Source organism: Amblyomma americanum, chromosome 2 (genome assembly GCF_052857255.1).
Source record: "Amblyomma americanum isolate KBUSLIRL-KWMA chromosome 2, ASM5285725v1, whole genome shotgun sequence".
NCBI classification, from domain to species: Eukaryota; Metazoa; Arthropoda; class Arachnida; order Ixodida; family Ixodidae; genus Amblyomma; species Amblyomma americanum.
Genome location: NC_135498.1, coordinates 186812659 through 186884747, shown reverse-complemented (window position 1 = coordinate 186884747; position 72089 = coordinate 186812659). Strand labels below are relative to the sequence as shown.

At 47.5% G+C, this 72089-nt stretch overlaps 2 protein-coding genes and 1 pseudogene across 2 annotated transcripts in view; 2 read left to right on the top strand and 1 right to left on the bottom strand.

Annotated features, from left to right (window-relative positions):
* The first annotated feature begins 26590 nt into the window (after positions 1–26590).
* LOC144119375 (uncharacterized) lies at positions 26591–30289 on the top strand (annotated as a pseudogene).
* Positions 30290–30907: 618 nt separating this feature from the next.
* LOC144120300 (uncharacterized) lies at positions 30908–62090 on the bottom strand. Its single transcript, XM_077652690.1, has 2 exons — positions 61689–62090; positions 30908–31432 (listed from the first exon to the last, which is right to left on the bottom strand). The coding sequence occupies exons 1-2, from the start codon at positions 62088–62090 to the stop codon at positions 30908–30910; spliced, it is 927 nt and encodes a 308-aa protein (XP_077508816.1).
* Positions 62091–70456: 8366 nt separating this feature from the next.
* Positions 70457–72089, top strand: part of LOC144119374 (uncharacterized) — a 15188-nt gene continuing 13555 nt past the window's right edge. The window contains exon 1 of the mRNA XM_077652010.1: positions 70457–70752. Coding sequence (XP_077508136.1) covers positions 70494–70752 — 259 coding nt within the window. The 5' untranslated portion in view covers positions 70457–70493. The remainder of the gene's footprint in view (positions 70753–72089) is intronic.

Genomic DNA, 72089 nt, shown 5'->3' with positions numbered 1-72089 from the left:
AGGAGGCCTCCCGCTTTTGCGCCGTTCGCCCATAACTTGACATGCCTCACACCTGCGCGGGAAGACATTATAAAAACGTATAGTCGCTCTGCTCCCTCTCTCTCTCCTTGACTTCGCGCTCTTCATTCGAATTCGTGGTTGTTTTGTGAAGAATAAAGTAACTCTGTTCGCAATCTCCACGCTGTCAGCGCGACTCTTCTTATCCTGCAGCGAGGACGAAGCCCGTGCTACAAAGCTGTTGAGCGCCATCGTGGGTCGGACATAGGAGGCCTCCCGCATTCGCGCCGTTCGCCCATAACTTAACATGCCTCACACCTGCGCTGGAAGGCATTATCAAAACGTCTAGTCGCTCTGCTCCCTCTTTCTCTCCTTGCCTTAGCGCTCTGCATTCGAATTCGTGGTTGTTTGTGAAGAATAAAGAAAGTCTGTTCGGAATCTCCACGCTGTCAGCACGACTCTTTTTATCCTGCAGCGAGGACGAAGCCCCTGCTACAAAGCTGTTGAGCGCCATCGTGGGTCGGACATAGGAGGCCTCCCGCTTTTGCGCCGTTCGCCCATAACTTGACATGCCTCACACCTGCGCTGGAAGGCATTTTCAAAACGTCTAGTCGCTCTGCTCCCTCTCTCTCTCTCCTTGCCTTCGCGCTCTGCATTCGAATTCGTGGTTGTTTGTGAAGAATAAAGAAAGTCTGTTCGGAATCTCCACGCTGTCAGCACGTCTCTTTTTATCCTGCAACGAGGACGAAGCCCATGCTACAAAATTTTAGAGCGCCACGGTGGGTCGGACATAAGAAGCCTCCCGCATTTGCGCCGCTCGCCCATAACTTGACATGCCTCACACCTGCGCGGGAATGCATTATAAAAACGCCTAGTGCCTCTCCTCCCTCTCTCTCTCCTTGCGTTCGCGCTCATTCGAATTCGTGGTTGTTTGTGAAGAATAAAGTAACTCTGTTCGTAATCTCCACGCTGTCAGCACGACTCTTTATCCTGCAGCGAGGACGAAGCCCGTGCTACAAAGCTGTTGAGCGCAATCGTGGGTCGGACATAGGAGGCCTCCCGCATTCGCGCCGTTCGCCCATAACTTGACATGCCTCACACCTGCGCTGGAAGGCATTATCAAAACGTCTAGTCGCTCTGCTCCCTCTCTCTCTCCTTGCCTTCGCGCTCTGCATTCGAATTCGTGGTTGTTTGTGAAGAATAATGTAACTCTATTCGGAATCTCCACGCTGTCAGCACGTCTCTTTTTATCCTGCAGCGAGGACGAAGCCCGTGCTACAAAGCTGTTGAGCGCCATCGTGGGTCGGACATAGGAGGCCTCCCGCATTCGCGCCGTTCGCCCATAACTTGACATGCCTCACACCTGCGCTGGAAGGCATTATCAAAACGTCTAGTCGCTCTGCCACCCCTCTCTCTCCTTGCCTTCGCGCTCTTCATTCGAATTCGTGGTTGTTTGTGAAGAATAATGTAACTCTATTCGGAATCTCCACGCTGTCAGCACGTCTCTTTTTATCCTGCAGCGAGGACGAAGCCCGTGCTACAAAGCTGTTGAGCGCCATCGTTGGTCGGACATAGGAGGCCTTCCGCTTTTGCGCCGTTCGGCCATTACGTGACATGCCTCACACCTGCGCGGGAAGGCATTATAAAAACATCTAGTGCCTCTCCTCCCTCTCTCTCTCCTTGACTTCGTGTTCTTCATTCGAATTCGTGGTTGTTTGTGAAGAATAAAGTAAATCTGTTCGCAATCTCTACGCGGTCAGCACGACTCTTTATCCTGCAGCGAGGACGAAGCCCGTGCTACAAAGCTGTTGAGCGCCATCGTGGGTCGGACATAGGAGGCCTCCCGCATTCGCGCCGTTCGCCCATAACTTGACATGCCTCACACCTGCGCGGGAAGACATTATAAAAACGTATAGTCGCTCTGCTCCCTCTCTCTCTGCTTGACTTCGCGCTCTTCATTCGAATTCGTGGTTGTTTTGTGAAGAATAAAGTAACTCTGTTCGCAATCTCCACGCTGTCAGCGCGACTCTTCTTATCCTGCAGCGAGGACGAAGCCCGTGCTACAAAGCTGTTGAGCGCCATCGTGGGTCGGACATAGGAGGCCTCCCGCTTTTGCGCCGTTCGCCCATAACTTGACATGCCTCACACCTGCGCGGGAAGACATTATAAAAACGTATAGTCGCTCTGCTCCCTCTCTCTCTGCTTGACTTCGCGCTCTTCATTCGAATTCGTGGTTGTTTTGTGAAGAATAAAGTAACTCTGTTCGCAATCTCCACGCTGTCAGCGCGACTCTTCTTATCCTGCAGCGAGGACGAAGCCCGTGCTACAAAGCTGTTGAGCGCCATCGTGGGTCGGACATAGGAGGCCTCCCGCTTTTGCGCCGTTCGCCCATAAGTTGACATGCCTCACACCTGCGCTGGAAGGCATTATCAAAACGTCTAGTCGCTCTGCTCCCTCTCTCTCTCCTTGCCTTCGCGCTCTGCATTCTAATTCGTGGTTGTTTGTGAAGAATAAAGAAACTCTGTTCGGAATCTGCACGCTGTCAGCACGACTCTTTTTATCCTGCAGCGAGGACGAAGCCCCTGCTACAAAGCTGTTGAGCGCCATCGTGGGTCGGACATAGGAGGCCTCCCGCTTTTGCGCCGTTCGCCCATAACTTAACATGCCTCACACCTGCGCTGGAAGGCATTATCAAAACGTCTAGTCGCTCTGCTCCCTCTTTCTCTCCTTGCCTTAGCGCTCTGCATTCTAATTCGTGGTTGTTTGTGAAGAATAAAGAAACTCTGTTCGGAATCTGCACGCTGTCAGCACGACTCTTTTTATCCTGCAGCGAGGACGAAGCCCCTGCTACAAAGCTGTTGAGCGCCATCGTGGGTCGGACATAGGAGGCCTCCCGCTTTTGCGCCGTTCGCCCATAACTTGACATGCCTCACACCTGCGCTGGAAGGCATTTTCAAAACGTCTAGTGCCTCTCCTCCCTCTCTCTCTCCTTGCCTTCGCGCTCGGCATTCGAATTCGTGGTTGCTTGTGAAGAATAAAGAAAGTCTTTTCGGAATCTCCACGCTATCGGCACGACTCTTTTTATCCTGCAGCGAGGACGAAACCCGTTCTACAAAGCTGTTGAGCGCCACCGTGGGTCGGACATAGGAGGCCTCCCGCATTCGCGCCGTTCGCCCATAACTTGACATGCCTCACACCTGCGCGGGAATGCATTATAAAAACGCCTAGTGCCTCTCCTCCCTCTCTCTCTCCTTGCGTTCGCGCTCATTCGAATTCGTGGTTGTTTGTGAAGAATAAAGTAACTCTGTTCGCAATCTCCACGCTGTCAGCACGACTCTTTATCCTGCAGCGAGGACGAAGCCCGTGCTACAAAGCTGTTGAGCGCCATCGTGGGTCGGACATAGGAGGCCTCCCGCATTCGCGCCGTTCGCCCATAACTTGACATGCCTCACACCTGCGCGGGAATGCATTATAAAAACGCCTAGTGCCTCTCCTCCCTCTCTCTCTCCTTGCGTTGGCGCTGATTTGAATTCGTGGTTGTTTGTGAAGAATAAAGTAACTCTGTTCGCAATCTCCACGCTATCGGCACGACTCTTTTTATCCTGCAGCGAGGACGAAACCCGTTCTACAAAGCTGTTGAGCGCCACCGTGGGTCGGACATAGGAGGCCTCCCGCATTCGCGCCGTTCGCCCATAACTTGACATGCCTCACACCTGCGCGGGAATGCATTATAAAAACGCCTAGTGCCTCTCCTCCCTCTCTCTCTCCTTGCGTTCGCGCTCATTCGAATTCGTGGTTGTTTGTGAAGAATAAAGTAACTCTGTTCGCAATCTCCACGCTGTCAGCACGACTCTTTATCCTGCAGCGAGGACGAAGCCCGTGCTACAAAGCTGTTGAGCGCCATCGTGGGTCGGACATAGGAGGCCTCCCGCATTCGCGCCGTTCGCCGATAACTTGACATGCCTCAAACCTGCGCTGGAAGGCATTATAAAAACGTGTAGTCGCTCCGGTCCCTCTCTCTCTCCTTGACTTCGCGCTCTCCATTCGAATTCGTGGTTGTTAGTGAAGAATAAAGTAAGTCTGTTCGGAATCTCCACGCTGTCAGCACGCCTCTTTTTATCCTGTAGCGAGGACGAAGCTCATGCTACAAAACTGTTGAGCGCCGGCGTACGTCGGACATAGGAAGCCTCCTGCATTTGCGCCGCTCGCCGATAACTTGACATGCCTCAAACCTGCGCTGGAAGGCATTATAAAAACGTGTAGTCGCTCTGCTCCCTCTCTCTCTCCTTGCCTTCGCGCTCTGCATTCGAATTCGTGGTTGTTTGTGAAGAATAATGTAACTCTATTCGGAATCTCCACGCTGTCAGCACGTCTCTTTTTATCCTGCAGCGAGGACGAAGCCCGTGCTACAAAGCTGTTGAGCGCCATCGTTGGTCGGACATAGGAGGCCTTCCGTTTTTGCGCCGTTCGGCCATTACGTGACATGCCTCACACCTGCGCGGGAAGGCATTATAAAAACGTCTAGTCGCTCTGCTCCCTCTCTCTCTGCTTGACTTCGCGCTCTGCATTCGAATTCGTGGTTGTTTGTGAAGAATAAAGTAAGTCTGCTCGGAATCTCCACCCTGTCAGCACGCCTCTTTTTATCCTGTAGCGAGGACGAAGCTCATGCTACAAAACTGTTGAGCGCCGGCGTACGTCGGACATAGGAAGCCTCCTGCATTTGCGCCGCTCGCCGATAACTTGACATGCCTCAAACCTGCGCTGGAAGGCATTATAAAAACGTGTAGTCGCTCCGGTCCCTCTCTCGCTCCTTGACTTCGCGCTCTCCATTCGAATTCGTGGTTGTTAGTGAAGAATAAAGTAAGTCTGTTCGGAATCTCCACGCTGTCAGCACGCCTCTTTTTATCCTGTAGCGAGGACGAAGCTCATGCTACAAAACTGTTGAGCGCCGGCGTGGGTCGGACATAGGAAGCCTCCTGCATTTGCGCCGCTCGCCGATAACTTGACATGTCTCCAACCTGCGCTGGAAGGCATTATCAAAACGTTTAGTTGCTCCGCTCCCTCTCTCTCTCCTTGCCTTAGCGTTCTCCATTCGAATTCGTGGTTGTTAGTGAAGAATAAAGTAAGTCTGTTCGGAATCTCCACGCTGTCAGCACGCCTCTTTTTATCCTGTAGCGAGGACGAAGCTCATGCTACAAAACTGTTGAGCGCCGGTGTGGGTCGGACATAGGAAGCCTCCTGCATTTGCGCCGCTCGCCGATAACTTGACATGCCTCAAACCTGCGCTGTAAGGCATCATAAAAACGTGTAGTCGCTCTGCTCCCTCTCTCTCTCGTTGACTTCGCGCTCTGCATTCGAATTCGTGGTTGTTTGTGAAGAATAAAGTAAGTCTGCTCGGAATCTCCACGCTGTCAGCACGCCTCTTTTTATCCTGTAGCGAGGACGAAGCTCATGCTACAAAACTGTTGAGCGCCGGCGTGGGTCGGACATAAGAAGCCTCCTGCATTTGCGCCGCTCGCCGATAACTTGACATGCCTCAAACCTGCGCTGTAAGGCATTATAAAAACGTGTAGTCGCTCTGCTCCCTCTCTCTCTCCTTGACTTCGCGCTCTCCATTCGAATTCGTGGTTGTTAGTGAAGAATAAAGTAAGTCTGTTCGGAATCTCCACGCTGTCAGCACGCCTCTTTTTATCCTGTAGCGAGGACGAAGCTCATGCTACAAAACTGTTGAGCGCCGGCGTGGGTCGGACATAGGAAGCCTCCTGCATTTGCGCCGCTCGCCGATAACTTGACATGCCTCAAACCTGCGCTGTAAGGCATTATAAAAACGTGTAGTCGCTCTGCTCCCTCTCTCTCTCGTTGACTTCGCGCTCTGCATTCGAATTCGTGGTTGTTTGTGAAGAATAAAGTAAGCCTGCTCGGAATCTCCACGCTGTCAGCACGCCTCTTTTTATCCTGTAGCGAGGACGAAGCTCATGCTACAAAACTGTTGAGCGCCGGCGTGGGTCGGACATAAGAAGCCTCCTGCATTTGCGCCGCTCGCCGATAACTTGACATGCCTCAAACCTGCGCTGGAAGGCATTATAAAAACGTGTAGTCGCTCTGCTCCCTCTCTCTCTCCTTGACTTCGCGCTCTCCATTCGAATTCGTGGTTGTTAGTGAAGAATAAAGTAAGTCTGTTCGGAATCTCCACGCTGTCAGCACGCCTCTTTTTATCCTGTAGCGAGGACGAAGCTCATGCTACAAAACTGTTGAGCGCCGGCGTGGGTCGGACATAGGAAGCCTCCTGCATTTGCGCCGCTCGCCGATAACTTGACATGCCTCAAACCTGCGCTGGAAGGCATTATAAAAACGTGTAGTCGCTCTGCTCCCTCTCTCTCTCCTTGACTTCGCGCTCTCCATTCGAATTCGTGGTTGTTAGTGAATAATAAAGTAAGTCTGCTCGGAATCTCCACGCTGTCAGCACGCCCCTTTTTATCCTGTAGCGAGGACGAAGCTCATGCTACGAAACTGTTGAGCGCCGGCGTGGGTCGGACATAGGAAGCCTCCTGCATTTGCGCCGCTCGCCGATAACTTGACATGCCTAAAACCAGTGCAGGAAGGCATTATCAAAACGTCTGGTCGCTCTGCTCCCTCTCTCTCTCCTTGACTTCGCGCTCTCCATTCGAATTCGTGGTTGTTAGTGAAGAATAAAGTAAGTCTGTTCGGAATCTCCACGCTGTCAGCACGCCTCTTTTTATCCCGCAGCGAGGACGAAGCTCATGCAACAAAACTGTTGAGCGCCGGCGTGGGTCGGACATAGGAAGCCTCCTGCATTTGCGGCGCTCGCCGATAACTTGACATGCCTCAAACCTGCGCTGGAAGGCATTATAAAAACGTCTAGTCGCTCTGCTCCCTCTCTCTCTGCTTGACTTCGCGCTCTGCATTCGAATTCGTGGTTGTTTGTGAAGAATAAAGTAAGTCTGCTCGGAATCTCCACCCTGTCAGCACGCCTTTTTTTATCCTGTAGCGAGGACGAAGCTCATGCTACAAAACTGTTGAGCGCCGGCGTACGTCGGACATACGAAGCCTCCTGCATTTGCGCCGCTCGCCGATAACTTGACATGCCTCAAACCTGCGCTGGAAGGCATTATAAAAACGTGTAGTCGCTCCGGTCCCTCTCTCTCTCCTTGACTTCGCGCTCTCCATTCGAATTCGTGGTTGTTAGTGAAGAATAAAGTAAGTCTGCTCGGAATCTCCACGCTGTCAGCACGACTCTTTTTATCCTGTAGCGAGGACGAAGCTCATGCTACGAAACTGTTGAGCGCCGGCGTGGGTCGGACATAGGAAGCCTCCTGCATTTGCTCCGCTCGCCGATAACTTGACATGCCTCAAACCTGCGCTGGAATGCATTATAAAAACGTCTAGTCGCTTTGCTCCCTCTCTCTCTCCTTGCCTTCGCGCTCTGCATTCGAATTCGTTGTTTTGCTCGAGGGGATGCTTGTAGCGCGACAAAAAACACAAGGGACAGAGACGAACGGGACAAGCGCCTACAAACATTGATCCTACAAACATTGGTAAAATTCTGGTCTTTGAATCCTTCCAGTAGTTCAGTCTCGGTTAGGTATTTCAGGTCACCATCGGAAATTACTCCACGAACAGTGTTGCGTGATCTGTGTGGGCTGATTGTTAGAGGAAGTTCTTCCGTAACATCTGAGAGTTTCTCGTATTGATGCTTGTACAGAATTTCCAGAAGCAGGTCTCCACAAGCTAACTTTTTGATTTTGTAACCTTGCCCAATGGCGTCAATTAGGGTCCTTGAAACAAGGAAGGGTGACACAAGTAGAGCGGTTTTTTCAGGCTCTTCGCTATGTACTACATGGTAGCGCAGGAAATTCGTCTTGCTGCCAAAGAATTCCGCAGTCACTTCGGTGCGCCCTCTTTTTGGAGGACGATCAGAGGAAAGTAAGGAATGAGCCATCAAATATCTTTGTAGTTCGGTCGCAGTGCTAGCCACCCACCACGCAGCCCAACTAGGGGGCAGGACCAGAGCTTGCAAGCAAGTCCTGTCCACGCCAGCTATACGCCTCAACTATAACCCGATCTGCCAAAAGCCAGGGTAGTTCGCCACACAAGGTTAACCCTAGCCGCATATGAAATATGTAAGAAAAAACGAGAAGAGAGGAGGAAACAGGAGAGTTATGAGAAAGAAGATAGGAAAGTAAAAGATGGAGAGGAGGACAGGAGAGGGCGAGTGCCGATTTCCCCCGGTCGGGTCAGGCCGGAGGTGCCGTCTACAAAAAGCTGGGGCCAAAGTGGTGTGTTGCATCCTCCGAGGGGCTTTAAAGGTCCAAACGGTCGGCATCAGCTCAACCACCAGGATCCCCTTCTCCCCGGATACGGCGATGCCATGCACGGCTAGGCGCGGGTGCTCGGGTCCGTGGTGATGCACCGTTCACCATCATCCCCCTGCGCGGATGTCCCTGCGGATGCTAGGGAATTAGTGGTGTCGCCACTCACCAACGCCTGCAAGCTACAGACGCCCCCTTTCGGGGAGAAATAGAACAGTAGTTAAAGGACGAAAAATTAGGTGTACACACTATATGCGAGACACATCTCAGGGATCTAGAAGACCCACCGTTTATTTATAGTTACGCCTGGGAAGGGAGCAACAGAGCAACAACGGAGAGGAAGGGAGGAGGAGTAGGTATGCTCATACATCAAGGAACAAATTGGCAAAGAATAAAGTCAACTTGTAAAGAACATGTCTGGGTATCGGGTACAATTGGCGGTAAAAGGACATGGCTGGGAGTAGTTTATTTATGGACAGGGGACAAATGCAGGCAGAAGAACAAGGATGTAGTTAAGTGTCTCAATGACGATATAAAGCAGTTTAAATAAGGCGCCGATATTATTTTGCTGCTTGACATGAATGGCCACATCGAGGTTCTGGATGGGTACACAGATTGTAATGAGAAGTTGATACTAGACTTCTGTCAGCGACACAACCTAGTTATTGTAAATAGAGAAACTTATTTAATGACAATTTTTCCTATACTAGTGTCACAGCTCTAAAATCTAATGTAAATCTTCGCAATCCAGAAACTCGACGTAAAATTGCCAGGCTCGTTCTCTACCATAAGGTCTATTATTTTTAAATTAATAACAGCGTTATATCCCGCTCACCACCATTCATCCCGGACCAGTCATTCCAAGTCTGTATACCCGCCGCACGCGCCCACATCATCGCACCTTCACTCGTTTTTTCCACAAGCAGCGAAAGACTGAAATGATCTGCCTGAAGAAGCGGTTCACCACTCCAGTGCGACAAATTTCAGGACAGCCATTGCAAATTTTCTTTTGTGAAGCCACCCACCCTTGAAATCGTCTGTGAAGCTGCCCACCCCTAATGTAAATCCCCTGTCCAAGGGGAATTTGAGGACTAAATGAATAAATAAATAAATAAGTGTGAGGGACAAATCACGTGGAAATCCCGTAACAGGCAAATGACCATTGGCTACTACTTAATGTCGCAGGGGATGTATAGCAAGCTTGCAATAATAAAAATAGACGAAGAGGGGAAGTACAACCTCGGAAGTGACCATAAGCGCATTAGTCTACAGTTGAGAGCCCTGCTCAAACGAGAAATGCAGGGAAGTCAATAAGAGTACGCAAAATTAAATGACGAACAAATAGCGCAAATAGTGGCCGGCATAGAGGAAGCAATAGAGAAACATCCCATGGAAAAGTGGGATTATAATCAGTTAGAACTACTCATTAGAACAAAAATAAAATAAGTAAAAGGAGTACACCGCTGGAGAGGAAAGAGGAAGCCACGAAGCTGGTGGAATAAGGAAATTACGGAGGCCATCGCACGACGGTTGGCATCACGGGAACACTTAGAAGCAAAGAGGGCGCATTTATCTGAAGAGGAAATAGGCCAAAAATGGGAATCTTAGCGACAAAAGGAACAGCAAGTGCAGGTCCTCGTCCAGGCTAAAACAAAGCACTCCTCTTACCGCTCGCTGGCTGAAGCTTGCGATGCAACTAAAGGGGGGCCAAGAAAATTCGGGAACCATATAAGCTGGCTGGGTAAAGTAAATCACCGAAAGCAGGAACAGATTCACGATGCCGAGGGAAAATGTTAACTTGGAGATGGCGCTGTGAACTACACTGCGGTAATGCGGTCCTGTGCGTGAGACCACATGTTCAAGCAAGGTTAGAAATTAAACAACGTGGCGTAGGGAGGCTAGCTTTGGGAGCCCATGGCAATACACCAAATCAGGAGGTGCAGGGTGACATGGGATGGGCGTCGTTCGAGAGCAGAGAAGCTAGAAGCTAGCAGTAAGATAGCATTTGAGGAGCGGTTGAGAAAAATGTGGGAAAAGCAGCGGGCTAGGAAAGTTTTCAGATACCTGTATATAAGGAATGTTGACACGAAATGGAGAAAGCGAACTAGAAAATTTACAAGCAAATATCTGGACAGCAGTAGGGGGGCAAATCAGTAATTATCGGTTAAGAAAACGGTTAAAGAAACAGAGAGAGCTCCGTGGAAAACAGGGATGCTGACGAAATCAGCACTGGGAACATACAGAATTTTTAAGCAGGTAGTTGCCAAAGAAAATATCTATGATAATTGTAGGTGAAGCTCTCAGTTGTTTGAGGCCAGGATGGGAGTTTTGCGGACTAAGACATTTAGAGTCAGGTACCACGAGGTAGACACGTTGTGCGTTGTGTGCGGAGAGGAGGAGGAAACGGCTGAACACTTGATACTTTTCTGTAAAGGGCTTCACCCTGCAGTGTAAAGCAGCGGGGCTGATTTATCCAAGGCACTGGGGTTTAAGGACAGTGAAGGGAAAGTAGATTTTTAGCGGGTAGATGTAACCAAGCGAAGGGTATCTGATTGGTGGCTAAAATCAAGACAAGAGTAAAATTTTATAAGTCATGGCTAGTCAATGGTTCGACGAAAGTTCGTCTGGTCAGGCATTGTATTAAAGAAAAAGGAATGCGGTCACAGACCATGTCGTGAAATTCAAAGACGTTTCGGAACCTCTTAGGGGTTCCTTGATCAAGGAACCTGTACGAGGTTCCGAAACGTCTTTGAATTTCATGACATGGTCAGTGACCGCATTCCTTTTTCTTTAAGTCATGGCTAGGTGGCTTCAGCCACTGCCCGATTTAAAGGGTTCAGCCGTATCCATCCATCAATCCATCCATCCATCCATCCATCCATCCATCCATCCATCCATCCATCCATCCATCCATCCATCCATCCATCCATCCAACCATCCATCCATCCATCCATCCGTCCGTCCGTCCGTCCGTCCGTCCGTCCGTCCGTCCGTCCGTCCGTCCGTCCGTCCGTCCATCCATCCATCCATCCATCCATCCATCCATCCATCAGTTATAGCTGAGTCATTTAGGAAAGACTATAGGGTAATCGCTCCAAATGAGAGAACACAGGACAGCACAATAGAAAACAGCTTAGAACTGACCAATCTTACCTGGAAAAAGGCGGAAGCAAATATTCCAAAATGCATGTCCGCAGAGAGAGACGAAATTACAATCAAGTTAATTATTAAACTTGGCCCAAGAGGAAAGGAAACGCTGATAAAAGCATTGCAGGCAGTCATAACAAATAAGCAAATTCCGCACAGCTGAAAACAGAGTAAAATGAATTTGATTTATAAAGGGAAAGGCGATAAGACGAACATAAAATCCTTCCGACCGCTTACGACAACATACGTTATATACAGGCTGGCGATGCGGGCGGTGAAATTAAAAATGCAGTCATGGGTAGAAAGTAATAAAATACTCGAAGAACTTCAGAACGGGTTCAGAAGTGGTAGGCACTTATATGATAGCCTGTTCGTGCTTACCCAGTGCATAGAAATAGCTAAAGTGGAAAACAAACCTTGTATTTAGCCTTCCTGAACATAAGCGGTGCATACGACAACGTGAACAGAGAACTCCTGTTTTTGTGGAACATACTAAAAGATGAATGTATCGGTCATAAGGTAATTGATTTTCTACATAAAATATATCGAGAAAATAAAGTTGAAATAACATGGGAAGAAAGTAGGAGTACGACAACTGTCGAGGTACACAAAGGATTAAGGCATGAATGTCGTCTATCACCACTGCTGTTTATGCTTTATATGATAAGTATGGAAAGAAGGCTACAAGGAAGCAATCTAGGTTATAATCTATCATACAGATTAGGCAGAAAGGTTGTTGAGCAAACCACTACCGGTTTAATGTATACGGACGATATTGTTACGATTAGGACGATTAGGAGATAGCCAGGAACATTTGCAAACTGGTTAATTGCTGCGGAGACGAAGGAGACAGTCTAGGTTTCAGTTTTAGCACAAATAAGTCAGATGTGATAATTTTCAACAATACAACTGATCAGGAGCTTACAATATAAGGCCATGAAATACCCCGAGTGGACGAATACAAATATCTTGGGGTATGAGTAAACGAAGGGCAGATGTACACGGAAAAGCATGAGCAGTCTCTCATAGCAAAAGGGCGAAGAGATGCCGGGATAATGAAACATGGGGCATTGTGGGGGTACAACAGGTATGAAGTAGTGAGTGGTATTTGGAAAGGAATAATGGTGCCGGGTCTTACTTTTGGGAATGCGGTTCTGCGTTTAAGGGCAGAACTTCAGTCGAGATTAGAAGTAAATCAGAGAGCTGTTGGAAGATTAGCACTAGGTGCCCAATGGAAATCCACAAACAAGTCAGTACAGGGGGATATGGGCTGGGCATCGTTCGAAGCATGGGAAGCTCGGAGTAAAATCCTACACAAAGAACGCCTGAGGAAATTGGACTATAACAGGTGGGCAGCTAAGGTATTTAAATACCTATACAGAAAGAGCGTTGACTCACAATGGCGGAACAGAACTAGGAGGCTAACAGTATATGCCAGACATGAGGCTGAGAAAGATAGAGTATTAAACGACAGGTTAAAACCACGGAAGGTAAAAATTGGATAAATTCAATAGAAACGAAGCATAGTTAGAACTATATCGATACTGGAAACAGCAGATCAGGAAGGAAGCGGTTTGTGATAACTCAAGAGGCAGTGCCCTACTCTTTGAAGCTAGGTCAGGATGTCTTAGAACACGCAGCTATAAAAAGAAATTTAACGAAGATGACACATGTGCTGTGTAGTAAATCCGTATAAACAATACACCTCATACTAAAATGTGATGGTATCCATCCTGATGTCGATGCAGGCATAGTCACTCTTCCAAAGGCCCTAGGGTTTAGAGAACAATAGTCATGTAAATAAATCTGCGGTGGAAATTATTAAAAAGCGATTGGAAGATTGGTGGCTTGAAAGCAGAGAGGTGAAATAAGCTTAAAAGTGTAGGAAGACGTATTTAAAGAAAATTCCGTAGTGCACATAGCATTACTCTTTTGTAATTGCCCTTGCATCCCATCGTCCACCCACTGCCCTGGAAAACACTCCAGTCACTGTTAGAGGACGCTAGTTTATGTCAGCTCTGTGCCCCTTTCCCTTGTAGAGTGGTGAGCAGCCTTGTCTAGAGCGCGCCGACGGTGCTCTGCGGAGCAAGTCAGCTCTATCTAACATTATGCTCTGGGTTTGAGTTATGCGTCCTGTGCGCATGCGCGGCAAAAACAGAGTGATGCCTGCTCGTTTACTTGTCCAACCCATGCCTTGTGAGTTCGTTTCGGGGCCGCCAGGGCCGCGCTGCCTGCATTTGTGACGCTTGCCAGGGCGTCACCATGCCGCCGTGTCTCATGAGTGTAACGAGACTGCCAGGCAAGTAAGTGCGAGTGATAGCGGATGATCGTGCGTTTCTGCAAACAAGTTCCTAGATCTGTATGGATGCAAATGCGATGTCCCTTGTAGCTAATAGCACAGCGCAAAGACACGCCATCAAAGAATACGCCTGAAACGCATGGTGGTAAAGCGCTAACCTGATACGGGAAAGATGAAAACAGACACCAAGCAGCCAACTAGGCCCAATTCTCGCACCCTTAGCCTGGTGCGTGTTTGAAACGCGCGATCACCCGATATCACTTGCACTTGCTTTTGAAAGCGCAGTCACCCGCTATCACTTGCACTTGCATGCACAGCCGCCTCATGATTCACGCGAAATGCTTTGGTTTTCCGGCCGCTGTTACACATCATAAAGTGCGGCCCTGACGGCGTGAAGTGCAAGCAATGAGCGGAAATAAGGCCGAGAGCCCACTAGGAGGCACCTCTTTATTTTGGCCGCGCATGCACACGGGACGTACAATTCAAACCCAGAGCGCAAAGGGCGCTGTACGATCGTTTTTTTTCGCATGCGCACGCGTCCTTGCGACCATGCGCACGGGCGCGAGGGCGCATTGCGGATGAGATGCTGTACGATCAAGTTTGCAGCATGCGACCGAGTGGACGGCTCCGGCGTTCTAATTGGCACGCTCGTCAGTGCTGCCAGTGCGGCAGCACAGGCATCTACCGTAGCAAAACACAGACATCTTGCCGTACGAATATACACACATTGATATTGTGGCTCACCCGAGACATGTTTAGCTGAGATTTTTCGTGGCAGGTAAAACCCCGATCGCCAGTGATAGCAGTGGATCTCGGCACGGCCAATTCTGACGTCCGTGAACGAAGTCGCAACAAACTTTGCAACACCGCCGCTAAGGTTCTAAAACAGCATCGCGGGAAACGATTAACGTTTGAGCTATTTCCACCGATCGTGACACAACTCGTTCGACCGCTAGTTGGCTATACTCCGCTGAAGACCACCCATACATGCACCGTTCTAACTACGATCTAAGATTTTTGCCTCCTAATATTTGGAGTACCCCTATTGAAAGTTACGATATAGATTAACATGCAATAACGATTTCTGAATGACGAAGCGATTGGTATCGCGAATTCTCGGAGCCAAGAATACGGGACTAAAACAAGCTATAGGTTAGCAGCACAGTCATATTCGATCGTTTGTAATTATAGCAGGGAAATTCACATAGCTGAGGTCAGGCACAGGTTAAATCATCAAGTATTCAAACTAGTGCACTACAGTCTTTTTACATATATTTTAATAGCCTTCATTTTGTAGCTTTTTCATTAATCCATGCACACTTTAGTTATCTATAAACATTGGTGTTACTGTCAAGTAAACAGGCCTCCTTGCTCTCTCCCCACTTAACTGTTATTGCAAAAGACATCGATATCAGAAGTGTGTGTCTGAATTGTACATGTATTAAAAATTCCATATTTTAGCACACTGCTGTCGAATACGAACCTAAGTTCACGACAAAATTATGGCATTCCCAGTAATTTCGAATATGTAACATCAGTTGTAACTGCAGCAGTTTTGCATTTCACACAAGAGTGCAACAGTACTGCTTTCTTTCTGTAATGTTATTCAATCTGTTAGAAAAGCCAAAATTGAAATAGCACAGCGTGGTGACAATTAAAGGGGTCAAGCCATCTATCATAGCGCTGAAATGCATGGCTTTGTTTTTTGCACAGTGACAGCGGGCATCCAATTTTATTTTAGCAGTCATCCTTAGCTCATAACTGATGAGAATTGCACAAGCTAGAATGCAGCAGTGCAAACAAGCCTGGAAAGTTGTGCTCAGAGCCAGTCAATGGTGGCACATGCAGAAACAAGGTGGCATGCTGTCTGCACAACTCCGAAAAATTCTAAAAGTGCCCATGTTAATGAGAACAAAGTGGTTGCTTCGTACTTAGTAAAAGGCCATACATGCCTTTTACCTTCAGTGTAAACATAACATGATGTGGGAGTTGGTAAACTGGCTTACATATAGACGGCTCCTAGTTGATGCTGGGAAAGAATACTTCAAATATTTAGGGAAACAGGATGCACTGACCATGTATAGTGGTTATCTCAAACATAATTTGTAGAAATAATATTTACAAGGTGAAAGCTGTGTTGTTGCAAAATACAATGAAATAAAAAATAGCCATATAAGTGTGTGTAGGGCATACATGCATATATCCTCTCATAAAGCTTCACAGTAATGTTTTAAGACTTTTCTGAGGAGAAAAAATAAGGGATCATAACAGTAATTCTGGTTCCCAAAACAGAAGATAAAAGTGAGCACTGTCTGCACCACTTGTCATGTATAAAATTTTGGAACATGCGTGCTGTTGTTATTACAACATCTTCTGCAAAGTAAAACTTATTTCATTGCCAGTTTCGTTTTCAAACTGCCAAAGTTCCCTTTAGGCATACCGTATGTTAAAATGATTTAGTTGTTAACCTAACAGCTTGAAGATCTTTGCCTAGGATATGCCTACTTCTCGGCTTCATACAGGGAGTGTATCAGAATTTAAACAGTCCTAGAAGGGCTGCATGTATTAGGCAAACAAATTTCTTGTTTTGTGGCCTCCTTTTTCAAAATAATGCACCAAAATGATAATCCTCCTCAGGGCCTTATATGAAAATTCGTGTTACTAATGTAAGGAAAGCAGCAACTCTATAAATAAATTAATACTGAGTACAGGTTTGTGCCTTTTCTATGTGTTTCACTGCTGTCAGTGTAAGAAAATCACATTCACACACAAAATTCACAGCAGCTGCAATCTGACTACATTCATGACAACAGAACTGTATGTGAAATTTAGCTTTATTATAGAGAAGAAGGAGGCACCCTTTTATAAACACTGTAAATGCTTGCCCCACAACATACCTGGCTGGCCATTTCAGATGAGGATAAGGATAAAATGACACACGCGCATAATAGTCGCATGCGTAAACACACGCACCTAGCATTTTAACCACATCGCACAATGGAAGCCTTTGTGTTGCTTCGCTAGAAACAGGGTAGGATAAAAGCACAAAGGAAATACTAACTAATATCAGCTCGTAATGGAGACGGGTATGGCCGACAGTAAAAACTATTAATGCAGTCCTATTAACACTGCCAAATAGGCCATTCCCGAGCACAGAGACGGTTGTTCTGGAGTGTTGGTATGTTGATATTGATAGTGGGATGGCAGACCATGTAGCAATCAATGAAGACTAGTTAAATGAAACAGTGAAAGGAAGCAAGGCAGCAATGTGGGCTAGTTGGTTGTACATTTGATGGGAATAACGCGCTACACACGGACAAGAGCTGACACCTGAAACTAAAATTTATTCTGGTACGAGGGCACATAAATACATTTCATGCACATGCTCCAAACAATCAATTCATTGCCACCGGCTGTGTCGCACGCTCCTTCATTTCTTGATTAGTTCTAACTCTTCATTTCAATACAACACCGAGGGTGTGCTTGCGCACTCCTCTTCACCGGCTTCCCATATCTCAAAGGCTTCTTTTATTTTCTTTCTTGTCCCTTGCATAAGCTAAAATTGTAGTCCGTTCAAAGTAAGGTGAACATTTGTGATTTGCACAATCGGGTGCATGTCCTGTGTCCGTCGTTTCAGTTGCTAGTTTTTGTCCGTGTGTAGCGCGTTATTCCCATCAAGTAAAAGGAAAGTCATTAATGAATGTAAGAAAAAGGGAAGCGCCAAGTACAATACCTTACGAGTTACCCGAAATTCAAAAAAAAGAAAGGCAGGATGAGCAAGAGTTAGCATGAGCCAACTGCTGTTAACTGGCTAGGATCACTTAAATCCTACTCAGAACAGTACGATGCAAGCCATTATTTTATAAAGGATTTTATCGCATTCTTTCTCAAAGAGACTAAGGTGCAAGTGTATGTCACGAAGAATGAAAAGTTGGCTATCACAGGTATGCTTTTCAAAAAGCGTCCCGATTTGGAAGGAACAATTTAATGGGCCAAGACAATTTAGCAGTGTGAGAGTACTTAGTGTTGTTCACAATTAGGAACCCATGCTAGTCATAGAAATGGTGCAATGATTTGGTGCTTGTGACATTATCAGAACTAAAACATTTACCACATTCTGCTTTATGCAGCCACCCCTCGTTAATATCCACCCTGTAATATGATGGCTTGAATTATGGACAGTATTTATGGGGATGAAACTTTATCAAAGCATACATGCCTTAACATGGAAAATTGCTGTTTGCACAAATGACACAGTTCAAATAAATGCACAAAGCCAATTGGGACCCGCATATTTTTGTCATGTAATATGGACTGCAATGCGGGACGGTAACCAGCTACTATAAAATAGCGGAAGGCATGTTAGAAGTGTTTGGCGACAAATGCAGACTGAATCATATGGCTGTAACACCGTGGAATTGCCCTTATACCTCTTGCAGCATAGCGTGCAGTTTTCGCTAAACATTGAACTGCCAGGCACGGCAACTCTCCCCGCTGGCACTTTCTGACTGACAAAGCACCTCTCTTTCTGGTGTCAAAATCATTGACACAGAAAAGCTTGGTGACTAATTTTTCAGCGCACTTTGTTCACTGCGCAGATTAATTAGGTTGCTCGCTGCCTGTATAACCTTTTTTGTTATAATCTTACAGATGTTTACTTGCGACACTAATTTAATGTTTTTTTTTAAAACAGAGCGCACAGCAACAAGAAAAAACCACTCGAGTTAAAGCATGTCGAGCACGAGGAGAACTTGGCACAGGTGCAAAGCAGGGAATCTGCAAATACAATCCAAGCAGTAAGGAAATCGGTTGAAATTAAATGTTATCTCAACCTCAACAGGTCGATGGCTGCACCGGCACTGTGGGTCTTTATGAAATGGCTTAACGTCAGCATTGCAGGGCCAACCACAGTGCAACACCGCATAGCACATTTAGAAAAATCAAAATAAACTTTCTTAACGTGGTTTTGGCAATATACACAAATATGGCCTCGTCACGGCCATACGACAAATGTGAACAAATGTGTGTCCACAGAAACCTATAGCTGAGCATTGTGGAAGGTGCAAACAAGCATCTACATTCAAGCAAACAAATTTAGAAATGCAGCAAATGCAAAGAAGACGAAGGAAATCCAGGAAGCATTCTACATCTCTGACAAATACATTCTCATATGCCCATCATCGCCTTCATCCAGCAGGCAAAAAAATGTTCATTGCAGGCAGTCGCAGGTAAACCCACACCGCAGATGCATGTGCATTGATGACATATGCTTCTAAAGGCTTTGAGAATGATTCACACAAGCTGGTGCTGCTTACCTAAGAAGCGCTAGCTAACAACTGTTCGACACCAATAAAGCCGAGTTGTTGAGCGCCTCGGAAACAGCAGTGTACTGAAAGCTACAAATGATTATGGGATCAGGTGCTGATTCAAGGAGTACAGTTTCTATCCCAATTGTCATGGCTCACGGAGCACTTCGAGATAGTTGGATTTTACCAATAGCCATGGCAAATACGATAATGGACTTAATATTGCGAGCCTTTGTCAAAAATCTACCTTCACTCCACGCTGCCAAGCAAAAAATAAATTGTAATCACAGCAGTTTACTGAAAATGCTTTGCATTTTTAATCACGATTCGTTTTAAGGAAAACTCTATGTACAGTTCTGATTCAAACCCAAAGTGTTCATAATAATAAGGCACAATTGTATATGGGTTGAATGCTTTGAGAAGCGTAAGCATCTGCTGTGGTCTTTTTTTTTCTTTTTGGCTTCAGATAAAATGAAATGCTCACAAACAAGAGCTGCACTAGTGGGCCCATATTTGAGACTTCTGAATTGTGAAACACCGGTGAATGAGTTGCGACAATGGTTTTTGTTCGTACATAAGTGTTTCTGATCTGGTGATATGTTACAACCCAAACTTAACACTACTGATTTGGCTCAGACTATGATCACATGCAGGGTAAGCTGGGTTCATTCAATTTGCTACTGAAATATTTATTACAGATATGGGCCCGCGCAGCCGGCAGGAAATTCAAAAAAAGAAGCTCCATATGTGAGATCTGCCATGCACTCTGATGTTTTCACACAGATATCACAGTGCCGCCGGCATACCATCGTAATCCGGCCACTCATAGTCGCAAATTGCACTTTATAGAACACAACACCGCAGAATGCCGGTAGTGCTTCTGTCGTCCCGGAAGAAAACAGCCGTGCAGCCGAGGCAGTTTTGCATGCGCAAAACACAAGTTTCAGAATGGTCTCGTCGCGCTCACGGCAGTCACAGTACACACGAACTACGATCGATATCGGTGATGGCTACGCCGAAGCACAACGACTTGTGCTCGCGATCACTGCAACCGCTGCAACGAATGCGACTCGCTGCAGAGCACGAAGTTCATTTCGTCATGTCGCACTCACGGCAGTTCTCAAACTCAGTACACACGCGTGCCCCCGAACCAGGATCTGCAGTAGTCTGTACAGTTCTAAGTTCATTTCAGCACTCTGAAAACAAGGCTTGTGTAGTAAGCTTTTCAAACGTAATTATACTTGCAGACAGTATCACTGACTGACTCAAAAGCACTCGTTCCGACTGCAATCACTTTCACTACACTGACACTTATCACTGCGCTGTGAAGCTTGCTGTATGCACAGGAAATTCACCCTGAGGAGCTGCTTCTCGCTGCTGTTCGTGAATATCGTCACGCGAATGAAAAAAAAAACACTTAAATCTATCATGAACGGCTCCAAATAAACACATAGCGAAAACCGGCACTGTTACGTCTGGCGTAGACCGTGTAGGTTTGTAGACCGCTCGGTCAACTCAGTGTAGACGGCGATAAAACAACTTGGGGGAAACTGCCGCTTGCCTCTGTTGCACACAGTGATGCTCGAAGTCGCTGTCAACACTCGTAATAGTCACATGCGGCCAATGTTATGTGTTTCTCGGCACAGCTACAACCTACTAGGCCTGGTTTCTCACTCCGCTTCGTGGGCGGCCATTTTGCTGAGGAGGCGCGGCCTGGCACCGCTACGCTGGCACGTCACGGGACAGCAGCCAATAGCGTGATGCGACGATCCGCTCGTGCGGAAAAAAAAAAAGTTGAAGTTGAACCAACTTGTGCGCACAGGCGGATGCGTTCATGCGCCCCATTGTTCGGTCCTTGCCATAGAGTTTCTTACTATTTACTAGAGGGAAAGCTGGCGGCGCTGCACCTGAACCTCCATGGGCGCGCAGAGCATCATGGGGCGATGATCTACTTGGTGCGAGACAGTTTGTTTTTTTCAGGAACACAGAGTGGCGTTACTGAGATGCCCCATTTTGTATCCACGGCGCGCACACGGCGCGCTCCGCGCGCAGACGACTTCGGCGTAAATGTAGTGTTCAAAAGCCATAGTAGCGAAAACGCAACAGCACATGACGCAAATAAATGGTTTCTGTTCTTAAATGTTATTAAAAAACCTCTTAAAGTGTTGAAACAACAAAATTTTTCAAAAACATATTTCATCTTAAAAAAGTGCGTGTTAAGCACTAAATGTTGGCTTTTGTTTTATACAATACTTGACCAATAGGAGAGCAAGCCAGCGTTTATTTTCGGAAAACTTTATCTTTACATGCTTTTCTACTCGTTTCTTGCAATTTATAGACAGGATATCGAATGCTAAGACATTCTTGAGTACCGATCGTTTGTTTTTTCATCATTTTTTGGCCAAAAGTTCTGGTTCTGCAGTCGGTAGCTATCCGCCCCATGATGCTTAGAGCACCCATGGTGGTACAGGTGGTCCCGAGGAAGCTCCATGCAAACTCCCATAGGCGGGGTGCCAGCTTTCGCTCTATTTAATAGTAGGAAAATCTATAGTTCTTGCGCAGCCCTTGCGCACTGTTGCAACGACACCTGCGCATGCGGAAAAAAGGTGATCGTACAGCGCCTTTAACGTTAGATGGCGCTGACTTGCTCCGCAGAGCACCGTCGGCGCGCTCTAGACAGGGCTGCTCACCACTGTACAGGTGCAGTCCAAATTAAATGGAAGGCGTGAGAGCGTGGCAAACTGAGACGCAGCACTTTCTAACGCCGGCTATGGTAACTGATTAGCTCGGTAGCCAGCAAGCATGCAGTGCGTGCTATCTTCCGATCCTTATCCGGAGCGTACGGCCATCACTTTTGGCGGCTCGAACGGATGCTTGTTGCTTTTCAAATGTGACACCAAGGGTTTATGTGGCACTACCTGCGATGTGTTTGGAGAGCGATTCGCACCGTTTGATAATACTCAGCAGCTGGCACGTGCGGCCTCGGGCATACCTGGCAGCGAGCACTGCCACGACTGTTCAGTTATGTTTTTGCCGTGAGCGGCGTGCTGTGGAGCACTTGTTTTATTTTCCCTGCTTAGGTCGAAGGGATTCACCCTTTCTTCGAAGCGCAATGCCATCCAGAATACCTGAAGATGCACGGCGCAACATAATTCGCCTCTACATTGAAGGTGTTCCTCAGCACACTATAAGGCGCCGAGTTGGATGATCGATCGGCACTGTGAACAGGACTTGCCAGGCATATCGAGATGAGGATGGGCGCATTGAAGACGCCCCTCATTCAGGGAGAGCACGATACACATCGACAGAAGTCGACGAACTCATCGTGGCAGCGGTGGTGGCTGATCCATTTCAGAGTACGCGAGGAATTCTAGAGGCCGTATCTCGGAACATTAATGAGGCTACAATCCACCGACGCTTGCTTGAAGCAGGGCTGAGCGGATGCGTGGCCGCTCAGAAACCCTACTTAACAGATCAGCAGAAGCTCGCTCAACTGGACTTTGCGCGAGCCCATGAAGAATTGTCGGTAGGCCATAGGGGTGGGGTCATCTATACTGATGAGTCGACTATAACCTCAACATGGGATCAACAGCGCCGCGTATGACGCCCGTACAACTGCAGGTAAGATTTAACTATATTCGCCTAATAATATCACACTTTGCAATTGCCAGTGCTAAATTTTCGGCATGGGTGAATAATTCTGTGTGCGATGCTCGAGTGGGCGTTTCAGAATTTGTTCCAGAGGCCTTTAAAGGGACACTGAGGAGAAATTGAAGTTGGCTTGTATCGATAGAATACCAGCTTCTGATCACAAAAACGCCGCTCTTACTGAAAACAAAGCTCTTGTTAGGTAGAAAATAGCAAGAACCAAAATACAGGTATCGCCACAACAGGCCAATCTCTCAAGTACAAGCGTGGTGACGCCACAGGACTAGAGACGCCACCTTGAAGGAATTTTCCATCCTACTTGGTTTCGCGAATCTCTGAGGCCGACAAAGGTAGGTTGCGCAGATCAATATTTAAGTAAGTTTTGTTTTAAAACTAATAGTGTACTTTTATCACACAAGGAAGGCAAGCAAAAGACAACCTGAATGTTGGAAGCAAAGAAAACGGATGCTTTGCGGGGCCACAGGCGGCTAGGAGAGTTTCGATTTGTTATTGTGCTTCGCGTCTATGAGCTTGGCGTGCCCCGTGGTTTTGTTTTTGACGCGCTTCGATTTACAAGTCCCGAACAGCAGAGGAACTCCAAGTGCCGTTTCAAGTGCTAGTTAACCTTTGAAGGAGCCTGTTAAGGCTTGTCAGATGATCGTCACGGTCGATGAAAAGCTACGATGGCACGTTGGTCGGAGATCGTACAAGGCAGCACTTGTGTATTCGCACGCTTGCCCGGCGAAACATTCCCGGCTGTGCCAGTCAACTTCAAACTACTTAACGAAAATCGTTTATTAGGGACGGGAGACAAAGTACAACGCAGTTCAGAAGAACTGCTGATGGCCTAGCTCTGTTAGGTCAGGATATACCTAGCGAAAGCGCGGAGATTTCTGCATCAGAAGAGTGCATTCACTAGATGCGCCTTTATTGATAGCTGTAACTTGAGCCGTCGTAGCGGAGCGGTAGCGTTTCCGCCTCAAACGCCGATGGCCCTGGTTCGATTCCGAACCTCGGCACCGGACTTCTTTTATTCAGTGAGTGGGCGGGGGGTTTCAGTGGCTCCGATGTATGCCGCCGCTGAATACGTTGGTTAGCGGTTAAGCGCAGGCTCTGTTAAAGCAGCGTTTATGCTGCGGCGAGGCGCTCGCGCGCGCGCGCCCTGCACGGCGAAGTCACGTCGGTCAAAGCGAGACCCTCTATACTCCAACTGCGCTTGACCGCCGACGCGGTCGGCGGCTTCGGCGCACTCTGACCGCATTGGCGGGGAGATTGGAGCATGTATCTATTTCGCGCCGAGTGCGCCAGCCGCCGCCGGCCCGGCCAGACTGATTTGGCTCCGCGGCGAGGTGCGCGTTATATTCAATAGCTGCGGCAGTTCGGCGGAGCTGTTCTTTTCGAGCTCGGCACAGTATATATCTGAAGGTACATGCGAGTTGGCGAGAGAGCCAGATCCAGTGGGCCCGTTGGATCAAGCGGAAGCCGTTGAAGCGTCGTGCGCCGGCTTTGGTTTCAAGCCGCCGACTTTAAACGCGACCGCCTTCGAGCACCCATTTGTTTTTTGTGACAAAAAATAAATAAATAACTTGGCCCATGCAACCGTGGGAGACCTCGACGCTGCCTGCTGTGCCGTGCAACCGCCCCGTTCAAGGAATCAATCAGTTGGCCCCAAAGCCCCGGCAAGCCTCCGATGGGCGCAACGCACCCCTCGCAACTCCCCGCGCTGGGGTTATGATATTTAGTTTGCAACGGCTGCTCTCTGAGGAAGGGGGAAACCACCCGCCGACGCCTAACCTAACCGTGCTCCCTCAAAAGCATCGCACGCTCTGTGGGGCTGAGGTCGCTGAAATATAGGCCAGAGTTTTTGCGAGAACTACGTCGCCGGGTTCGGGAACGGGATCCATCGTAACGCTGGCAAGACGCCGGTGCAAACGTAAACGAAGCGGCGGTGGCGACCCCCGATAGATGCCTTCAACGTGAGGCGGCGGTAGCTTTCATTTCGGCAGCTGCTAGACCGCACCGCTAGCCACCAGAAATCACGGAGTCTTCGTTTACGTCACGTTTCACGTCACTCCGTTCTGTGTCGTCATAAGAGTTCTCCGTGTCGTCATAAGAGTTCTCGAGTTTGAATCGGAGCGGCGGGAAAAAATTTTTCAACTTCGAATCCAAATTTCTTTGAAATAAATGCATCTTTCTCTCCCGGAAAAGCGTCAACAAAGCCATGAAATGCCGAACTATCAGATATTCCTAACAAAAAAATTTTGATAGGGTTCTCCTCAGTGTCCCTTTAACTTTGTCTGGAAGCTAGGGATCATGTCTGCACGTCAGCAAAACGAGTTTTAGGGCAGCGCTAGCCCACATGTCTAACGATAACGTTTTGTTCTTTTTTTGTTTGCACGTATGTATAAGCGCGAGTACTTGCACAATGTCTTCAGCAGTGGTCGCACGGCTGTGAATGTTTGGGGAGCCGTCTGCAGGAATGGACTGGGCCCACTTGTGCAGCTTCCAGCGAAGTTTAACGCGGCGTCACACTGCAATGTCCTTGACAGCTACCTAGTCCCGTTCGCCCTGGACGGGCCCTTTGAAGATGGCTTTTACTGGCTTCATCAGGGCCATAGCCCCGCCCACAAAACTAAAGTCGTCCAAGACTTACTAAAAGAGCGAGGAGTTCGACAGCTGCAATGAGTGCCAAAGGGTGCGGACTTCGACTTTATAGAAAATGTGTCGGGAGTTCTTAAATCCAACTTCGCACACGTGAACTTGGTTGCAACAAGCAAAGAATTGTGGCTTGCTGTTGCAGCGGAATGGGACCGCATTAAGCAAGACCGCGAGTTTCTGCAATCTCTGTAGATTCTCTGCTCCGACGCATGGGAGCAGCCGTTCGCGTTAACGGAAGCTTCACGCGCTTCTGAACCGCGTTTACTTTTGCACCTTGTATTATTTGTTGTTGTGAAACTAACTCGATGATATTCTGCCCGCTAAGGAAAATAAATAATCCCCTTGTTACGTTCGACGCGCTGATCATGCTTTACTACCTCGCCAATTCGCAATGCGTGCATTTCACGTATTTTACCTCGTCATCTGTTGCATAGAACACAAAAACTAAACCAACATCGTGTCCTTTTGATTATTTTGTGCATATTCGTTCTTACATATGCGAGGGTATATGTGAAAATTACAATAAACAAAATGAAGGCAGCAGAAAAAGTGAGGGCTGTTCATTGCTGGTCCTGATTTCATGAGTGGACACTGGAGAAGCCACAATATGCCATGTAAACCTAAGAACAAGTAGAAAAAAACGCCCCGCGACCCGCCAAGAACATAGCAGTCGTGGCAGTGCTCGCTGCCAGGTATGCCCGAGGCCGCACGTGCCAGCTGCTGAGTATTATCAAACGGTGCGAATCGCTCTTAAAACACATCGCAGGTAGTGCCACATAAATCCTTGAGGTCGCATTTGAAAAGCAACAAGTATCCGTTCGAGCCGCCAAAGTCATGGCCGTACGCTCCGGATAAGGATCGGCTGATAGCACGCGCTGCATGCTTGCTGGCTACCGAGCTAATCAGTTCCCATAGCCGGCGTTAGAAATCGCTGCGACTCAGTTTGCCACGCTCTCACGCCTTCCAATTACTTTTGACTGCACCTGTACATCATGCTAATCCTAATTAAAAGTATTCATCCACTAGGAGCTTTACCATCCAATACCATTTTGCTCACTACTAGCCCCGAGAAGTTTGAGTGGCGCCCCCTCACGGCCAGCCGACGTGACGTCACGGCAAGGACTCCCGTGCGCCTGTGTCGACTGCCCCGGCTGCTAGTACGTTCAGGTTCGCTTCAACGTTTTGTTGTCCGTCACTGAAGACTAATGAACAACGAAGACAGTGGCGATAGAATCTCAGGTAAGCAAAACTACGCTGAATCACGATCACTGCCGCGTTCAAAGGTTAAAAAACGGAGTACATCGCGGCGAACGCACGTGCGCTCGAGCGGTCGCCGCGACGGGCGCCTGCTATGCCTTTTGCTTCGGAAATGACTCTCTGCCTTCAGCAATGCCGGTTGTCTTCTATGTGCGTTTTGTTTATTCGAGTTACGGACATACGGCAGATGTGCGGTTGGTCGGTTTACGACGCAATATAAGATTGTTTGATGTTGATGTAGGGTCGTGAATGTTGTTGTGAGCGATGTTGTTGTGAGGTGCGTTTGGCGCGGTGGCACGTGATGCGCGCGGATCGCGGATTTCTATTGAAAGTAGGCTATCGATTAAAGCTGCAAGATTAGCCTTGCTTGACGCGCATTTTTGAGTGTAGTCAGAAGCTTGTGCGCAGTACAATTACACGTAATTTACTAACGGCAACGTACGTACATGCATGATCGTGTTTTTATCGTTGCTTCCGTAGAATGATCAGCCTCTCCGGCATTCGTTTCGCCTCTGCGTGCTGCGACGTAACCGCAACGCTGTCTCGGGGATTATATACCAACTTTCGAACGTTTCTCTTTGCAGTCGCCCTGCCACTGAGCAGCATCAACTGCTATGTGGACAAGGCGTGCGAGACCAGTCGCTGCCTCATCGAAGCAGAGGACGTGTACTATGCAGGACCTGTAGTTGAGTGCTCCAGCGAAGCAGCTGAAAATGGTCGTTTCAATTTCCTGGCGTTTGTTTTACAAACGACTGCACTCAACAATGCCCCACATGAAGTTAAGATCACCGTGTGCAACTCGGAGGTTGATCGAGCCACCTGCTCCTGCAAGGCGGTATGATCTGTTTCCGCTCGACTGTCGGCTCAAATTGTAAATGTACGGAGTACAGTAAATTTAATATCTGGGAGACAATAGCCAAAAATGACAGCATCCTGCGCTGAGTAACTTTTTTTATGCATAGAACTTGGCTGTGGGGAAAGCTCAAAACATTCTTTAAGAGTTTCTTCACTTCAAGTTTCTGACACTCTAATTAATAATGATAGTATCAAATTCGCATTTAAGGACCTTTTTTAATTGATACAATAGGTGTTAAGACTGAGGTAACTCGAATGTCTTCAAGTGCTGTTCTGGAATTTATTTTACAGAAACTACAAATGTAAGCACATTGTGGTTTCTCTGCTACATATTAATGGAGCAAGAACTTTTGACAGACTGTCACCGGCTGATCAGCCAGAGAAGTGGGGCAAAGCGCAGAAGGACCGAATAAAGCAGAAGTATGAACCAAGGGCTATAGTTGACCTTCCATGCACAAAAAAGGTGTGTGAATAATTCTGCTTTTAGAACATTACTTGCAGTAAAAAAAACAATGAGATTGAAATGTCAGAATGTGGCCCTGAAAGGAAGGCCACTGCTGACTGGTGCATTATGTTAGAGTAGTGAAATTTTTGGTATATAAATTCAGCGATTTGCTTACTGCTCCTGCACTAAAAGCTCTCACAGCGGTCTAATTGCTATGTTCATTCTCCACAACGGGTACAAGAACACATTATTCTCTTTTTTACTAACAGTAAAAACCAGCGTCACAAGTACCATGTGATAACTTTCGGGCATATCAGGTGTCACACCTCCGTTTTATAAGAGTGCTTCAGATACACGGTGTTTGACTCTAAATATAAGTTGGTACTCTTTTATTTACTGAAACGTAGCTTTCTTATGTATCACTTCATGATGACTCTCAAAGAGATGAAATGCAAATGGTGAGACGTGGCTGGCTAAATGCCAAATTGTGTGTTTTCATCAAGTGCACATTTTTCAGCCTGGACCTTTATATCAATTTCTTCTTGTTTCTCAGGCAAAGATCAAAGAGCCTGCTCAACCTGAAGGTAATATCCTTGGACGGCTCCTCAAGAATTTGGGAATCAATCTGCAGCAAAAATGCATTCGGAGAGCGCCACTCAAATAGGTATCAATGAAAGCTTATTTTAGATATTGGCTGGCCATATCAGTGCAGTATACATAGCAGCTGAGCCTATTTATATGAAATGAATCCGTGCAGTCAAAGGTTGCAGTACATAATACCATTATGCTGGCATTCAATCATCTACATAGTAGTTAATCCCATGTTACTTTGCTACATCCAAATTTATTTGTGCTACAGCTGAGAAAAAGAAGGCTGCGGCTTGATCTGGTCGCAGCATGGTATGTTATATTTTCTGATGTGCAACACTGTCAGCAGTAGAACGTCTCCTACATGATTAAAGTAAATGTGGACTTCACCTAATGAATGGAATTGGGACCTTTGCATGACAGCAAGGTACTCTTGTGTACAACTGCCTACATTGCAGTTGGACCATTTTAGTGTGACTGCTCATGTAGTGTTTTTAACAAGGAGCATGAAGTAGTGACACTGCAGTACTGGTTGTTGAGATATGACGACACATTTTGGGAACAACCAAGCTATCCAGCATGCTGCGATTCAGGGTCACTGAAGTTTCAGTAGGTGGCCTATGAGGATACTCGGCCACCCTTAAATGCCTATAGCTCTGAGGCTGTCTAGGGGATTTAGCCTTTGGTATCTGTCACTCTGCACTCGGAAAGTTGTACCTCATGTACTTATGAGCGTCCAACAATATTCGTCTGCCTTACTATAAGGTCATGTATTATACTATGGGTACTAGGCACAAAATACCAGCAATTTTCCAGCATGTCCATATGCGTCTCATATGTATTCATTGTTCTGTTGGCGCCGTTTCACTTGTCATGCCTTTTAGAGCCAGTAAACCTGAGACAATGTACACCTCTAAATTTGTGTGGTCTGCTTTCCCTGCAGCAGTAGCAGACTGTGGTGAAAATTCCGACCGATGTGAGCCTGAACCTAGAGACATCACTCTGATGGGTACCCTTCACGAGCTGAGACGGTTGCTTGGGAACTGTGACCTGCAAAAGCTGCTCGAACACTTAAACAATGCAGGAAGTTGCGAAGATATTGCTGCAATTGAACAGTCGACACGACACCAAGCAATATCTGGCCTCTGGTGGCAGCACAGGGTTGGCATGATTACTGCCTGCATTGCCTACAGTGTCTTCACAAGGGTGAAGACACTACGGACAAAGATGGGACCACATGACCTGAGACCTTTACTAAAAAAGGGCATGCGACAAACGAACGCCTGCACAGCAGCAATGCGTCGTGGCAGCATGTTGGAAGAAAGCGCAAAGAAGTGCTATACCCAACAGCAGCAATCGAAACACAAGGATTTGATTGGGACACAGTGTGGACTTATTGTTATGGATGGATGACCATACATTGGTGCAAGTCCAGATGGACTAGTACAGTGCCAGTGCTGCCCCAAGCATGTGCTTAAAGTTAAGTGCCCAGAGTCCTTGGGAAAATTTGTAATGGAGATCACCAAGAAGAATGACAAAGCAACAATTGAAAAGCTGAACCGTGCAAGCACGTACTTTTGCCAGATACAAGTGCAAATGGGCTTGGCAGGACTTAAGGAAGGGGAGCTATTTGTCTTTTTGAATGATATAAAGAACATGTGCATACCAGTGTCATTCGATGAGGAGTATTTCAGGGACGTGGTTGAGCTTTCCGCCTATTTTTTCAGAGTATGTGCTCCCACATATTCTGTGTGTGTGATAAGGCTTCCCATTCTGCTGGCCGAAACAAAGTCTGTAGGTACAGATTAGGACCTACTCTAAGCATTTATTGAAAGATGTCCTGAGGATAATTACCTTTTGTTACATTTTTTGCAGAAAGTGTTATGTGCGAATAAGAAATATAGAAGTCAAGCGTTTTGTACCTGTAATACACCTGCCAGCTGTTTTTTGCTATTCAGCGCTTTTTTTATCATACAAATGTGATACACACTTTGTGATACATCTGTGATATAACACAAAACAAAGTGAGCAAGAGTTGAGGGCAAGCCTCTGTCGGCTAGCCAATGTTTTGACAAGAGGACCTGTGGAAACGAAGACGTCTTGTGAAATCATTGGGTAGCGTACTGAAGCTCCCCTTCAATTCCTGTTCACTTTGTTATGTGTTGTCAAGAATCCAATCTTCCTGCCCCTCTCTACTGTGGATCTGTGATATAACTGTGTTTTGAAGAAACAATAAACTCAGGGAGTGAAGTATTTGCTGATTACATACTGTTCTGAATGTTACAAATGAAGATGATATGACAGTAATACATATTTTACAACACACATGAAACATACCACACTGATCTGTTTACTCCGTACACTCAAACCCACTGACCTACGAGCGGAAGAGGAACTTGTTATCCTTAAACAAAGGCTTCGATAGGTTCACTGTGCCAGCAATTACTACGAGAATGTTGTCTATGTATGGCAGAAGGTCGAGATCGAACCTATTTCTCAAAATACGAAAGAGTTTCATTCTTTGAATGGCTCTTTCTACATGCACACGAGCACTTGCGATCGACTGATTATTCTTTGCCTCCTCTGTTGTGAGCTGTTTTTCCATAAGAAAGGGAGGTGTGATCATTTTGACATTTTTTTCTCTGCAGAGTTCCCTGATAAGAAATGCTTTCTCGACCATGACGCTGTCGACATGTGGCATACACTTGTCGAGCACTTTGCAGTGTTTTGTGATATATGTATCCGATGCTTTCCCATCATATGCGGGGCTTATATAGCAAATTAGACCACCTGGAGTCTCGCTCACCAGCACCTTTGCAGTGTAGGTACGTTTGTAATGGCTGTATGTTAGCAGCCGTGAGGTGAGGTCTTTTGGCCGCCCTATTTCTATTTCTAGTGGCACCTGCCGCGTCAAGAAAATTTGTAAACTAAAATACTAAGTATTGAGGAAAGCCTAGGCTAGCTCATGCGCACGCTTCACGAGGAGGGTGTCATTGGAGCAGCTAGGGGTAGACACAAGGGCGAACAGAAATAAGAGCGGGAAAGATTCCGGCTGCATCGTCTGGCAGTGGAACTGTCGGGGATACCCGGGCAAGAGCGAGGTCTTGCAATAAATCCTTACTTCACATGCAGCTCCCCTATTAGTGATAGCTCTCCAGGAGACTAACACGCAAAAGGCTGGTCTCAAAGGCTACAGGTGCTTCCCGAGTTCCAAAAAGGGTGAAAGCCAGAGTTGCCACTCTGGTCATGCTTAATACTGCTGTCACGCAACATCTATGGATGGGGAGATAGAGGCCGTTCTAACTGAAATCCACTCCGGCAACCAGGAAAGGGAGAACCCTTTTTGTACTTAACATCTATAGCTCCCCTAGGCAGAGGGAGGCATCTTTCTCCCCCCTCTTCAAAAAGGCACTTAAAATTGCAGGAAATAGCAAGCTGCTCATATGCGGGGATTTTGATGCAAAGCATTCGGAATTGGGCTATAACACTGCCTGCACCAAAGAAAAAAGACTCCAAGAGGCCATCCTAATCAATGGAATGTCTATCTTAACGGACCCGACGGCTCCCACTAGATCTGGGAACAGCATAAATAATGGCACGTGACCAGATCTTACTCTAACACATAGATGTGGTAATGTAGAATGGGGGAACACTGGAGAGAACTTCGGGAGTGATCATTACATTATGTGCTGGAGATCACCATTGTCTTCAACCGAAGGGCTCCCAAAATCAGCAGAAAAATCATTGACTGGGATAAATTCCGAGAAATTAGGCAATCCCTGGAAGTTAAAGCTTGGCCTACTCTCAAGGAATGGCAGAGGGCACGAAATAAAGACCTAAGGGAAGCAACAGATACTATTCAAGACACCCTAGCGGTGCCCGACTGGACAGTCAACTAGCAAATCTACTGAGCAAGAAAGCGGATCTGGAAAGGGAACTGAAAAGCAAACCATGGAATCGCAATATTAGGAGAGAAATTGAGAGACCAACCGAAAGCATGCCACTGATCTGTGCAAAAGTAACTGGATGGAGATGTGTGATGAACTTGGATCTAATATGAGTCTATCCAAAACCTGGGCCATTCTCAGGTATATGATTAATCCAACCAAATCCAAGAGGGATACTAGGCTAAATCAAACCAAAATCAAGCATTACTTTAAAGGGAGTAATGAGGACCTGCTAGATAAGATTCGCAAAACCTATGTTTGTCAAGACCCAGGCTCTCCATCCACAATCCGGAATATGAGGGCGGGGAAAATAGAAGCATTGATTCTTCGTTCGAGGTTACAAAGGTGTGGACCGCGTTACAGGACCTGAAAAAAAAATGGCCTGGCTTAGCTAAGGTTAAGCCTAGGATGCGAAGCATAATATATTTGTGAAAGGGATTCGGTATCGCCTGCCCGTAAGTCAGGCTAGTCTCTTTGTTGTTTAGCAATCTCCTGGAGGAGCGGGAGTTAGCATTGGTGGTCGCAGCCCGCGGCGACCGCGCGAGTTAAGCCCCGTTTCTCCACAGCTGGGGTGACGTCAGACCACGTGCTCGGCTGCAGCGCCCCTAGCGGGAGGAGCGGGAGTTAGCCTCGGTGGTCGCGGCCGCGCGGCGACCGCGCGAGTTGAGCCCCGTCTCTCCTCTGCTGGCGTGACGTCAGACCACGTGCTCGGCTGCAGCGCCCCTAGCGGGAGGAGCAGGAGTTAGGCTATGACGTCAATGGTGGTCGCGGCCGCGCCAGGCTGGGCTATGGTTGAGCTAAGTAGTGTCCCTATTACGCTTCGCATAAAATCGACTCCAGGTCCTGACAGGGTCACCAACACCGCTCTGAAGAACTTGGGTGATAATTCTATCTCTTTTCTAACTGAGTTAATGGGCAAGATTTGGGACGGGGAGGACTTACCGGAGGAATGGAAAGTCTATAAATTAGTACTTATCCCTAAGGCAGGCAGAAGTCTTGATCTGGGCAACATGCGAGCCATCTCTCTGGCGTCTTGCTTGGGCAAGCTCATGGAAAAAGTGGTGCAGACAAGAGTCTCGCGCTACATGGAGAGCGAGGGATACTGGCCTATTGAAATGGTAGGTTATAGACCGCGTCTTAGCGCACAGGACGTTATGTTAAGGCTTAAACATGATATGCATGATGATTCCGACGAAACTAAAGGGGGCAGGGAAATCTTGGGGCTGGATCTTACAAAAGCCCTCCATAATGTGGAGCATATATAGAGCGGTCCTTGAAGGCCTCAGTGAGGCCGGAGTAGGCATCAAGTGCTTTAACTATGTCAAAAGATTCTTAAGGAATCTATAGACCACTATAAGCTTTGTAGGGCTCTCCTCAAAGCAGATTGGTCTCGGCAATAAGTGGACCCCTCAAGGTTCAGTCCTCTCTCTAATGCTCTTCAATTTTGGCAGGAGAGGACTGTCCCACAGGCTAAATAAAATTGAGGGGCCAAAGCACGGCATTTATGCCGTTGATATAACCATATGGACAGCAGGGGGAACGAACGCTGACATCTCATACCGACTGCAGGCAGCGGCAGGGGTAGTTGAAAACTATGCTCTGGAGAGAGGGCTTTCGTCAAAAATCTGAGCTCTTCTCTCTTAATACCAAAGACCAGATGAAGAAAGAGACTCGCTTCCCTCACCTATACGGCCCGATAGAGGTTGTCGTTGGGGGTAGGTTAGTACCTAGGGTTGACACTATAAGAGTCCTAAGATACTTTCTCCAGACGAACGGACGTAACACAAGCGCTATCAAGAATCTTAGCACGTATGTCGCCCAAGCTATGGGTATCTTTAGGCGGATCTCCCTCAGAAACAAAGGCCTACGAGAGCACTGTCTCCTAAGATTAGTACGAGCATTCATAGTGAGTAGGATTGCATACGCGACTCCATTTCTGAATCTTAGTCAGCAAGAGGAGGAGAAAATCTACAAGTTAATACGAAATGCATACAAAAGAGCTCTCGGCATCCCACCTAACTCCTCAGCGGAGAAACTGCTTGGTATGGGAGTACACAATACTTGTGAGGAGATCACCAGGGCAGTAAGTGAAGCGCAAATTTGGAGGCTTAGCTCCTCAATAGCAGGCAGGCAGATCCTCAATGACCTAGGGGAGAGCGAGAGGAATCCCCCGTATACTGCAGAGCTAATCCCCATAGACATACGGAAGCATCTCAAAATTGTCAATATATCTAAGAACATGCACCCGGAGCACGGTAAAGAAAGGAGAAGACATAGAGCTCGAACAATAATGAACAATCTTGCCCGGGACCCGCCGGGTAACAGTCTTCTGGGACGCAGCCTGCGGGTCCGATGGCGCCTCCGTCATTGCCGCCGTTGATGGGAATGGGGAGAAAGTGACAAGTGACTCTAGCATCGATTAACACTAGGAATGCGTTAGTGGCAGGGGAGGTTGCTATTGCACTAGCGTGCGTCAGTACCAAAGCCAAGATCATCTTGTCTGGCAGTAAGGCAGCTGTTCACAACTTTTGTAAGGGGGTGGTCTCCAGTCAAGCCGCCAAATTACTAAGAAGATACCCTTCAAGCAGAGAGGTCTCCCTCATATGGGTTCCTGCTCATGAGGGCATTCCGGGGAATGAGGCTGCTCACAGCTTCGCTCCAGAATTACATATCCGAGCTGATCTGGAAGTGCCCCTGAGTGGGAATAAAGACCCTCTCATAACGTATAAAGAAATTACCGGAACCAAGCCTCCCTTTTGATGAGATGGGGATGCTCGCTTAGCTGATACGGCTCCATTGAGTGTGGGTTTTCTTTCTTTTATAATAATTCTTTATAATTCTTTATTTAATATAAGCGTCTTCAAACTGCGTCATGGGGATGGGTCAGCTTTGTGATGCGATACAGGATGCATTTTAGAAACTGCGCAAGAAAAGTTGAGCGAAAATATTGACAGGGTGTTTACCCCTTGTGGGTAATGCGAATTTCAGCGACTACTGCAGTGGTAGGATATGCTGATGCCGGTCGGAGTGTTTGGAAACTGTGTAGGGGTGCCTTTTGCTGGGTGTCGGAATACGCTGCTGAAAATACGTGTTCAAGTATACACGGGCGTTTCAAGGCGCCGCTTAGGACTTAACAGGCTGGTACAAATTATACAGAAGCTCTTAACGTGCACACAGGTATGTACCTGTCGCTTAGGAGCTGCATGGAAGACGCACACGCTACAGCTGGGGGCACTAATCCGTCATATGCATGGGGCATGGAGGTGGAAATGTGCGTAACAGATGTGCGTAACATTAGACAGCGCGTCACGCACGCAGCCTTGCGTCTCACACGGTCGATTTTTCATCGATCCATATCAATCCGTTTAAGACCGCCGTCCGGCGTGACAGACGCAGCGAGGGAGAGAGGGAAGAATGAGAAAGGGAGAGCTCACGTCAAGAGTTTTGCCTTGTGTTCGGTCCAATCAGCGTGGAGCACTGTCATGATATCGTGAGCGGCTTTACTGTATTCTGACCAATCACCAGGGCGCTTTGTCATGATGTCATGCGGGACGTCACTGAATTCTGAATAATCAGCGTGGCGTGTTGCACCTGCCTTATTACAACGCCAACGACACCGTACAAACGGGAACCATGTCCTTAACAGCTGTTGTTGCAAAATTAGCGGCGATTACAGCCGTGGTAACGCGGATCACCAGAACTAGCTGTCCCGTCAATGTCATTTAAAAATTGTTGTATCTGCTTTGAATGCTTTTATCACGCATGAGTGATGATGGTGATGATGACTGAAGATTTTTATGGCGCAAGGTAATCTATGCATTCACAGAGAACCATGGCACAAGGTATTTTCGAGTACTCAATGGGGGTAAAAGACCTATTTCCCAAGCATTTCACTCGATATAAGTCGAGCACCAGGCCAGGGGAAAGCTTGTGCCCATTGTACCACCAGTGGGTACCCAGCGGCACTAGGCATCGAACCCCGCACCTCCCGTATGCGAGGCGGATGCTCAACCACTTGGCCACCGCTGTATGACATGACCGCGTTTGGTTTGGGAGGGTTACAATAAGTGGCTGGTTGCATCCATTGCTCTCCCTTTACGCGACTTATGTGCCACGTCGCCGCTGGCAGCTTTCGCATAACTGCTACCGCGCAGGCATTACTGCGCAGGCGTGCAGGATACCGCGCCCGAGACCTACTGAACCACACACTTGCACATATGGCGGGCTCCTATGGAGCAGCGTGGCCAACTTTCGTTAGCTTTTTGGCCGTTGAGGGCGCTCGGAGGCCCTGTTCGTCTGCTATGATCATCATCATCGTCTGCTACTTCATGCGTGCTTTTTAAGCACATTTACTTTCTATTTGTCTGCTGTCTCAATATAAGGAATGAAAGCAGCAATAATGACCATTGTTTCCACTCTTCGAGAGGAAAAAAAGCGTCTCTCCTTCTGCACCCTTTCATTTCGTTGTCATTATTGCACCTAGCATAGATAAATTAATGACGATCACATGAACAAACCATAAAACCGTCTTTGGAATAAAACAATGGAGGAGGCCATTTTCCCGCACCGCCACACCGCCGGTAGTGTTTCTATCCTAGCGACAAAAGGCATGAACTAGGACGTGCCCGCTGGAGCAGTGCCATCTGTGCAGGCCTGTACTTAGTAGGTCTTGGCCGCGCCATCCAGTCATACAGGATATTTTGACGAGAGGTGTTTGGGTGTGTCTTTTTTCGATCCCGCGCTCACCTGTTGACGAAACTAGCATGAAGCACGCTCTATCGGGGACAAAAGTGGTATACTCCACTCAGCGGGAGCCGGGGCGATGGAAATGTGTATTGTAACGCGTCTACAGGCGACATCCGGGATCGAGACTGCCAATTGGAGCCCTTGATTATCTGTAGGCATGTCGCTTGACTCGTTTTAATGTTTCGCGCTTTAGATGGCGTTACGATGCTGTTTTCCGTTGCCCCGGCTCCCGCTGCGTGGAGCATACCACTTTTGTCCCCGATAGGGTGATCACTATTGAGAGCTGGTTTTGTAATCTGTGAGCAAGGCGGTCGAACACTATATTGCGCGAACCCGAGTCGCGACACACGCCAGATCGAGCCTTGCACCACGCGTAACACTAGCGTGCAGCCATACTGCGTTCCGGCTTAGCCACTAGATGTGGTTAGCCACTAGCTGCGGCTTAGCCACTGCCTACAGCATCTCTGACAGCAATCCTCGACCCTAAGAGAGAAGACGATTTTCTCGGCGCTATGACGCAACATCCGATCCTCGTGGGGTGGTGTGATGCATGAGTGCAGGCTGTGCGCGATGTGCAAGTATCTTCTTCTGGAGAAGCTCTAATCTCTGGGAGCGTTGGGGCAGTGGTAACGTTAGATTACTCTTGTTCTATACGTATCAGACGGCAAAAAACAATATTGATCCGACTGCGTCACAAGGTGCCTTCGCGGTGCCAACTATGCAGGATCTAGCCTCGCTTGCGGGCGCCTGAGCATTCCCATTTCATATCCAGGTCTGTACGTGATCCAGACTTAGTCGCCTTCCAGAAGGTCTGGAAGCTGACGTGCTCCAAGTCGTTGATCAAGGTCTCGGAGCTGCTGGTCGCGGGACTGCCCTTCAAATTCGCGGAATTCAGTAGCATCTGTACAGCACTGCACGGGCTTAGATTCCGAGACTCAAAGTCCGAGTACGGCTCAGGCCCGCAGCTTCAAGCCTGGGCCCGGCCATGTATTTGCGAGCTGCAGCTTGCAATACGTCCGCAAGGCTTGAAACCCTATATATAGATCACGCTGAATGAAGAGTGTCACAGGGGCTTACCTGAAAGGAATAAGAAACCCAAGAGAATACGTAAAAGTATATACTAACCTGGTAATTCTTAGTTTAACCCTTTTCAACCTGGCCTTTTTAGACCTGCCGGCTAAACTAAGAACTGTACCGAAGCTCAGGTCCACTTTATATGCTCATGACATCTCCTTATGAACTACCAAAGGGCGAGATCGCGACATTGAAGAGACCCTGCAAACATCAGTCGACATCTTAGAACACTGTGTAGCAGCCTTGAGTCTTACATGCTCACAACCTAAATGCGGGCTACTTGTCAAGCGTAACATACCAAGAGGAAAAAATCAACTGAGTACTCCATCTCGAATCTGAATATCCTGGTACAAGGAGAACCGGTCAAACGAACGAGCACTCTACGAATCCTTGGCACATTTCTGCAAGAAAACCGCAGTAATCACATCACCACAAAAAATTAGGACGTGCCATGACACAAACTATCAGGCTCATCAGAAGAATAGTCAATAAGAGAAAAGAGGTAAAGGAGAGGTAACCTGTGCAAGCTAGTCCAAGACTTTGTAGTCATTAGAATTACGTACGCACTCCCATACCTTGAATTAACGAAGAGGAAAACACAAGAGGTTGATGGTTGATATTAGACGAGCGTATAAAGGAGCCATCTGGCTGCCAGTAAACACGCCCACCGAGAAACTATTACAGCTGGGAATACACAACACCTTGGGCGAGCTCGTCGCCGCCCTCCGGAGGACACAAGAGCTCAGAATAACCCGAATGACTGCCGGCAGAGCAATACTAAAGGCTATAGGCAAGAACGCTGGAGCCCTGGTGGAGGACATGCAGAAACTGCCCTCAAACATCAGAAAAATCAGAAAGACTATAACCATCAAACCTCTACCATCCTTCCTACCACGAAGATGGGAGAATAGCTAGAGCCAAGGCACTAGCGAAGAAATACGAGGGAAGGCAGGATGTGGCGTATGTTGTTTCGGTGGCATACCCCGGCAATATCAAAGCATTCACGATAGCGGTCTCCACAGAAAAGGGAGAACCAATATCGATAGCTACAGTCAGAGTCAAACACTCTGACGTTGCCGAGGAAGCGGTCATAGCACTAGCTTTGACTGACTTCAAAACTGAAGCCGTTTAGGCGACTCTAAAACTGCCATTAATAACTGCTCGAAAGGAAGAATCTAAAAAAACCTCTCTCAAAATCCTCCAAAACTACAACCAGAAATTATGCGAAAACTTTGCCAATCGAAGTGCGGCAAGGAGAAAGCCTTTGGCCTTGCGGACTGCGATTCTAGCTTCGCAGGTTTCCATTACCAGTGGCACACCCAAAGGTTTCTACCCTGCCACACTTTCGATCTAGACGACGTTACTATTATTATTATTACCCTCACACAATGGCACACGCCCACCTAGGGGTATTGGCCAAGAAATTGGGGCACATAGAGTTTTTCAGATAATTTTTTTATACGTCTTTATTTCTGCATAAAATAGGCCTAGCCTTGCGGCAGAAATGAGGGGCTTCATGGGGGTGGAGGTGGGGGAGGGGGAGGAGGGCCGGTCTCCACTTCTTCTTCGAAGTGGGGTGGTCCTGTGGTCGGCTCTGCGAAGAAACGGCCAGGCCCTTCTTCTTCCTTGAGGTATAGGAGAAAAGCCCGCCAGAGCCGGAGTGCGTCCGATGATCCGATGTGTAATGGTGGATCGACCCATTCCTGCAAGGTGCCAGGTCGGTGTCCGCCCAGGGACTGAAGTGCTCGCTCCCGCACCACGTCAAAAGCAGGGCAGCGCCACAAAAGGTGTTCGGCCGTGCCTCTGGCCGGGCATGCCGGGCATTGAGGGGTCGGGTACGAGTGCGGGTTGATGAGGTTGAGCTTTGCTGGCGACAGAAGCTGGCCAGTCTGGGCGCGGCGGAGGAGTACCGCCTCTACCCTTCGGAAAGTTTCAGATAATTATTTCCTCGGCGAAAATCAAATGGATGCTGAGGAAGGAAGAAGTAAACAAAAAGGAACAGCGAAATGAAACGGGAAATACATAACGCACGCAGGAGATCGACACTGATGTTTATAGCCGAGTGGCTAAACGATAATGATAATTGTAAGAATAAAAATATTATTGAAAAAAGTTACCAAGGTAGCCGATTTGATTCTATCAAAAAATTTTGGACGGCGGTAAAAACAGACCTGTGGCTGTACCCAAGTATGATGGCTCCAAACGACAATATGACTGGGCTGCTCAAATAAAGGCCAAGCTGTTGTAATGACTTCTCCAAAAACCGTCTTCTCATCATGGTGTAGCGGCGACAAAACAACAAAAAATGATCTATGGTTTCGTGCTCACCACAGAATACGCAGACGGGATAAGGCGCCAACCCAGACCTGTGCAAATAAAAATTTAAGGGTGGGATCCGGCAGCGGAGCCTTGATAGAGATACCTGAACCTGCCGTGAATCGCATGATTTCCTGCTCCACGAATACCTCAGGTGCAGGTAATCATCAGATCTTAACAGAGATCCAGTGGTTATTCCTAACAAATTCTTTCTTCGAAACCTCGCTGCGGTGATGTACGCTGTAGCCGGAACGATAGGCAGCACGGGGCCATTGAGGGACGCTTTTGCAGGCAGTCCACAACTTCATTGGCTGTCACACCGCTATGACCTGGCACCCATATCAGGTGAACAAGGCTCAAATGCGGAGGGAGTAATGAATGGATGGTGTTCAAGATTGGCGAATCCACAGCCGAAGCAAGGGACGAACACAAAGAAAGAGAGTCTGTACTGATAGCCACTGTTGAGAAAGATGGCTCTAGTTTGCGAGGACCAAGCACAACCGCCAGAAACTCCGCTTGGAAAATTGGGGTGCAGTCGGGAAGCCGCACAGAAAAAGATCAATCTAGAAGCGGGCAATATATTCCCGCCCCTGCCTTTTCATCACATTGGGAGGCGTCAGTAGCTATCGTTAAGCTAATAGGCAGGCTTTGTAAATGGTCTTCTAAGAATCCATTTAAAATGCGGAGTGGTAAATGCTTAGCTTTTATCACGAAATTGTCGTAATAGAGAATTCCTATAGAGGACCCACTGTTTTTTGTCGGAAGGATGTTATACAAAAGAACATTTAAAGGATCAAGCAAATTTTGTACCATAACTACCTGCGGGGTGTGAAATCTAGGCCAGTGGACTCCAAAGAAGGGAGTCGGCTGGCAACAAAAAACAGTCAAGGAGCGGTGTAAATCTGATTCATATATCCTTAGGTACGCCTGAATAGTTAGGAATTGAATTCGAGATGATAAAGGAGGAATACGGGCTTGAATATAAAGCACGTTATTGGCCACAAATTTGGGGAGGCCAAGGCACAAACAAAGCGCTTCCCGCTCCAAAAGAACGAGCGGGTGAATTTTGTAAGCAGCTGCACCGGAGAATAGCACATATCCAAATTCTAAAATTGGTCGGACATACAAAACATAAATCAGCATAAGTGCATCTCTCCGCATTCCAGACTGGGTATTACTTAATCTACGCAACATGCCCACAGCACGAGCCCCTTTCGCTGCAACATGGTCAATGTGAGAGCGCCATGTGAGGCTGTCATCATTTGAATGATATTAATTTTAAAGATTTTTTAATGAATTAACTTGAGAAATATTTTGCCGCTGGTAAATGAGAGACAGATGAACAAGATCTTTCATTTGAAAAACAAGTACAGCGCACTTGTTTACATTTAAGGTGAGTCGTAAGTCACACAACCAACTTTCAAGCAAATACAGGTACGATTGCAGGCGCACATAAAGAGATTAAATGTCAGCGGCAGCAGTGAAAAACGCAATGTCGTCCACATAAACGTACGTGCGAATGTGTTGATGGCTGGGAATAGAGCTCATTCGAATATTAAAGAGCACAGGACACAGGACTGCCGATTGTGGAACACCTCTGGATTGTTTATATCTTCCATAATTGACACGATTTAGTATATAAAAAAAACTGTTTTCGAGAAGCGCAGATATCCACGCAAATAAGTCATTCGAAAACTGCAGAGTGTGCAGTCGTTGCAATAAAATGTAGTATTCCAAGCTGTCATAAGCTTTGGCTACATCTAATGTTGCCAACGAAGCATACATTTTTTGGTGCCGCGCAAGAAGAATACCTCTCTCAAGGTCGGTGTGTGCATTCTATATTGAACATTTTTGACAGGGACTAAAAATATTATAGCGGTCCACAAACTCCGAAAAACGGAGGAGTATGACCCTTTTAATTAACTTAACCACGTTTGATGTCAATGAAATGGGTCTAATTAGAATAGCCACCACCATTGTTTTTAGGTAAAGGGATCACTTTGGCGACTTTCCACTCAGGAGAAATCCATGCATGTTTGAAGTAAAAATTAACCAGCTGCAATAAGGATGTAGTGGACTCCTCAAAGAGGATCTTTAACATTTTTTATGCTACCCTATCAGGGCCAGGAGCAGCAGTTGGTAACCTCAACACTATCGGGGAAAGCTCGGGAAGGGTAATAGGGGGGACATGCTGAATCTCAGCCACTGACGCCACAAACGCGGAGCGCAAAAAAAGTACAGACAAGAAACGCTCCTCTAATCCTTTGGCAATTGTCTCAATTGTTTCTATTGCTTCTTGCGGGGTCAAAACACATGAGGGTGAATTTTCTGAAACCGGTATCTTTTTCCGCGATCTTCAGAATCCGAAAAGTGCGCTACGATTTCCTGATTTTGTTAGGGAATCGAAATGCTCGGATTCATAATTTTCTTTCGCTTGTGAGATTGTGCGTTTAATTGTAGCCGCACTGAACTTATAATCATGCTAATTTTTTGGGCACTGATTGTGTAGGAGCTTCTTCAATGCAGCCTTTCTGCGTCTGTAATCCCGCGAACAATCTGCATTCCACCATCTAGCTGAAGTGTTCCCTCTTGGTGTACGTACCAAAAATTCGGACTTCTTTCGGCATTCTTCAATAGCCAAGCATATGCCTTTTGCTGCATGCTCTTCAGCAGAATTAACCGCTGAAACTAGAGTGGAGCGCAAAGTGGACTGAAACTGGTAATAGTTTATATATGACCTCAACTGAGAGCACGCCTGAGTTAAGCGGCAATTTACATAAAAAACAATAGGTATGTGATCACTAGATGTTCCACAATCCACAGTCGACCAATTTAGTCCAGGAACACAAGGGCTGGTGAAAGTTAAATCTAACTCAGATTGGATTTGTGCGCGGAGAAATATGGCCGAACCTGAATTCATGCACGAAAGGTTGTTATCAGTAACCCAATCTCAAAGGCGCTTACCACAGAAATCTGTCTTAAACCCCACGGCACATGATGAGAATTAAAGTCGCCGGCCAAGAGACCTGACTTCTGATAACTGACAATTAAGTAGCAGGACATCTAGCAGCCTGGTATCCTGCACACCGCAAGGAAAATAAACATTTACTAATGAAAAGGGATAGCACCCTGGAATTTCAAAGCCTATAAAGCCAGCAACTCACAGTCTATAGAAAAGGATCGGAAAGTAATCTTAGTCCTGTGACAAAATTTAGAAGAAGCTAGTATGAGTAAGCCTCCTCCTCTTGACTGTCGTCGAAATGAAGAATAATTTTTCAAATGGAAATGTTTTTCAGATGTGAGCAAAGTTTCTTTTAAAATAATTATGTCTGTATTATGTTGGGATATAAGTTACAGTAAGTCTGTTGAAGCTGAAAGAAGTGACCGACAGTTCCACTGGAGAACTCTTAACACCCGTATGGTTGACAAATCCTGGCAGCAGAAACTGCCTGCCCCAAAATAGTTTGATTTGGCTTAGGACCAATCTTTTGCTTCTATGATTTCGGCTGAGGATGTGGAGAAGAAAGGTTAGACATGGGGAATCCACTGCATTTGAGGATTCGCGTATCTGAATCCACCATCTCTGCATCATGAATAATTTGAACATTATCTGATTTAGCAGACCAAGGAAGTTGTGAAACAGCAGTAACTTGTTCCTTGGGTTGAGACAGCGTAGGCAAGGAATGTTGGGTGATTAGCGAAGGCATGGCTGAAATGGAAGAAGTCGTTGCAATTTGCATGGCCTGGGTAATCTGCGTTGCCAGAGCATTAGATATGCACTCTGTGACAGTGGACACTATCCTGTCCAGCTGCTTCTTTGGCCTCCTTCTTCTATGGCTTCTGGCTTCTCTGGTGGTGGCGCGGAGGTGGCGCCACCAGCGTGCGCGCTGTTACCATGACGACTTCGAGTGTGACGTCATCCTCTCCCGTCGCTATATCGAGGCATTTGGTTGTTTTGCTTGTTTTTTTCGCTGTAATTGGCGATAACTAATTAACTAATCACTCTACAGTCATCAAACCTGGCGTAGGGGCTACATTTTGTCCCCTCTATCTGATGCTACTATTTGCTTTCTGCTATCCTGATTAGTTGCCGCGTGATTCGTGGAAGACCGCGTCACACCGGGCGCGCGATTATATATATGAGCCATTAAAGGCTTTCGCCTTAAAAGAAGGAGGGATGTGGAACTGGCATGGGTACCGGCTCACTCTAGCAACGCTGGGAACGAGGCAGCTCACAATGTGCCTCGAGGATCAATCGGCTAAGCCGCGAGCAGCGACGCGAGCCCGGTAACGGAGTGGATTCCAAGAGAAGGAAAGCGTAGCAGGGGGCGGCAGAAGGTTATGTGGGCGGATGAGAATAGGAAGTTTGCTGGCATAGGGTGGGCGCAGCTGGCAAAGGACAGGGTTAACTGGAGAGACATGGGAGCTCAAGAGGTCAGTTGGAGACAACTCCAAATCAATACTCTCCCAAACCTGGTAAAAATGCACCACATCTACCTAGACGAATTCAAACCCGATTGCTCAAAATGTGACCAGAGAACCGCGATGGAACACATTTCTTGGGACTACCGCGCGGACCCACCGCCGAAGAACTCCAGAAGCTTGCAGGTTTGCAAATGTGGGAGACTCTGCTGGCCTGCTCTAATCCAGAAGAACAAGCCCGGTGCACAGCACGATTCCAAGAGGTCGCCTTCAGCACTGACTGAGGGTCGTCTGGTGGGTTCTACAGAACTCATCACTCCCAGTACCGAAATTAGATTTATGACTGCCTGACTGTTTAAAACCCAAAATTGATTATCCAGCCATGTAGAGAATCGGTAAGGAAGGGTGGCAGAAAACGTCTTTCGGCAATTTTTAAAGCGGACAACTGGGCTAGTTGGTGATCTTTAGATTCAGTGCACATGGTAACTAGAGCTAAAGACAAGGGCAGAAGAAAGAAAGACGGACACCACGAACGCTAGCTGGTGATCTTTAGATTCAATGGACATGGTAACTAGCGCTAAAGACAAGGGCAGAAGAAAGAAAGACGGACACCACGAACGCTAGTTAGTGATCTTTAGATTCAATGCACATGGTAACTAGCGCTAAAGACAAGGACAGAAGAAAGAAAGACGGACACCATGAACGCTAGTTTTTTTTATCAGAGTAGCTGGAAAGTTCATACATAAAGAAGAGGTACAGACGGGGCCCAATGTACTAGAAATTAAGGTGTTTAAAGTGGACAGCTGGGCTAGTTGGTGATCTTTAGATTCAATGCACATGGCAACCAGCGCTAAAGACAAGGGCAGAAGAAAGAAAGACGGACACCACGAACGCTAGCTGGTGATCTTTAGATTCAATGCACATGGTAAGTAGCGCTAAAGACAAGGGCAGAAGAAAGAAAGACGGACACCATGAACGCTAGTTTTTTTTATCAATGTAGCTGGAAGGTTCACACATAAAGAAGAGGGATAGACGGGGCCCAATGTACTAGAAATTAAGGCGTTTAAAGCGGACAGCGGGGCTAGTTGGTGATCTTTAGATTCAATGCACATGGCGACCAGCGCTAAAGACAAGGGCAGAAGAAAGAACGACGGACACCACGAACGCTAGAGATCACCAGCAAGCCCAGTTGTCCGCTTTAATAAATGCCTTACTTTCTAGTACATTGGACCCTGTCCTTACCCCTTCTTTATGTGTGAACCTTCCTGTTACTTTCATGAAAAAAAACGCGTTCGCGGTGTCCATCTTTCTTTCTTCTGTTTTTGTCTTTAGCGCTTGTTGCCATGTGAATTTTAAACGGCGTTATATGCTCGCCGCGGTGGCTCAGTGGTTGGGGCGCTTGGCTACTGATCCGGAGTTCCCGGGTTCGAACCAGACCGTGGCGGCTGCATTTCTATGGAGGAAAAACGCTAAGGCGCCCGTGTGCTGTGCGATCTTAGCGCCGTTTAAAAATCCCCAGGTGGTCGAAATTATTTCGGAGCCCTCCACTACGGCATCTCTTTCTTCCTTTCTTCTTCCACTCCCTCATTTATCCCTTCCCTTACGGCGCGGTTCTGGTGTCCAACGATATATGAGACAGATACTGCGCCATTTCCTTTCCCCCAAAACCAAATTATTATTATTATTATTATTATTATTATTATTATTATTATTATTATTATTATTATTATTATTATTATTATTATTATTATTATTATTATTATTATTATATGCCACTGAGCATCTCGATTTCTGGCCTAAAAGGATGAACACAATAAATAATGGTACGCGTAAAAAATATAACTTCCAGCGCAATACGCGCCTTTAATACGCCACACCACAGCCCCGATGCCTAACCACCGTTTTGAATGAATTGTTATTGATGTGGCTGCTAACCGCCGGTGGGTGCCGCTGTCATCGCTGGCTGCATTTGGCAAAGAGGCGGCTCCCGGCCCGTCCCCGAAGCAGCTCAAGAGGTAAAGTGCTCAGTGTGTGCAAGAAGGTTCTTACTACGCATGTAATGCGCTCAGATTATAACAATACTCGAAAAAAGATCGGTTTGTTAAACACAGAAAGAGGGAAAGATAAGGTGGATTCGCCCACTTGGCTTTTTAGTGCGAAAGCATTACTGGCCTCGTAACCTGGAAACTGGTGGTGAGTTGTGAAGCTTCTGAAGTCAGTCGCGTGATGCGGGAAATGGCGAGAAATAAACGAGACCTTGAATGAGGTGGCCTTTGCAAACCAGGAAAAATGAAATTTCCGAGAAATTTCTAGACCAGCTTGGTTGGCCACTGCACGAGAGCACTATTCTATTGCAGCCGACGATTACGCCTTGCGTTAAACTCAAACACGCTGTCCCGCTGTGCATCGCACGTCGTCGTGTTCATCAGCTTCTGTCTGTGCGCATGTCACGGAAGGAAAGGAAATGGGCTTTCAGTCGCGCTTTCAGGCACGTGGCTCTGGTGTCCACCTGAAAGAAATACGGCTTTCGCATAATATTTCGTGCTTAGCAACGCTACACTGCAAGCAGTTTTTTAACATGATCACCTATGTGAGTAGCCCCGAAATTCCGAGGGCCCAGTAAAAAAGGTTGCACACATGCGGATTAAACTGCGTTGCGTTACCTCAAGATTATTAGTCCACGATTATTTCGCGGTCTGCGATGTCTAAATATTAACACGTCCGCGAAACGATCACATTTTAATAGCGAGGGCTACACTACGGCTACCCAGTCGAGCATTTACCCGTAAGCCTGGGAGGCCGAGAGTGCGCTTGCGCGAAACCAGAGAGGAGCAGCAGGTGCGCGGCGCATGACGTCAGAGTTCGCCGCCGCGCCGGCCCGACTACGCCCGCCGGCGCCGCGCGTGAATGCGCATGCGCGGCAACCGAAGAAGGGTAGCAGGTGCGCGGCGCATGACGTCAGAGCTCGGCCGCCGGGCCGCGTGTGGGCTCGTGTGGATAAACTGCCTATGTGCGGCTGTGTGTTTAAAAGCTGAGGCGATACAACTCGGTGTAACACATTCGCTTCGTGCGGGTGACGAACAGGAGACTCCAGCCAGCTGCGGTATCGTCAGGAACCAGAAGTCTTCGCCTGGCACTTGGCCGCTCTGCAGAGAAAGAATGAACTCCACAAAGCTAAACCAGCAGCGGAGACGCCTGAACAAAGAGAACAACGTCTTGCCAAGCGGAGACGCCAAGAGGCGGAGCATAACAAGCGGCGCATAGCAGCTCGCATGGCTCTTTCGCAAGAAACTCAAGATGAAGCAATGGAAACAACATCATCATCAACAAAAACTGAAGAGAAGGATGTAAAGGCTCGTCGTATAACTGACCACGCGATTAGACCAGGGGGGAACTGCAGCTCTCGCTACGTATATGCTTGCATAGCTGAGCTAAGCGACTGCGATTTTTTTAATGCAATAGCATTAGGACCCTATGCGGCGAACATGCGTCGTCGCTGATAAATTTTGCTCGTTGGCTGGAAGGAAGTGACGTCATCAGGCCGAGATAAAGTCACTAGACATCACCATTGGCTGGAGGGAAGCGATATCACAAGACCGAAACATTCCCATTAGCTGGATGGAAATGACGTCCCTTCCGGTCTGGTGATGTCACTTCCTGTAAAGGCATCAACAGCTGCTAACGATGTCACATTGCCAAAAAATAATGGAGCTGGTGTTCCTGAGTTTTTTTTTTTTAATGAGCAAGATTTCGAAGGTTTATTTCATGGCTGCACTGGCCGCGTTTCAATAGGGACGGAAAGCAAGAGCGCCTCTTTGCTGCAACAGTGTAGGATGCAGAGAATTTTGCGCACGCATTGAAATGAATGCTTATAGTATCTATATACTCCGGATCATGAGAGGGAAAGAACTAGAAGAATAGCAATGGGGTGGAGCGCATAAGGCAGGTTGTCTCAGACCATGAATGGCAGTTTACCAGTATCCCTCAAGAGAATAGTGTACAACAGCTGTACCTTACCAGTACTCACCAACGGGGCAGAAACGTGGAGGCTAGCGAAAATGGTTCAGCTTTAGTTAAAGAGACACTGAGCAGAAATTGAAGTTGGCTGGTATCGAAAGAATACCAGCTCCTGATCACAAAAACGCCGTCTTACTGAAAACAAAGCTCTTGTAAGGTAGAAAATAGTAAGAATCAAAATACAGGTGTCGCCATCACAGGCCTATCTCGCAAGTACAAGCGTGGCGACGTCATAGGACAAGAGACGCCACCTTGGAGGAAATTTCCTTCCTACATGATGCGCGAATCTCTGAGGCTAACAAAGGAAGGTTGCGCGGTTCAGTATTGAAGTAAGTTTTGTTTTTAAACTGACAGTGCACTTTTATGACACAAGGAAGGCAGACAAAAGACAACCTGAATCTTGGAAGCAAAGAAAACCAATGCTTGGCGGCGCCACAGGCGGCCAGGAGAGTGTCGATTTTTAATGGCGCTTCGCGTCTATGAGCTTTGTGTGCCCCGTGGTTTTGTTTTTGACGCGCCTCGATATACAAGCGCCGAACAGCAGAGGAACTCCAAGTGCTGCTTCAAGTGCTAGTTAAACTTTGAAGCAGTCTGTTAAGGCTGGTCAGATGATCGCCACGGTCGATGAAAAACTATGATGACACGATGGTCGGTGATCGTACAAGGCAGTTCATACTTGTGTCTACGCACGCTCGCCCGGCGAAACATTCCCGGCTGTACCAGTCAACTTCAAACTACTTAACGGAAATCGTTTATTAGGGACAGGAGACAAGGTACAAGGCAGTTAAGAAAAATTGCTGACGGCCTAGCTCTGTTAGGCCAGCAGATATGTAGCGAAAGGGCGGAGATTTCTGCATCGGAAGAGTGCATTCACAAGATGCGCCTTTATTAGCAGTTCCACATTGAGCCGTCGTGGCGGAGTGGCAGCGTCTCCGCCTGAAACGCCAAATACCCTGGTTCGATTCCGAGCCCCGTCGCAGGATTTTCTCCTTATTCAGTGAGTGGGCGGGGGGCTTCACTGCCTCCCAGAGATGCCGCCACCGAATACGCTAGTTAGCGGTTAAGCGCAGGCTCTGTTAAGGCGCGTTTATGCTCCGGCGTAACGCGGGCGCGCGCTGCACGGCTACGTCACGTCGGCCAAAGCGAGACCCTCTATACTCCAACTGCGCTTGACCGCGGACGCGCTCGGCGGCCTCGGCGCACTCTGACCGCACTGGCGGGGAGACTTGGAGCATGCCTCTATTTCGCGCCGATTGCGCCAGCAGCCGCCGGCTCGGCCAGACTGATTCGGCTCCGCGGCGAGGTGCGCGTTGTGTCCTAACTCAATAGCTTCGACAGTTGGGCGGAGCTGTCCTTTTCGAGCTATCGGCTAATTTAATCCATTCACAGTACATATCTGAAGGTACATGCAAGTGGGCGAGAGAGCCCGATCCAGTAGACCCGTTGGATCTAGCGGAAGCCGTTGAAGCGTCGTGCGTCGGGTTTATTTTTAAGACGCCAACTTTAAACGCGACCGCCCTTGAGCACCCATCCGTTCTTTGTGGCAAAATAAATAAATAACTTGGCCTTTGCAACCTTGAGAGATCTCGACGCCGCCTGCTGCACCGTGCAACCACGCCGTTCAAGGAATCACAATCCGTTGGCCCCGAAGCTCCGGCCAGCCTCCGATGGGCACAAAGCGCCGACCTTGTCGCGTCCCCTCGCGACTCCCCGCACTGGGAGCGGCTGCTCACGGCGGAAGGGGGAAACGACCCGCCGGCGACTAACCTAATCGTGCTCCCTCAAAAGCATCAACGCTCTCTGCGGCTGAGGTCGCTGAAATGCAGGCCGGAGTTTTTGCGAGAACTACGTCGTCGGGTTCGGGAACGGGACCCATCGTAACGCTGGCAAAACGCCGCTGCAAACGCAAACGAAGCGACGGTAGCGACCCCCGATAGATGCCTTCAACGTGCGGCTGCGGTAGCTTTCAGTTCGGCAGCTGCTAGACCGCACCGCCAACGGCTAGAAATCGCGGAGTCGTGTTTACGTAACGTTTCACGTCCCTCCGTCCTATGACGTCATAAGAGTTCTCCGTGACGTCATAAGAGTTCTCGAGTTTGAATTGGAGCGGCGGGGAAAAACTTTTTTCAACTTAGAATCCAAATTTCTTTGAAATAAATGCATCTTTCGCTCCCGGACAAGCGGAAACAAAACCATGAATTGCCGAACTATCAGATTTTGCTAACAAAAAAAATTTGATAGCGTTCTGCTCAGAGTCCCTTTAAGGACAACGCAGGGAGCTACGGAAAGAAAAATGATAGTTGTAACGTTAAGAGAACGGAAGCGGGCACTGGGTGAGGGAACAAACGCAGGTTAATGGCATCCTAGTCGAAATCAAGAGGAATGAATGGGCATGGGCACGGCATGTACTGCGAAGGCAAGATAACCGCTGGTCCTTAAGTGTAACGGAGTGGATTTCAAGGGAAAGTAAGCGTAGCAGGGGGCGGCAGAAGTAAGGTGGGCGGATGCGATTAGGAAGTTTGTGGGCATAAGGTGGGCGCAGCTGGCAAAGGACAGGGTTAATTCGAGAGACATGGGAGAGGTTTTTGCTCTGCAGGATGATGATGATGTTGATGATGATACTCACGTATAAGCCGCACTGTTTTCTTCAAATTTTGTAAGTTGCGGGATACACCAATCAGACCTATATACTACACATTAACACACTGGTGCCACTCCGAATACTGTACCAGGTAATTAAAAAGCTGGTGACAGATACGAACATTTTAATTTCACCATGCATCACCGCTTTCTCGTTAATTGCCGCCGGACGAGCTCAGCTCATCGGCACTCTAACCGCTATCGGACGCGCGCTCTTCATGGGCGTGCTCCTAATGCTATATAGTCGTCCCCTGTGCCGTCCATGGCGTTTATTTGTTTATCCATTTAAAATACCCTCAGGGCCATACGGCATTATAGAGGGGAGTGGTTACACAAATTAAGAAAGCAGAAGTATGAGCACAAATTTACAGAAAGTTCCTAGTGATGCAATGTAAGCTAATGCATTCTTGAAACAAACTTTGATCATTAATTAGTGCCAGTCGTGCGGGAAGGTGATTCCACTCGTCGGATGTCCGGGGTAAAAACGAATGGAAGTAGGTTTTCGTTCTGCAGAATGGTATTCCAATATTTACTGCTTCCCCCGCCATTTCAGGAAGAAATGAAATTCGAAAACAAAAGGCCCTGCTTTATAAAACAAAGAACACTATTTACGGTGCAAAATTTTTGCTTTATGCTGATGGCATGTCTTTCTCCAGTATAACGATGTTCACGCCGTTCGTGTTCACTTAATACGCCACTTACTGAGTTATCAAACGGAGCTTGATCAATTCGCCAAAAACAAATGCAGTGAACCTTTCATTTTATCTTACACCAAGGACTTGACAAGAAACAAGTTGTTAAGTAAATAAAGACTTTGGTTAAATTATTGCGCCAAAGAGAGTCCTATGTTAGTATAACTTTCTAAATTATTTACTTTTAACACAAAACCTCACTAAAGAGTATCTACTTTATAACGTCAATATGTCTCTCCTGCTCAAATTTTGCTATCCACCTTGACCAATCTCCCGTTGTAGGCATATGTCACTATACCGACGGCCGATAATAATAACAACCACAACTGGGGGAGTAATTTCTAATTTAGACTTAATTTGGGATGCTCACTTAAGCGCATGAGTAGAAGCCTCACGAAAGTCTGCGGTATACTCTGTGGACTTAGGGGTGTATCCTCTGATGATGAGTTTATCCCGTAGCGCCTTTTTTTGCTGAATTGAATAGCGTAAATATGCATGAAGTTGAGGAATAACATCGCGAAAGAAAATTCGGGTAATTTATGTTAAAGGAGAAAACTCTACGCCACATCAAAACCCAGTGTTCGATAAGGAGACGAGTGAACTATTTCCAGCTTTTGGAATCCTTTCTGTAAAGCATATTCACCAGTTACATTTTTTCGTTGCAGGTGAAGCTTTAGTGGTTGTCCGAAACGCTTTGTTAAACTTTGCGGCTTTACTAAACCATCGCAACTTGTGCAAGAGATAGAAAACTGGCTGCCGCTTAACAAATAAAGCATTTAATGGGTAGCAAATAGCTTGCCAAAACTGCTATATAACTTAGAAAATGCGAATGAAAGTATAAGAATCATAAATGTTTTATTCTTATTCCATGGTTTTACATTACATTTTTTTTACAAAGGAAGGGCCCTGCAACTCATCACTGGGGCTGTGAGAGGGGTCTAAAATTAAACAGAGCTAGTATATCAGCGGTGATCCTTAGAGATAGAAAATGAGCACAAAAGTACGTATACAAGAATTGAGAACAATAAAAAAACCAAAAAGGGTACAGTTCTGTATAATCTTAGTTATCCTACTAGGGTTCAAGTGCTCTGATCGCTTGTTTGCACGAACAAAACGGCGTATTAAGGTGAAAGCCTTTAATGGCTCATACTCGCGGTGACCGTCAGTCCGGTCACGTGACCTCGCCGTGTCCGTCTGTTACCTCCTAGGTCACGCGACCATGCCCGTCCGTTACATCCTAGGTCACGTGACCTTGTCACGTGATCACAACCTGCCAACTGGACTGTGAGCAAACTGCCAACTGTGGCGGGTGGTGTGATCCGCCGCCAAGCAACAACTGCGCATGCGCTCACATTCAAATCAGTGTAATGAGTCGCAAAGGGCTTTCGCCTTCCCGCAGTTAAGAGATATCTAAGTGCCTCCAACGAATTTTTGATGTAACACTTCATGGTAACTAACTCCGCAGCTTTGTAGCAAATAAAAAAGAAAACGAAAGTGAGAATGACCCGTAATTTGTTTTAACTGGTTGTTTTAAGGCTGCGGTACTGGAATACGCGTCACACTGAACTGAAGTGAATTCAGGGGGACAACCGCGGCAGGCAGGCGAAGAAGACGAAGAACTGGCTGCCGTTCATCCTAACATTACAGTTTATGTGTACGCAGATGATATAGCTTTTTTCGCATCAGCAAAGGATATTCATGCACTATACGACTATTTGCAGGCATACCTGAATGCTATTGAGGTCTGGTTGGACCAAATTAATTTATCACTTAATGTCAGCAAATGTGGCGTGCTGGTATTTACGCCCGACACTCTTTTGTTCATCTCGCTAGTATACCGCTCCACTCCAATTCCGCAGAGCGAGTCGGTTAAATACCTAGGCGTTACTTATGATCAAAGTTTGGACTGGCGACACCATATTAAGAATAATGTTATTAAAGGGGAACGTGCTCTGTGCCGGTTGACACGAGTTGGCAATAAACAGTTTGGCACGCGTTACTGTTGCTCTATAAGGCTTATATGAGAGCGATTATGGAATTTGGTTGCGTGTTGTTTTCTGGGAGCGCCAACTACAAGCTGCAGCCATTAGCCTTACTGGAAAGGCGTGCCCTACGGCTATGCCTCGGGCTGCCAATATCAGCTTCAAACGCTGTCCTTTACCTGGAAGCCTGTATCCTCGATCTCTTTTCACGCTTCTAACAAAGCGTACTTGCTTCAGGTCGTTTAACCCGCCCCCCGGCGTTAATATTCCAATTTTTCTATCCCAACCACACCTGTTTTTCTCTAATCATTGGCCACGCTATCAGCTTCCGCAAGTCAGGTTTACGCAGAGTCTGTTAGCCCCGCTTCAGGTTTATCTGATCTCCTTCCAACGAGTTGCAGATACGCAGGCTGACGCCGTCTTCTACTACGACCACACTTTCCCGTACCATGCGAAACATATGCCCGCAAATATCCTGAATGGTCTCCTTTATGATCACGTACAGAATTTTCCTCATCATACTGTTATCTTCCCTGATGCCTCCAGCAGCTGTGAGAAAGCGGCGATTGGGATATATTCGCAGGATCTGGCTTGGAGCTATTCCGTTCGTATCCCTGATTATACTCCTATATTCTTCGCAGAGTTTTTGGCTATTGCTTTGGCTCTTCTCAAAATTCCCAGGCATGTAGCATGCGTTCTTATTCTTGCAGACTGCCTTTCAGTTCTAGTCTCTCTCCAAAATTCTGGAAAATTTTTATTGAACCTCTCGATTAGGTTTTTTGTTCCGCGCGCAGTGCGTGAGATCTGCTTTGTGTGGGTACCTGGGCATTCGGGTGTCTATTTTAACGAGGTGGCTGATTTATTGGCAAGATCAGGTCTCGGCGCTCCTGTAATCTATCCCGTCCCTCACCTCATTCTGTTGGAAACTTCACGTCTGCAGCCGTTCCAACATATTTCAGCCAGCTTAAGTGATCCGTTGCTCGATACCGTGGATTTTCACCACTATAAGTACCCATGGAATGTCCGGTGGTGTAAATCAAGGTTTTGTGAGGTGTCAATGACGCTTCTGCGATGCAGAATCCCTCACTTATATCTCTACTTATGCAGTGCGGGTTCGCTTCGACAAACCTTTGTGTCTCATGTGGGCAAGTTGAAACAATATATCATTTTCTCCTCTCTTGCCGGCAGTTCGCAGTTCAAAGCAAGCAGTATTTGGAGGTCCCTCTTTCGAGGTTAGGACTCCCTCTGTCTCTTCCAGTTCTTCTTTCGTTTGATGCGAGCGCCAAGGGATTCCCGTTAAGCAGCGTTTGTAGCTACCTTCATGATTGCTGCTTCATATTTGCAGCTACCGTAAACTCAAAAGAGCAAATTGATGTCATTGCGATAGATCTCTCCAAAGCATTTGACAGAGTGTGTCATGGCGAGCTTTTACACAAATTGCATGAGATGGGTATCGATCTACAAATAAAATTAATTGGATTCAGGCTTACTTAAATAACAGAGAACAATTTGTACTAATAGATGAAGAACGCTCATCGACTTCACCAGTATCCTCTGGGGTTCCGCAAGGGTCCGTTCTGGGTCCTATATTGTTTTTATTATATATTAATGATATTGCGAAAGACTTACACCCTCTCGTCGAAGCGCGCTTTCTTGCTGATGACATTGTGTTATTTTGTCGCATAATATGCCTGCAAGACCAGGTTCTCTTGACTGAGTCCTTAAAGCTTGTGTATGATTCGTGTGTAAAGTGGGACATGAAAATTAATCATGAAAAGTCAACTTCTATAATTGTGTCGAACAAGAAGAAGCCATTAGTGTTCCCGTACATAATTAATGACAGAGCACTAAAGCGTTCCAGTAAATTAAAATATTTAGGTATCACGATTAGTCATGACTCAAACTGGAGTTGTCATGTACAAAACATTTGTGGAGCAGCTGGACGAAAGCTTGGATTCCTTAGGGAGAAGCTAAAAGATGCACCATCAGATGTCAAACCAGAAGCGTATAAATCAATAGTAAGACCAACTCTGGAAAACGGAAGCATAATTTGGAATCCGAATCAGCAATATCTTGTAGACAAAGTGGAGCGTGCTCAAAGACTGACAGCAAGCTTTATATTATCGTCTTACGGAAGAGCGCAGTCCGTATCAGAACTTCTTTTCCGTGCACAGTTACCAACATTGGCTATTCGCAGAAAAATTGCTAGGCTAAAGTTTTTTATCAGCTTTATCACAGTATGCTCAGTCTGTATTCTAGCTTGTACTTGAGGGGCCACCCGGAAGACTGTTATCGCGTAATAACCATCATTTTGCAGTTATGCCGTACATGCCGAGAGTGGATGGATGGATGGAAAAAATTTATTTTCGTCAGAGAGCATGTGTGGACGATTCCGTGTCAGATGGCCATCAACCCATGGCTGACGGCGACCTGGGTGGCCCACTCCACGGCCCTGGTCTGGACGACCGGGTCTGAGCTGGCCAACACGGCCTCCCACTGCTCGAGGGAAGGATCACGCATAATGTCCGCCGGTGGCGGTGCTATGCTACAGCTCCATAATATGTGGTCATAGGTTGCCAATTCGTGACACCATTTGCACTCCGGCGGAATGTCCGGGTAGATTTTGCTCAATACGTATGGGTTGAAGAAACATCTAGTCTGCAATCGTCGCCAGACGCATTCCTGCGCCTTCACCAATTGCTTGTCCGGGGGTGGGTAAATCCTCCGCTCAAGTCTGAAATGATTAGTAATGTCATGAAAGGATACCAGCCCATCTCTCGTGGACCTTCCCGGGACGTCCAGCTCACCTACTCGGCTGACGAAACCTCGAGCATTCATGTGAGCCGTCTCGTTCCCAGGGTTCCCAGAGCGTGCAGGTACCCAGACAATTTCCGTCTCCGTAATCCCTCGCTCCGTGGCCCGATTCAGCAACCGCGCCGCTGTGACAGATATTCTGCCCCTCGCCAAATTTCGGATGGCTGTTTTTGAATCGCTGAAGATCAGGTCAGCATTACTACTAGTCATAGCTAGTGCTATCGCCGCTTCCTCTGCAGTTTCTGGGGAGCGGGTTTTGACTGATCCAGAGGCGATCAAGCGTCCTCGCCCGTCCACCACCGCAATTGCAAATGCATCCTTGTCCTTATACTCGGCGACATCTACATAGACTGCCCCGTTGCACTTCCCGTACTTAGCATGTAAAGCTTTGGCTCTTGCCTTCCTGCGGTCCTCATGATGTATTGGATGCATGTTCTTGGGCAAAGGTTTTATGTACAAGCCCTTGTGCATTTCCCGCCTCATCTGAATTTTCGTGTCACCGGCTGGAACGTCAACTCCAATGCCGATCCTTTCCAATATGTCCCTTCCTGCTTTTGTTTTTGAAAGCCTACCGAGCTGCATCACCAAGTGCGCCTCCCGTAGTTCTTCTAGGGTGTTGTGCACCCCTAATCCCAGCAGCCTTTCGGCAGACGCATTTTGAGGCAACCCAAGAGCCGCTTTATACGCCTGCCTAATCATAGCCTCCACCTTTCCTTTTTCCGCCGCGTCCAACTTCAAATAAGGCGTCGCATACACTATTCTACTGAGCACAAAAGCCTGCACTAGCTTACACAAGTCTTTTTCCTTAACACCTCTCTTACGATTGGCGATTCTCCTGATTAGCCGCACGGTAGCATTGACCATATTTTTAAGCCTTTGCAAGGACTCGCTATTCTTCCTGTTAGTCTGCAGATACATACCCAGGATCCTGATCGTTTGGACCTCAGCGACCGGTACTCCCCCCACTTTCACCTCTAAAGGTGGTGGCGGCGTATAGTGCCTCGCATGTATCCCTCTTGGTTTATCCCTCAGAACAAAAAGCTCGGACTTGGGCTTAGAGCACGAGAGTCCTGCTTCCCCTGCTAGCTCCTCCACAATATCCACCGCCTGTTGTAGAGTTTCTTCCAACTGTGCGTCACTGCCTCTTGTTACCCATAGAGTAATGTCATCCGCATAAAATGTATGTTTAAGTCCCGATATCCCTTGCAGCCTGGGTGGTATCTTGATCAAGGCGAGATTAAATAGGAAGGGCGATAATACCGACCCTTGCGGTGTCCCCCTGCCCCCCAATGGGAAGGGATCCGATTTCATTTCTCCGACTACAATCTCCGCAGTCCTACCCTCCAGAAACGATCTGATGTACCGGAAGGTTCTACCCCCCGGTCCTATGTCTGATAGGCTCCTCAATATTGCCTCATGGGTAACATTGTCAAAGGCCTTAGTGAGGTCGAGCCCCAAGATAGCCTTGGTGCCCGTGCCGTACCCAGGATCAACCACGTCTTTTTTGAGCTGTAACATGACGTCCTGCGTCGATAAATTAGCCCTGAAGCCAATCATTGTTTCAGGTATCAAGTCATTGTCCTCTACATAACCCTGAAGCCTGTTCAAGACCACATGCTCCATCAATTTGGCCAAGCACGACGTTAGCGAGATGGGACGCAGATTCTCAATACAGAGCTTCTTCCCTGGTTTAGAAATAAATGTAATCCTAGCATGTTTCCACTCTGGCGGAATCTCCCCGGCCGCCCAATATTTATTCATCAAATTCGTGAGTGCCCCCACTGACTTGAAATCCAGGTTCCTCAGCATTTTATTAGTAACCCCGTCCGGACCCGCTGCTGACGTGGTACGAAGCTGGCCCATTGCAAACTCCACTTCCGCCACCGTAAAGTCTGCATCCAATTCAAGGTTTTCCTCTCCCGAGTAATCCGGCAAGCAACCGCCCGCCTCTCTGTTTATGTAACGACTTCGGAGTTCGTGTATAAATTCCCCAATCGTGCCTTGATACCGATGCACTAACCTAGCCATTTGCCCCTTTTGCGCAGATTTGGTTGCGGCCGGGTCTAAAAGGTGCCTCAACAACTGCCGAGTTTTTTTTGCATCCGAATTGCCCATTCATCCGGTCACAAATCTGCCCCCACTGTTGACACTGCAACTCCAATGTGTAGGCTTCGATTTCTCGTACTAGCTTGGCCATCTTCCTACGGAGGACACCATTATGCCTTTGTTTCCTCCACCTCCGAAGGAGACTCGCATGTGCTTCCCACATGTGTAACAATCTAGAGTCAGCCGTAAAGCCCTCCTCCTCCGTCGGAACCTCTTCTGTGGTACTCTTCACGGCCTGCTTGAGCGTGTCAATCCAGGCTCCTAAGTCCTCGATTTCCCCGTTCACTATGTCACTCCTGTGTTGCTGAAATCGGTCCCAGTCCGTCACTCGAGTTCCTTTCACCGTGTCTTTGTGCTTAGCAGCACTAAATATTGTGGAAAGGATATAGTGATCACTTCCCAGTGGCTCTCCCGTGTTTACCCACTGTGCATCCCTGATACCATTCACAAATGTGAGGTCTGGAGAGGTGTCTATGCTTACGCTGTTGCCTATCCTGGTATGATCTAGCGGGTTGTTTAAGATCGTCCATCGCAGGTCCTGGGCAACCTGCCAAAGCTTATTTCCCTTCGGGCTGGCTCGGATGTAACCCCACTCCGGATGAGGCGCACTGAAATCTCCCACCACGATGAGTTGAGACCTAGCCGCTAGCCGTTGCGTCTTTATCAGAAGGTCTGGCAGGCCCACCCCCTTATCTTTTGGAGAAGATTATACATTAAGAACAAATAGACTCTTATCGTCCTTTCTTTTGGGCAAAATCTCCAGCAGGACGTAGTCCTCCCTGCTGCTATCTACGGTATGCTGAATCACTGTGGTGTTGCGATGGACTAACACGGCCGTGAAGACGCTCAATACGCCCCCTCGATCAATCTCTTGTGGTGTAAATGTCTTAAATCCCGGTAATTTCACCGAGCCGCTAGCCTCCTGCAAAGCTATAATGTCCGGCTTACTATCCAGATTTTGTATGTGCAACTGCAGGTTCCCCCGCTTGCGACGGAAGCCCCTGCAGTTCCACTGCCAAACCTCAATTTGCTGGCGAGGGGCCATGGTGAAGCCCTAGGTTCACTAACATCGGCTCTTGGCCGACTACGGGAGGCAATCTAACCTCTAGCATAGCATTTAGCTGTTTAAACATGTCCATTACCTGGGTCTGAAAACCCCGCATGTCATTGGTGAAGGCGTCAAGACGCTCCTCAATGTTGCCTAGTCTAGCTTCTATCCTGTCGACCCGGCGATCCAGCCTATCCTGTCTTTCTTCCAGTTTTCCTACTCTCTGCGCAAGGGTAAGCATGTCTCTCTTAAGACAAGTGACTGTAAATACTGGCTGCGGCGTGTCCGCCGCCGAAGTTTCTGCTACTCTCTTTGCACGAGCTCCCTCATCTACCGGAGGTGGCCTTTTGACCGTCCCCCGATTCTCCACTTTCTTCACTTCCATAGCTGTGTTATCGTCCACGCGAGAAGCGTTCGCCTGCGCCGCTTGCTGTGGGGCTTGGGCCAACGGCATCTGTACCCTGTCTACTCTGCCGGTTTTAAGCGCGCGTTCCATCTCTGCTATCCTAGCTTCCATCTTTTTGATCGTTTCGGCTTGCTGCAGCACCTGCCTTTGTAGCTCCTTCTCTCGAGCAGTCTCATTTTGGGAGCCCGCGTTGGGCCAGCTCACCTTTTTCCTCGTGGCACTTGGGCTTCTTCCATGACCGGAACCTTGCCCTCCTCCTTTGCCAGGCTCGGGTCCGGGCAGTGGCGGGAAGGAAGCCGACCGGTCCCTGCTCTTGCTATCGCCTCTCGCACCGCTAGATGACCGCTTCCTGGGCCTCGAACGCCGCTCCTCCTTGCTCGTTTGGCTCTTGTCCTCGTTGCTCTGCTGCAGACCCGTCGGCTGCTGACGGGCTAGGCGAAACTTGCAGTTCCGACTTCCCGTGCTGTGCGCCCCATGACACACGATGCAGTCCGGCGTGCAGGTCAGCGACTCTCCCTCCGGTGGTGCAGGATGTTCTTTCCCGCAGCGGCGACACAAATTAGTCTTCGGACGATAGCAAACGTCCGCCCGATGTCCCACTCGTCTGCAGTTATAGCAGGTCTCGACTAACTCTCTATATGGGATCACAGCGTACAGACAGTTCCAATAGATGACTTGCCGGGGAACGCGCTTCCCCCCGAACGTGATCTGAATCGCCTTTGACTTGCCCAAAGGTCTGGCATCCAAAATTTCCATGTCTTCATTCCTCTTCAAGAATCCTGCGCGAATTTCTGCCAGTGGGCATCCGTTGTACGCATTGTAAATTACTCCGCGCACAGAATTCTCCGGCGCCGCCACGTACGCCGAAACCGCAAGATCACGACCGCCCAGCTGGAGCGTCTTGACATTCGCATATGCCCCACTACGATTCATACACGGCGTGCTCACCGTCATCGTGTTGTTTCTCTCATTGACCCGCACCAGGTCTTCTTCCACCGCAGTCGCGTTCGTCAGCTTCGCTGCCGCTCTCAGGGCACATCCGAGCTCCCTCTGCGTCACTATGGTCAAGTCCCAATTCTTGGGCCGGCACACAACCTTGAAATCCTTGGCTGGCATCTGAAGAAACGGTCCCCGTTTCTTCCACACCGGCGCTTTCCCCCGCTTGACTTGGGCTGCTCCGTGCGTCTGGCGCCCGTCGCTGCCCGCCTGTTTCTCGGTAGGCCTACTCTCGGTGTGGTCCCCGTATACAGTCTTCTTGAAGCGATCTTGCGCCTTCAAAACCCAGGCCCATTCTCCCGCCTCGAATTCTTCGGGCGTTATAGATTCTCCCTCAACGGAGTACTCCATCATCTTTAGCCTCGCAAAGGCCCACTACCACAAGGCACGGCCCTGGAGCCCGGCGCCGTAGGCGTCGGCTCGGCCTACAGAGTAGGCCTAATTTTGCCGCACCGTGGTCGAGTACAAATCGTGAAGAAAACCCCTAAAAGGGGGAACACTTGCCAAAATATGGTGTCCACAGGTACAGGGCAACTTCCTGCAGACGATCCCACAAAAAGCAAGACCAAGGCACAGCGCGTTCCACCGCAAAACGGCCTCAAGGCGGGAGCTCATGCGGAACACGTCCGCTCAGCGTCCGCTCCTCTCTAATTCTCCTGCCGAGAGTGGAGTTTTCGTTTCTGCCTAAAACAAATATAGAATGGAATAACCTTGACCGACACGTATTTGACAATATATGTTCACTTGAAACCTTTTTAAAAAACCTGGAACTGTGTTGTGTTGACTGATTATATCATTCTCACCCTATAACAGCTCGCAATGGCTAACAGTATTTGGAAATAAATAAATAAATAAATAAATAAGTGCCACTGATCGGTTACCTTTTAGCAGTATACAAAATTCTGCCACATGTCCAAAAATGCTTGATTCTATTCCTGGTAATTCATGTTTCTTTTTTATTTGAATTTTCCTATTTTTATCTTGATTCTGTCTTCTATGTCGCCGCCTCACGATTTTTTTTGTCCGCGCAAATACTTTATTGGCATACTCCTTTGTACCTTGCCCAATCCCCCCGCGTGGGTATATGCCTTATTTACTGAGGTGAAGAAGAAGAAGTTCGAAGTGCGTAAATCTTAAGAGGAATATTTCCTCTTAAGATTTACGCACTTCGAACTTCTTCTTCACCTCAGTAAATAAGGCATATACCCACGCGGGGGATTGGCCAAGGTACAAAGGAGGATGGTCTCGCCTTCAAACTCCCCAAATCTGTTTCGTTGAATCTTTGCTGGGCCCACTCAAAGTGCGAATACCTGAAATTGTTCCGGTGCGGTCCATCCCCGCAACTGAGTCTATCATCTACGATGACATTTATCCATGTAATGCAAAATTACTGCCTTTCTCATGGTTAAATGGTATGTTGCAGGGTTATTTGTCGACCTTCAGCTCACATGTTGCAATTGCTACTGATGGCTCGGTGTGTGCAGAAAAGGCAGGTGTAGGTATTTACTCCCAGTCCCTTGACTGGTCTTTTTTTCTCCGTCTCCAAGATTTCACTCCTATCTATCTGGCCGAGTTTCTAGCAGTGGTTCTCGCTCTGCGCAAGGTACCAATTTCTTTATCAGCAGTAATAATAATTACGGACTCGTTATCTTTATGCACTTCCCTCTCGGCGTCCACTGAATCGCAGCTCTTTCGTATACTAAAATTCCTGATCCCTCCACACATCACATCAATTCGATTTCTTTGGGTTTCCTGGGCACAGGGGTCTTTTAATAAATGAATCAGCTGATGCTTTAGCGAAGGCAGCCCTGAGTGGACCGATTGTTGACCCGCTTCCAACAACTGCTCACATCACGGCGGCACGCTTTCGACGGTACACTGTAATGAACGAATTGGAAGCATCAGCGCTTACTTCCTTGGACGACTTCCAGCACGTACTGTTCCCTTGGAGAAGCTCATTCTGGCGATCGCGCAATCTTGAAGTTTCCTTCACGAGGCTTCGTTGCCGGGGGCCGCAACTTAATTTTTACCCCTACAGGCCTAGTCTGGCGATCTCCCCATTGTGTCCGTATTGTGCGGAGCCGGAAGCAATAGAGCACTTTCTTCTTTTTTGCCGTCGCTACTCATCGATTAGGAGGCGACTATTAGAAATTCCAATACAGAATCTCAGTTTGCGCCTGTCTTCTGCGGTTGTTCTGTCTCTTGGCGCTTCTATGCTTGGCCATACCATTGGGAATGTTTGCTCTGCCGTTCAAAATTATCTCCTAGAATCAAAACGTCTACCATCATGAGCTTTCGTCCTGCCCATCCCATTATCAGCTTCTGTATTTCGGTTTTTACAACCACTTATAGTAATCCCTACCCCTTCTGTGCTTAAATTTTAGTCTGTATGACCCCCCTAACCTCCTGCAACCACCTCGGCTACGGAAACTGTGCGATCCAAATTTTGGTAGGTCATCCTATGCTTGCCACATGCAACTGGTCATTTAAATAGTCACCGCCTGGTTATGGCCAATCCCCCTTGTGCGTATGTGCCATTGTGTGAGGCCAACAACAACAACAACAACAATATTTACCTGGAGGTTCCTCTCTTCAGGTTAGGGCACTCGTTTTCTCTGCCATTGTTATTATAAGCGCCAAAGCATTTGCATTGGGTTCCATTTGTGGGATTCTTCACGATTACATAATTGCAACTTAAAGGTTGAGTTGCTAATCCTTTTAAAATTCTTCGAGCTCTTCTTTTTTCACCAAAATGCTGTCTTTTATGTTACTTTAAATATACTTCTGTCGTTTTTATTGATACATTTTCAAAATTCACGCTTGGTGCTAAAATTTTGTCGTAGTCTCCTATCGAAATTTCCTTCTTTATGCCACTACACCTTGGCCAATCCCCCCATCTGGGTATGTGCCATGCTTTAAGAGGACGAAAAAGAAGAAGAAAAGGTGCGTATTATCGTTTGGTGCGAACGCCAAGGGATTTGCATTGGGTTCTATTTGTCGGTTTCTCCACGATTACATAATTGCAACTGGTAGGTTGATGTGCTAATTCTTTTAAAGTTCTACGAGCTCTTCTTTTTTCACCAAAATGCTGTCTGTTATTCAACTGTCAATATTGTTCTCTTGTTTTTATTCATTGATTTTTCAAAATTCACGATTGGTGCTACAATTTTGTCATCATCTTCCATGGAAACTTCTTCGTTTATTCAACTACACCTTGGCCAATCCCCCCGCGTAGGTATGTGCCATATACCTGGGGTGAAGAAGAAGAAGAAGGTGCGTAGAGGGACAAAAGCCTTCGTGTCCTAGACGAAAAAGCAAAGACGTTGCCCGTCTCCCTGCGCTTCGAACGCGTGCTGACTGCTGTTCTGTTGACGTGGCTCAGCTACCCAGGCTGCGGGGCATTGGCTAAGTACCTGGCGGTGTTGCGTTAGCTTGCTAAATTTCTCCTTTTTTTTGTCTGTGCCTGTTTGCTCCTGTTCTGGGGTGATTGGGTGCGGGACGAGAGCTTAATGTCGACTTCTTCTCCTGGCCAGGGGTTTTCCCCTGCTCCCACTTGATCTCTTTTTCCGCAGCGGTGTTTCAAGCATTCCAGTCGCATTAGTGCCTTCCGATGGAGGCGCTATCCGACTGAACAACCCGGAGGCAGTGCAGGCGGCCCTTCAGTCCACATCGAAGCACTTTATGCACATTACCGATGTCCGGCAGTTCGGCAGGGGTGGTGTTTTGTGCCGGTCGTCGGATAAAGACTGTATTGAAGATTTTCTAAAGTGCACGACCTTCGCCAGCCACCCGGTCAGCGCATTCATTCCGCCTCATCTAGCATGTTCCAAGGGCTTGGTCCGAGGGGTCGACTCTCGATTGAGCCCTGAGAAACGCTTGAGAACCTCTCGCCTGCGGGAGTGATTGCTGTCCATCGATGCAGCAGTCTGGTTGACGGAGTAAAAATTCCTACGGAGTCCGTCATTGCTACATTTGCAGGATTATTTTGCCCGTCAGAGATTAAGGTGTGGCCATTGGTTTTTCGAGTAGATGCCTTTAACTCTCGGCCCCTTCAGTGTCAAAACTGCTGGCGATTTGGCCACAGCGGCAAAGCCTGCAAATCGGCCTTACGCTGCTGTGCCTGTGGGGAACGTCATTGCAGAGAGGAATGTCCTGAACAGCAAGAGAAGTGTTGTTTGTGTAGCGGTGCTCATCCTGCTGATTCGCCTGACTGTCCTGCACGAGCACAAGACGTTCAGGTGCTCGAGCTTATAGACAAGCGCAGGTGCACGCGGAGAGAGGCTTTTGCCGCAGTCAAGGAGAGAGCCTCAGCCTACTCTGGTGTGGCCGCCAAATGCCCACCCATAATGGAATCTAGTTTGTCCCAGGCTATTACAGCGGCAGTTGAGAAAGCTGTGGCAAATGCAATGGATCGCATTATGGAAACCGTGTCCACGTGCATTTCGCAGGTCATAGCTGCTCAGATGACCAATCTTCTGCAGGCGTCCACCACTCCGCTCTTGTCTTCTTTGGCTTCGGAAGCTACCCCTCCTTCTGTAGTAATCGATTCCGCTCCACAGGGCCAAAAACAATGTGAGCAACAAAAGACCTCTCAGCCCTCTCCTTCGAATAGCGTTATGGGTGCATTCTCTAAGAATTGTATTGATATGGAGTCTGATCTCCGCACCCAGAAACGAAGTGGGTCTCCTCTGAATATTGCAGGTCCATCTTGCCCCCAGTCAAAGACAAAGAAAAGTAACGCAAGTCAAAACGCTAAGACCAGTATTCTAGAAAAGGCAGTCGCGGCTGCGGCACTTCCGCCAAGATAGGGTTCTTAAGTGTACTCCAGTGGAATTGTCGATCAGTATTCTCAGCTTCAATAGATTTAAATTGCCTATGCAATCAGCTTCTACCAGATTTAGTTGCTTTACAGGAAGCATGGCTAACTCCAAATTTCAATTACCATCTAAAGGATTACCATCTGTTCCGGCTTGACCGGTCATCACGAGGGGGAGGGTTGTTAGTGCTCATATCTACAAAGTTTTGCCACACGGCATGCATTTCTTTTCAATATGCGGACAATGAATGTGAAATCCTTGCGGTTGACCTCAGTGTCCCAGGTCAACAACCCTTTACGGTAGCTAATGCATATTTCCCGTCTGGTGCGCGTGACACTCGGCCCCTTGACTCACTCATGTCTAGTAGCCGATCTCAGGTTCTATTACTTGGCGACTTCAATTCGCACCATGTGTCTTGGGGGTTTAAAACAGACAGCTTTGGTTCTAGGCTATTTGATTGGGTTTCTGGCAACAACTTGATCTGCAACAATTCCGGATTGCCTACGTTTGTTCGCAGTCAATGCCGCTCTGCCTTGGATTTAACTTTTTCCTCCCCAGGAGTCTCCGTTATGTCTTGGGCACCTGTTGACTGTGCAACAAACAGTGATCATCTACCGATTAGTTTCAAGTTTGCGTGTAAATTAACTCTTCCTGAGCGACATCAGCGCACGTTAATAAATTACAATTGCCTTAAAGACACTCTAAAATCAGCTCTCCAAATCACTTCAGACACTCGCGCTCAGATAAGTGCCGAAAGCAAGACTGCACATCTATGTTCAGTACTGGACCATGCAAGGCAAAAGTCTGAATTTTTGGTTAAGAGAACAAAGGGTGCAATCGCGAACAATTGGTGGAATGCTGAGTGCACGCGTGCATATAGACGACGGAAAGCAGCTTGGAAGAAACTTCTCATCAATCAATGCCCAAAAAATTGGCTGGATTATAAGTATGTTGCAGCAACATTTAAGCGCACTGTCGCCCGTGCAAAGGAGGAGTATAATACAAATCATTATGATTTCCTTTCCCAATCAGGAAGTAAACGAGCTTTGTTTAATTTCATGAGGCGCAACAAGGTGATTCCTCCGACTGCCAACATTGAATCCCTCGTTCAGTCCCCTGCTGACATCGCAAAGGCCTTAGAAGATATTGCGTGTGGCCTAGAGCTTCGCTTTACATCTGCTTTACCTTCTCCTACTATATTCACATGCACCTCGAGTGATTTCACTGAGGTCTCTATGCCTGAGCTGTCGCAAATTGTTCTGCGCTTATCCCCAGCGGCTCCTGGCCCCTATAAGGTTACTTCATCTATGATCAAAATTTTGTTCAATGAATCTCCTGCAGACCTGTTGGCTCTAATTAACCATTCTATTAAAGGTCATTGGATACCGCATGAGTGGCGTCTTGCTGAAATACTTCCATTGCTTAAAAAGCAAGGAGAGGGCTTATCTTTAGACAATATACGCCCTATTTCGTTAACATCGAGCCTAGTGAAATTGGTGGAAAGGGTCCTTCTCAGCCGTGTCATGTCATTCATTTCAGCAAATGCTGTATTGAATCCATGTCAAATTGGTTTCAGGCCGGGTTGTTCAATTTGGTGTGCTCATACTGACCTTAAGAGTCGCATTAAATTATCTCGCAATAGAAAACAGTTTGCTGCGCTTGTCACCTTGGATGTCAGTAAAGCATACGACAGCGTAGAGCACTCGACTCTATTACTAAGATTACAGGAACTCAACTTCCCAAGCTATTTTGTAGCCTGGATTTCTGTTTTTTTAGAAAATAGAGAATTTTACTGCTGCCAAAATGGTGTTTCCTCAAGGAGATTTCCACAGACAAGAGGTGTTCCGCAAGGATCAGTTCTCTCACCTGTTCTTTTTAAATTTTTTTAAGCTCAATTCCATGCATTCAAAATGTGAAAACTTATGTGTACGCCGACGATATTGCATTTTTTGCATCAGCAGGTGACATTCACACTCTTTATCGAACCCTGCAAAATTACCTCAATGTTCTTGACAACTGGCTAGGAAGAATTCATCTGTCCCTTAATGTGAAGAAATGCGCATTGTTAGTATTTCCAGTTTCTGTTCCTGTAAACATCTGCCTGGTCTATAGAAATAACATAATACCTCAAGTTCAGACGATGAAGTATCTCGGTGTAATATACGACTCTACTCTCTCCTGGCGGCCACACATTGAGCAAGTTTCTGCAAAAGGAGTTCGGGCCATTGGCATCCTGCGCAGGCTTTGTATTGCTAGGTCAGGCATGAGAAGGCATACGCTTCTGATAATTTATAAAATGTACGTCCACCCAATTTTGGAGTTCGGGTGTGTTTTATTCTCAGGAGCTCCTGCCTATAAACTTCGCCCTCTTGTGCTTTTGGAGCTTGAGGCGTTGCGCCTTTGTCTGGGGCTTCCAAAATATGTCGCCAATGCTGTTCTGCACCTTGAGGCGCGAATGCCTTCGTTATCAGTTAGGTTTCGCCTTTTAACAGTTCAAACATTTTTAAAATTGTGCGACTCACCTCTTCATGCTTCCAGTATAATATTTCTTAGTCAACCTTCCGCCTTTTTTAGTGCTGCCTGGTCTCTATTTCATACCCCGCAGATATGTTACGTGCAGTCCCTCCTTGATCGCATAAATATTCATTTCACTGATGTCCGCCAAATATATAACAACTCCTCATCTGTCCAGATTGAATTCGATGACATTTTCCCATCGAATGCAAAGCTGCAGCCCTTCCCGCTTCTTCAGGGTCTATTGCAGGACCACCTAAGGTCCTTTCCCTCTCATGTTCTTATTGCTACCGATGCCTCGCAGTATCGCGAAAAGGCAGGTGTGGGAATTTTTTCACCTTCACTGGATTGGTCTTTTTCTCTCCGTCTTCCTGACTTAACTCCAATTTTTCTGGCTGAATTATTAGCAGTAATCTTAGCCTTACGAAAATTAGAATCTACCGTTTCCCAGGTCGTGGTTATGACACTCTCTGTGCATTTGCTCTTCCTTATCCTCACCCACTGACTCTCGGCCATTACGCCTCTTAAAGTTCCTGATTCCGCTGCATCTAAATTCGGTAAGGTTGCTTTGGGTACCAGGTCACATGGGCTTTCACTTAAATGAGGTTGCAGATTCCTTAGCAAGAGCCTCTCTCAGCGGCCCAATTGTTGCTGTCCTACCATCGTGTGCATATACAGCTGCGGTGAGGTTTCGCAGCTACACAATATTTCAGGAATTTGCTGCCTCGGCTCTTACATCGTCTCCCGAATATCAGCATCTTCTGCATTCTTGGAGTAGCAAAGACTGGCGCTCACGCAGACTAGAGGTCTCTTTCACGCGCTTGCGTTGCCGGGTTCACCCTTCTAAATTTCTACCTTCACAGATCTGGCCTGGCAGCTTCCCCACTGTGCCCTTTTTGTGCCGAACCTGAGACAATAGATCACTTCCTGCTGTTCTGCCGCCGCTTTTCTCATTTGAGGAAGCGTATTTTGCAAATTCCATTTCATCAACTGGGCTTGCCTGTGTCTTCCACGGTTGTTCTTTCCATTGGCGCTTCTTTGCTTGGACGAAGCGACAGGAGTGTGCGCTCTGCTGTGCAAAATTTTCAAGAAACGCAGCAACTCCCATTCTAATTTTTTTCCCGATCTCAGTCAGTAAGACATTGCAACATTACAGGCATTGTGTACTATTATGCACATTAAGCAATTGTCCCGCCTTTGATCTCCAAGTTAACTGGACCACCCCTTTCCTTCCCTCTTCCAATCTATCAGACTACATACTATTTCCACTGCTTTTCCCGTCAAAAATTTCCTGTATCCAGTAATTAACCGCCTGTGTCTTGGCCACTCCCCCGTAGTGGGTATGTGCCAGCAAAGTCTGAGGCCTTCCTTCCTTCCTTCCAAAAGCGACAGACTCAACTGAACGGCCAAGAGCACTCCGACCGAGATGGAAGATCCGCGAGGCAGCCGCATTCGCCCAATCACGATGAAACGTTCCTTGAAGCCTGTACGGAGGCGACTTTACTTCGTGCCCGGAGAATGCAACGCTGCTCGATGGGAGGCTGACCCAACCTGCGGCCACGCAGACGGCGTGGTATGGAACAAGAACCAAGACGACGGCCACCAGCAGGCCTGGGCGAGACAGAGCACCCAGCGCTCTGGTAACTCCCAGTGGGCTTTTGCGGACGACGCCGGGACGAGCAGAGGTATGTTTTCTTTGCATTCTGGCGCGCCGGATTCATCAAGTTCTGCCTCGCTTCCAGCCGTCTCGAGACGAAAGAGACGGCAGAAGCCTTTCGCTTGTCTAAGTAATATCTCTTCTGGTTCCTGATGCTGTGGCAGTAGGGCTGCATTCATGAGCGCTGGAAAGTTCTTGTCGCGACAGCCAACACTGGAAAAGCTTTCGTAGTCCAGCACAGACTTGGCGAAGTCGTCTCTATAAATAACGTTGCTTGTATAGTTTCCGACAGGGCTTTGAGCTAAACACGCCAGAATTTGTCTCTCGGGATTCTAAAAGAGAGGCCGGCGGGGCGGTCGCTAGCGGGTGGCAGCTTTTTGATGGCGCCCTTTAAGACACGGAAACTTAGGTGGAACAGCATGGACCAGCTGGGCATGAAAGTAAGAAAAAAAATTAACGACGCTTACGCTACAGCCTTGCTTACATGAATCCGACAGCGGCGGGCCGAGTCAGAGGCTGAGTCGAGTAAGGTCTACTCAACTCGATGACTCTCTTTACATGAACTCGATACTCGCGGCGCGCACTGCGAGTCGCGACCGCACGAGTAGTAAATCGGCGCCCACTTCTGTTATCACCTGTAGAAATCGCTTTCCCGAAGCGTGAAAGGTGATTAAGTGTGGCATTCGGAGAGGGCTGCGAGCCAACCAAGCCTCTGGCCCAGCCCGACCGACTCGACGATCGCTTAGCTCGACCCCTTAGCGTATACATGAGCCCGACAGCCGGTTTTCAGCACAACAGCCTACTCGACACGAATTTTGTCGGGCTCATGTAAACCCCTAGCATGTCGCTTAATGCGCTCGTTGTTCGTTGTTCGGGCTAGGAGTGCGGAGGTGTGTATGGAGGGAAGTTAAACGGTGTGAGGTCGCTAGGTTTGAGGACGCCCCTCCCCAAGGCAAGGGGACAAAGCACAGTCTCCTTCCATTTTCTGGGTCGCCATTGCTGCTTTGCCAAAAGGAGAGGTTCTTGGGAAATAGTAGCCGCGTTTACATGAATGCGACAGAAGCCAACTTCAGTCCCCTTTTTGAGGGAAAGTGCGAAAACGTAGAGGAAGAGTAAAGGCTGAGACAGGACTTTCCATCTCAAAACCTGCTCTTTCCCTAAAAAAGTTGAATAGAGTCGACTTTTGTCGCATTCATGCAAACACGGCTACAGACGCAGTAAATATTTCTTAGAACAGTGAGCTTTGCTTTTCAGAACTAAATTATTAGGAGAAGTAATTGCAGCTGCGTTCAAGCCTTGAGAACTAAGTAATAATTATATATACCAGCGCTCACTTTACCACTGAGCCTTTGTCTCTTATAGAGA

Bases quoted from the DNA above. Each gene is read 5' to 3' on its own strand.
- LOC144120300 (XM_077652690.1), bottom strand. From the start codon at position 62,090: ATGATGGAGTACTCCGTTGAGGGAGAATCTATAACGCCCGAAGAATTC. The intron at 31,433-61,688 runs GTGAGCACGCCG...TTGACGCGGCAG, and splicing joins AGAGAAACAACACGATGACG to GTGCCACTAGAAATAGAAAT.